Source organism: Miniopterus schreibersii (assembly GCF_964146895.1).
Source record: "Miniopterus schreibersii genome assembly, chromosome: 19".
In the NCBI taxonomy this organism is placed as follows: Eukaryota; Metazoa; Chordata; class Mammalia; order Chiroptera; family Miniopteridae; genus Miniopterus; species Miniopterus schreibersii.
The window spans coordinates 7967827-8039210 of record NC_138119.1 but is presented as its reverse complement, the minus strand read 5'-3'; the positions used below and the strand labels follow the sequence as shown (position 1 = coordinate 8039210).

Here is a 71384-nt window from a genome sequence, read left to right as displayed (position 1 = left end):
ACAAATGGAAACTCTTAATGGGTGGGGCTTGAATATATCTGTCTCCAAGATGTATTTCTCTATCAGTTAAGGTTTAGCTACAAGTGACAAAGAACTCAGCCTAGATTAGCCTAAAGCAATATATTAATTTTAGGGCCACATTACTCACAAGTAGAAAGGCAGGTTGTTATACACTAAAGGTTTGTGCACTCCCCAAATTCATATGTTGAAACCCTAGGCCACATTGTGATGGTATTTGGAGGTGGGGACTTTGGGGCTAATTAGGTTTAGATGAGGTCATAAGGGTGGGTCCTCAAGACAGGATCAGTGCCCTTATAAAGAAGACCAGAGAGTTCACTAGCTCTCTCCCTCCCTCTCCCCGCCCCTGCCATTCCCAGAATTCCCAGAAAAATCCCATTACATCTCTCTGGCTTTGATGGGACCCTGTGCCCATTCCTGAACCAACCTCTGTGGTCAGAGAATGTGACATGCTCATTGCATTCAGCCTGGGCCACATGCTGCACTCTGATTCCATGGGCACAGCCCCACTCAGAGAGCACAGACGAGGTGGGGCTGTGGATGCTGCAGACACAAAGGGCACATCCTGCCACAACAGTTCCGTGGAGCCCGGGTGGGGGCCACGCTAGATCTCAGAAACAAGTGCCAGGACAAGAAAAGAGTGGCATGGCAAGGGAGCGGACGCACACCAGCAAATGAAAGGCTGGCTTGTCTCAATAACCTTGTACACTGAGTTTATTACTAAGCCATAAAATGTTTTATCCCAAATAATAAATTAAAAGGTGGCGTTTGCTAAGGTAGAAACTCGTACCTTATGTAACTTAAGCTGCAAGTCAGTGCATGGAACTCTGCAGAAGGGTTCCTTTATCCTACAGAAATGTTTTCTATTTACATAAGTACAGCAGGGCCTTACTTTCCACTGCGCATTCATTCCTGAAAAAATGCACATAAATTGAATGGGAGACCAATGGATTGCGTTGTGGGGCACTAAGGGGCATTGCAAAATGTATCTGTGGTGTGAAAAATCTCCCTTATTTTTTCTGTAAGTTTGGGTTGTGGCCTATTGGCTTTTTGTAGAGTGAGGCGTGCACACACACACACACACACGCACACGCACACTACTCTAAAACCCACAGACCACAGAGCAGTACCTGCAGAAAGAGCTTAACATTTTTTCCCCAACAACCATTTTCCACGAGTCCATTCTTGCAGGACTACATCTCTTTAAATTCACTTCCCAGGCTGTGTTCCTCCTTGGACAACAGCAAATTCCATAAACAAATGGCCCTTCAGCAACTTGACAGCAGAAAGACTCCAGAAGCCAACGCTCCCTGAGCCAACAAACAAAATTCTGTTTCAAAATCGTGTTTTCATTGAATCTGAGGTCAGGCCCCCACGGATCTCGATGGTACCAATTAGACCCAGGCCGGCTGAGTGACCTAGGTCTCACTGGCAGCATCCACCCCACACTGCCGGCCATGAGGACAGATGCCAACGAAAGATGTTGTGTGTGAATTGTTCTGATTTGTTGGTTTGTAAATTTTATTTGAACTGTTGGTAAAAGCGGACATTTAATCAGTCCTAGGACTAAGGTTGTGCTTATTAGGAATTTTCTCTTGCTGAGGCTGGAAACTCAGAAGTTTCCTTCGGCAGGGGCATTCGTGGAATGATCTCTTCCACCTAAAAAGCGCTCAGATTTATGAATATGAACATGATGTAAGCACCAGGAAGCAGGGCAACAGAGGCAAAGGGACATATTTTCAGCCTTTGCATAATAAGAGTCTCTCTTTCCAGCATAAAGCGGGGAGGGGCAGATTGCAGAGGACTTACAGATGCTGTTCCTCCTATGTCACCATCCCCTGCGCCCTCTCAGGAAGGAAGCAGAGGGCACCTTTCCTGGAAGGAGCAGGTACCTCTCTACCTGGTGTGATTTCAAGGGGCACGTGTGCCTCACCCCCAAGGAGCATCCCCCCAGGTGCCCTCCGGATGCCCGAGCTCTCTCCACAGCAGTCACAGGGCTGGGCTCCTCAAGTTCAAAGGCAACTGTTCTGGGAAATGCTGGTTTAAATCACTGGCATGCACCCTAGTGATGCCAGAGCCTCTCCTGGGATTTGGTATTGAGGATATCAAACATTCATCTTGGAAACTATCCTCCTTTAACCCTCCAAGCAACCTGAAGAGCAGGCAGACTAGTATTAATACCACTTTACGGGTGAGAAAACTGACATTTAAACAAATTAAGGAACTGTCCTGGGTCTGAGTCTTGTAGGGTTTTGAGAATCACAGGGGTTGGGAAGGGGACAGAAAAATATGAGGACAGGTAAGCTGTACCTGCTCCACAATTGTCTCTAGGGCCATGCCCCTGCACAAGTCACAGCACAGCTCTCTCTGCTTTCCCAGTAAGAGACCAGGCACGAGGTGGGGCGAGGGCAGGGGCACCCAGAAAGCAAGGTACAAGCCATGCACCTGTCTCAGCAAGCAGGTCTGTCATCATTTTCCTGTGCCCGGTTCCAGGGTGGAAAAGAAAGGATCTGGGCGACTCCCCCTCTTATCTCCTGTCAGTCGTGACCTCGTGCCCATCCACCGACTTTTACAGGTTGAGAGGAGCAGGAAACAGGCAAGAGATTCCCCACAGTCCTCGCACGGAATCAGTCGCGGAGCAAAGGAATCGAGCCCAGAACTGAGAATCAGGGTACCCGATACTCTCCCTGCGTCTCCCTCGCCGCCGCGCTCCTCAGAGGCTGCCAGATGGAAGAGATTTAAAAATATGCACCAGCCTCAGTATCTGTGCTTTGCTTTGTAACCCTAAGCCCCCTCCCGGCAGAAGGTTCTGGTGCACCCTGGACGGGGCAGATCAGGAGGCGGCTGATTGCTCCCTGAGTTCCCTCAGGCCGCCACCCACCTGGGAAGGCCTGCGACACTGGGCCAGGACGCGCCACACCGGCCAGGAATCCAGGTGCTCCTTATTAAGACATTTTGAGTTTGCGCTATTAAGTTAATTTGTCCAATTACGAGGAAAAAATAGGCACTGAGAGCTCTCTTGGCAATTTCCCACACTTCAGGGATCAAAATTCCCTACAACATACTGGTGAGGATCTGAACAGCGTGACTTCTACTTAGTGGGTTGCTGAATCTGTGGACTCATTTATTTAACAAACCTATCGTGAGCACCTACTGTGTGCCTGCCCCAGAGATGGCTACTGGGCCTTCAGAGTACCCCACTGGAGACAACTTGTGACAATGGCAAGGGAGCGATCTGCAGGAGGAACGGGCATGCCCGCCGCCGTGGGAGCAGAGCTCAGGGTCAAGGCCGCGAGCGAGGCTGACGCCTGATGAAGTGTTGCTGCTGCAGAGCGGACTCGGGTTTCACCCGTGGTCTGGGATCCATTTTCAGACTCAAAGTGCAGGGGACGCCTCCCAGTGAAATGAATCCACGCCACCCATCACACATCATTAGATCCAAGGAAATGGCATGTGTTTCGGGGACCCGAGCACGCGCGGTCTGGCCTGGCGGGGGAGCTGGCCCCGCAGCCACGCTCTTCATGCCGAGCCTGGGGACCCGGGGTGATGCGGGGGCCAGAGGAGAGTGCGTGCTCGCCGGCCGGACCAATGCGCCAGCCCTTCAAGCAGCCATTCACCTGCTCCTGTAACAGATATTGCTGCCGTGCCTAAGGTCACCAATACCGCGCTGGGCCAGGGCCGAAAGGACAAAACTCACTGCCCCACAGAGCTGGCAGCCTGTGCAAACCAATCAACAAGTGAGAAAAGCAAATGCTATTACCGTGTGCCAGTCCCTGTCCTAAGTGCTTTACGTATTTCATCTTTATCACCACCCTGAAAAGTAGGTTCAATTGTTCACCCCAATCTACAGACAGACACACTGAGACACAGAGAGGTCAAGTAACTTCCTCAGTGTCACCAGCTAGGAAGTAGAGGAGTCATGGATCTGAACCTAAGTAATACAGAGCCCCTGCTTTCAACAATAACATTCTATCACAAAGTAAATGTCAGTTACATGTTAAAGTAGGAGGTGATACGTTCAGGAGGAAAAGGAAAAACAGGAAGCCAGATAGAAAGTGCTGCGGTATATGTGTGGGAGGAGGGGGGTTGTATTCTTAATTAGGGTGGTCAGGAAAATCCTCGATATGAAGGGGCCACTTGAACAAAGACCTGAAGGAAGTGGGGAAGTGAGCCATGCAAATGTCTGGGGCAGGAGCATTACAAGGAGCGAGGAGCAAGTGCAAAGGCCCTGAGGCTGAGTAAAGGCTCTGTCTCTAATTTCAACATGGGGCGGGGGTTTCCATACCACCAAGTAATTCTCTGACGCCGGCTGGATGTCCTACAGTTCCACTCAATTCTGACGCTATCTACCCTGAGATAGTGACAGAATCCATAGGCTAAGGGTTCAGTTGTACAAGACTCCCCCTCCCCCACCACCTCTTCAGATATCAATAGCAAATCCAGTTTGTCACCTGTGCTTCTGATCTGCCAGCTGTAGATTAGCGATTCCAATGCTGCCCCCCCTCCTTGGGTTTGATTAATTTGCTGGACAGCTCACAGAACTCAGAGAAACATTTAACCTACTGGATTATTATAAAAGCATATAACTCAGGAACAGTCAGATGGGGAAAAGGCACGGAGCTCCATACCCTCTCTGGGCATGCTGTGCCACTCTGCCCCAATGTCCATGTGTTCATCAACCCCGAAGCTCTCTGAGGCTTGTTCTTTCAGGTTTTCATGGAGGCACAGTTGATTAAATCATCAGCCACTGGGGATTGATTCAAACTCCAGCCCCTCTCCCTCCTAAGAGGTCAGGGGTTGGGACTGAAAGTTCCAACACTTTAATCACAAGGTTGGCTCCTCAGTCAACCAGACCTCATCCTTAGGTGTGGTCCAAAAGTCGCCTCATTAATATAACAAAAGACACATTTACTGCTCTCATCCCAGGAAATTCCAAGGGTTTTAGGAGCTCTGCGCCAAAACGGGGTTGAAGACCAAATACAGGGGTGGGCAAAAGTAGGTTTACAGTTGTTCACATGGAAAAAGACAATAACTGATCAATAAATAATAATACAGGAATAAATTGCGTTTCACGTACTCACAACTGTAAACCTGCTTCTGCTCAGCCCTGTGTATGTTTCTTATTATGAGTCACAATATCACAGAGAGCCTGCCTGGGGTATGAAGCAGCTGGAGTGGAGGGAGGGGAAAGTAGAATGAAATGACACCAAAGAGGTAATGGGGCTGGGAAGTCATTCCAGGCAGGGCCTGAAGGGCGTGATGAGGACCTGGGATGTTTTCTGAGTGACACAGGGAGCTGTAGCCATTGTGTGTTCTGCCAAATATTTCCCCTCTGGCCACACAATAGGATTACCCTTCCTTGTCCCTTTGAAGTTGTGTGTGGCCATGTGACTTGCTCAGTCGACAAATGGGAGTGGAGGTGATGTGGTCACTTTCAAGTAGCAGCTTTAAACAAGAAACAAGCTTTGTCAGGTTAAGCCACTGAAAGTCTGGGGCTGTTTGTTACCGCAGCATAGTCTAGCCCAAACTGACTGATACAGGTTCCAAAGAGGTTTTTGGAAAGAGGAGTTTTGGCAGGGTTGTTCTGGCAGCCGCTGGTGTTCAGAATAGACCAAAGCTGGAAGCGGAGAAAGCAATTAAGAAAGTATTGTTATAGTCTAGGAGAGAGCCTGAGATGATGGTCTACTGATCATCGGTAATACCGGAGATCATGAAAAGTGATCGATTCTAGATACATTCAGTTGAACCACTAGGATTTGCTAATAAATTGGATATTGGATGGAAAAGAAAGGAGTCAAAGATGATCCCAAGGTTTTCGATGTGAGCAACTGGAAGTGAGGAAAAAGCTGTCAGCCTTCCAAACCCCCCACCACCATGCAACACACACACTTCAAAAGAAAACTAAGTTTTTTATACCGCAGGCGGAATGCCTGAAATTTCACCAAGAAAGAGTCATTCCTCTTGGACAAGTAATGCTCCTTCCAGGCAGCTTCTTTTAAAATGGAAATACCCACTAGAGAGTTTGCTTAATGTGGGTTGAATTTGCCATCCAAAGACACCCTTGAAACCATCTAGCCCCGTTTCATTTGAAGAAACTAAGATCCAGCGAGGTAAGCGCTCTTGCCCAAGGTCATGCAGAAAACTAGAGCTGAGCTGATATGCAAAGAGGGCTCCTGCCTCCCAGTGCACTGCTTTCTCCCCTGGCTCTTGTCCAGCCTGGGCAGGGGGCTCCTGGCTGTGCAGCGGCCTTGGAGGGGATGCAGGGAGGAGAGGGGGAGCAGCGTAGAAGGGGTGTTGTCTCCTTCACTATTTTGTATGGACCAGTCCTGAGCAGGACTCCAGTGCTTCTTCCCTCAAGGTTGCAAATCTTTCCATCGCATTAACCTTAGCTTTGCTTGTCCTGAGCCAAAGACCAAACCCAAGAAGAGAAATTATTTTTAAACGTGAATAAAATATAGCTCAAGTGCGTGTGTGTGCACGCGCGTGTGTGACCTGGCAAGCCTGGAGAGCGGTCAGGTCCCTCCTTCCCTCTCTTTTCTTTGGTCCCCCTGCCAGCTTTGTGCCAGTCGCCCTGCAGAGCATCCTCTGAGCTGCTCCACACGGGTCGGGCGCAGCTAAAAACAGCGCCAGCCCGCCCTTCGCGGCCTAGCACACTGTCTCCCAGCCCGCCAGCCAGAACCGTTTGTATTATGCATTTTTATGTCATGCTTCAAATTTACAAAGCGCCTGACTATCACTTTTATTAGATTTTTATTATTAGTTGTGCCTTTTAAAACAGCTATTTGAAACATTTCGCGCTGAACCCCGTCTCTGACTTCTGCAAATCTTCGACGATGCCCATTTTTAGTGACTTTGGTCTTAGACTTTTGCTCTGGGGTCTAAGGAAGCCAGACTGCCTTTTTAGGTAGTTAGGGACCCGAAATCCCCCACGAGGGGCAGAGCGGTAAGAGGCAACAGGGAGGCTTAGGCCGGAATCTCCTCTTTTAAGAAGAAGATAAAAAAATAACCTGAAGAGGAAAACTCTGCAAAAGAGAGTCACAGCCTCGAAGACCAAATAGCAGCCCAGAGCCAGGCAGCCGAGGGACACTATCACGCTGACCAGGCCCCAGCACTGGAAAATGTGCAAAATAAACTGAAATGGCGCTAGCTCTTCCTTCTGAAGCGTAAGTGAATATTTGCATTATATAAAAGTGCCGAGAAGGATATCAAAGCCTATAAAAATGTTAACCAAGACGGATGATTTGGCTTTCACTGGAAAAGAAATGTCCCCATAAAAAGGCATATTCTGTGCCTTGCTCCTCTGTTGGGAGATCTGGAAGTGCTGCCCTTGATGTCCCGGGCAAACCTCCCTCTCTTCCAATGCAGACCAAGTCTGTCTTTCCTTGGGCACATGCAAGCAGTTTGGAAGGACTACTAAACCCACACCTGGAACAATGTGACATTGTGCACTGCTTCTGGTCACACGGCCTGTTTCGTGTATTAACTGCCTTCTAAATTCCGTTAATGACAATGCCACATGGGCTGCCTTCAGTCTTCACCCCCGTTTGTACCTTTATTCCACCCTATCAGATCCCAGCTATTATGAAAGAACAGTGTTTAAATCTCATTATAACAAAGATTTCTCTGTAACAAGTATCCCAAACAATAGCCCATTTCTTAGAATAATTTTACTCAATTCAATGTAACGACTATTACTAAAGGCAAATTCTGCCAGGTGCTGTCGGTGCTCAGATCTGCTGACGCAGAGATGAAAAGAGCCAACTAGCTGCTCTCAGGGGGCTCGATATTAGAAATGAAAAAAGTCCAACCCAACAAAAGAATTGTGGTTCTCCCTTGAACTTTATTCTGATGGGACCTAATCTAGAATTCCAAGTGGGGATGGTAGTTTCACCCTACAGGAATTTTAGTTCAGTTTCATTTTTTTTATTTCTGCAGCTCTTTGGTCAGGGGCCTGATGGGTCCTAGGGTCTATCACAGGGTGAACAGTCCTTCAGCAATTTCCACTTCTCTGTGACAGCACAGACCCATGTCCAAGGGGGACTGAGGAGGCCTCCTTGTCACCTCTCATGCCAATCAGGTCTGACAGCATGAGATTGGCATTGACACCACACGGCCAAATTGGGGCTTATCTGCACCAAAACCACATCAGATGCAGACTTTGAGCCAGTTCTTCACCCATCCTTAAACCTTGGGGGCAAAGTAGCTCTTTATTTCATCTCAGTCCAGTGGGGCGACATCAAACAGGAGCTTTTCTTCTGGGGCCTCTTGTGCAGGCATTTTTTCCCTCACCACAAAATGTTTTTCTTTTTTTAAAAAATGAACTTGTTGCTCCAACAGACTTGGTATCTGGCTCTGGGTCCAGAACTTGAGGGTAGTGGTGAAGTTGAAATGTGTTTCTGGATTCTGTGGTTTCAAAGTGGTGACGCTTTCCAAACCAGGGTGGGCCCTGTGCAATCCGTCAAGCTGGTGAAGTGGGCCTGTCCCCTCGCTCATGGCCCCTAGCTTGAGCAGGAGGAGGGGCGTCTGTGGAATTGAATAATGATCCCTGCATGGGGCACTCACGCACTCACTGTGTGCCCAGAAATGCCCCAAAGTGCCTCACCTGCATGGCCTTGGTTTAACCCCCCCATGTTTCCATCTGCCTCCTCAGGAATCTGATTCTCAGAGAGGTTAAGTAACCTGCCCGAGGTCACACAGGTAGCAAATGGCTGAGACAGGATAAAGGAACCCAGGATAAAAGACATTTGAAAGCCACAGGCCTAACCTCTAAGACTCTACAGCCACGTTCTTTATGCTACATCATGCAAAGGCATGCTGCTTTCTTAAAAAAGGCAAAGAAGACAATTCCTTGGAAAAATATATAACTCAGCTTCAACCAAGGCATTCCCAGTGCTCCCACCATGTCATATAAGCCCAGGACCACTTCCTTCCTTGCTGGAGACGCTGCCATTGGAGGCAGCAGGGTGTCCACCTGCCTGGCGGCCAGAGAAGCCTGTCTGTCAGATAAGTGCCTTCCCCGATGTGCCTCCTTCTTAATGAAGATAACATTTTGAGAGTAAAATTATACACCGTGTGGAATAAACGGTACAGCAATGGCCGTGATTAATCTGTCAGAGGCTGTATAACATGATGCTAATAGGAAGAAACAAACTCCCCCTGAAGAGCCAAGTCATCTCTGCACATGGGCAACCTTTTAAATTAGCACGCCAAAAGGTGGGTCCATCCTGGAGAGAGGCCTGCAGGCAGGCAGAGCGGAGGAGGGGAGGCGGTCTGAGGACATTCCAGGGTCACGGTGACATTAAACTAACAGCACACCTGAGTGGCATACGGTCTTCTCAGCTTCGCCATCCTGACACAGAATGATTTTAGAGACCTAAGACTGGGTTCTTCAAGAATTTTCCCAAACATCAGTCAGCAAGGTGAAGAAATGAGGTCATAGCTTTGCAGGTCAACAGAGTAGGTCAGTTATTTGCTAGCTGTGTGACCTCAAGCTGGTTCTTCAGACTCGCTGAGCTGCAATTCATTCATAGAATATGCGTTTTTTGAGGCCCTACTATACTCCAGGTGCTGATAAGTACTAGGAATTTAAAGTGCCCAGGATTTTATAATTTAGAGGGGATGGTGGGCTATTGCCTATTGTATGGATGAAATGAGATACAGATATAAGTGTATCCCTTTTGCATTTCCCGGTCTTCTACCTCCTCACTCTGCCAGAGGCCCGTGGTTTTCATAGGAGGCCTCTGGGACTGTTGCAGCTGGAATGCGAACAGAAATAGAATCAATATTCAGATTTCCACATCCAGAATGGGATTTTTGAGTCCACAGTAAGACAATGGTTTTGAAAGCCAGCCATTCTCAGGGGACAAAAAGGGTTTCCTGGATTCCTTAAGCTCCCGTTAAAATAGCAAGAGCCAGGCTTGGAGGACTTGATCGGAGAGTTTCATAGAAAGAAGCCCGGGGCAGAGGGAGCTCAGGATGTGACCTGAGAGGAGCCGTGGCTGAGGAAAGGGGGGTGAAAAGCATTCCCCTTCACCCCAGAGGAGAATGGGAGGGGAAAGACAGGCTAGGCCAGGTGATGACTGGCCGGGGTCCTCGCTTTCCCTGAAGGTGAGGGGTGAGCATGACAGAAACAGGTAGCAGGGAGGGAACCAGAGAATCCTGCAGGGAGTGGCGTTGCCTGGGCTCCGGCGGATGGGAGATGCCCACAGCTGTCTTGGTGCCAACATGCTGGAGGAATGAGAGTCTGACAGTGACGGGGAGGGAAGCCCTGAGCAGAGACTCTGAGATAATGCCTCTGGCTCCCTTCAGCCTGCATGCGGTGTGCAGAGACGCTGGTCCTGACATCTTTCCTGGCCTCCAGGCTCTTGTGTTGCATGGCTGAGTGTCCCACAGGCCTCACAAGTCCTGAACTGAAGACCTCTGCCTCCCAGCCCAAGGTTCAGCTTCCACCTTCAGACACCCCGCCTCTGTCACTGGTACCACCATTTACCTGGTCAGGCAAATCAGGAATCCAGGGGCATCCAGGAGACCCCTTCCTCCCCTCGTCCCACTATCGGACATTCCACACAGCCTCACACATTCGCCCCCCATATTTATTTTAACTCCATCTCACCTCTGTGCTTAGCCCCAGCGCCCCTCAGGCCATCCTCACCATTGCTCACTTGAACTTTGTTTCAATCCCAGTAAAGCAAACTGGGAGGAGACATGGGAAGACCTGGGGGCAGCAGGCCAGGAATGTGTAACAAGGCACAGGTGCCATCGCCCGTGTCCCCTCAGATCTCATATTACTGTGCCTGCTGACCGCCTTTTTCTACCAGCACCTGGGGGCCTTATCTGGCAGCAGAAGTGTGTTCAAGGGGTACAGGAGGTAGACTACCCGAGAAGGAGGATTCTTCCCTCCCCCAAAATAGCCTTCAGCCCATTTTGAATGGGAGCTGATGGGTAAGTAGCCCAGCTCGCTCACTGCTCCTGTGAGATGCTGAGAAATGGCATTCTGCCTAGAGAGGCGGAAAGACTAGAGACCCCAGGCGGCCTCCCTGTGCGGGGTGGTACCCCCCCCCCCGCACTCCAGTCCGGCCTTGCCCCGTTAGCCCTGAAATGCCTGCAGCTTCTTGCACGCACCACGCGCTTCCACACCTGCCGGCCTCGGCTCCAGCTGCTCCCTCTGTGGGAACGATGCCCTTCCCACCATTCGCCCCTGGCTCTTACTCACGTTGCACAGCTTAGTTCGGGCAGCACGTCACCTACAAATGTTTATGAAGCATTCGCTGTGTGCAACAGATGCTACGGAAGCACCTAGAAAGGATACACTGTCTTGACTTAGGGGGTCTGGGTAAGGACCCCATCAGAAGTGCCATCTAAGTTCTAAGAGATGAGACTCAAAACTGTAAAACTGTCATTATTCACAGATGACATGATATTGTACATAGAAAACCCTAAAGACTCCACCAAAAAACTACTAGATTTTTTTAATTTTAAAAAATTTTTAAAAATATATCTTTATTGATTTCAGAGAGGAAGGGAGAGGGAGGGAGAGATAGAAATATCAATGATGAGAGAGTCATTGATCAGCTGCTTGGAGAGGAGGTGGGGAGGAGGAGGGCAGTTTTTCAGGCCACAGAAATGGTGTACAGGGCCCAGAGGTGGCAGCTCAGCTTGCTCAAGGAACAAAACATATGCAATGACCAAGGTTGGAGCTGGAGCAAAGAGGAAACAGCAAGAGAGGAAGGCGGAAGGGCACAAGGGGCCAGGCGACACAGGGCTTCCTAAGTCACGTTAAGGAATATGCAACTTTTGCTGGTACGATGGGACAATAGTGACTGTCCCCAAAGCTCCACGTTGGTCAAATGCTCATCCGCGGAGCCTGCCTATCTTTCCTGGGATATGTCTCACCAGTCTGTGTCTACTTCCCCCTTGGGTAGCAAGTTCCTAGAGGGCAGGGAACATTTCTTCTTGATTTGTTTCCTTGTGCCTAACACAGATCCTGCCTCAGGAAAGGACTGTAGTAAATGCATGGAGCTGGGCCACTGAGGTGACAGAGAGTCACCCACAATGTGGCAGAGCCCACCTAGCCCAGATTCCTCCAGGGAAGCCTTACAAATTGTCAACATGGCACCATGTGACAGGAAAGAGCAGCTGCGATTCTCCATAGGCAGAATTTGATCATTGGGGGCCCCTGGCCCAAGGGCATCTCTGCAGTGACCCCAACAGGAAAGCTGATGCCTGAGCTGGTGGAGGCTGCAGAGGAAGGACCTGGAGGAAGGCTCTGGAACAGCAACAGGGCTGTGCAGGCTCATGAGGAGCTGAGGACTTGCCCTAGTGCTAGAGGAGCTGAGAACCACAGAGGTGTCTGAAGACATCACGACTGGAAACCTGAATTGAGCTGTCTGCGTGGTGACCATAGAGTCATTGGAGGCTTTCTGGGGGACAGAGTTAGACCATTCTGAGGACTTGGAGGCTCTCCAGTGTTTGCATCAGGAGAGCAGAGGATAGACTCCAATCGACTAGCAGGTCGCTCAACTCTCCCTGCACCTAGGAGCTCATTGCCTGTATCATCAGTGCCTGGCCTGGGTGTCTCACCCTCCTTTCCAAACCAAGCTCACCGAAATCTCAATTTTCTATTTTTTTATGGGCTTTCCATACAGGCTGGAGCAAAAGTAGGTTTACAGTTGTGAGGACATGAAACACAGAGTTCTTGTATTATTATTTATTAATTATTGTATTATTTTCCATACGAACGACTATAAACCTACTATTGCCCCACCCTACATAAATATTATTAAGTATTTATATAAATAATATCAGACAGAGGGAACAGCTTGAACTAAGGTGTGTCCCTTATTAGAACTTAAGTTGCATGTGGCTACAGGCTGTTTTGTTCACTTGCTGAATCCCCAGAACCTAGAATAGGACAGACGCACAGCGGGTGCTCAAACTTATTTATTTAAGACAATGAATTATATAATCGTAAGTAATTACAGTTATTATGACTCAAAGAGGACAGATCTTTTTCCCCACCTTAGAGGACAGATGGGGTAGATGAGCTAAATCTTCCCAGTTCCAAGCTGGAAGCTTTCCTGGGCTGCGGTGCCCCCGCTGGAGAAGAGCTGAACTGCCCTGGGCCCAAGGAGACAGGACCCCTCCAGCGATGAGATCTGCAGGCTGGGGCTGCCTGAGTCCAGACCAAGGGCTTCGGATGGGGGTGCCGAGGGCGGGAGGTGGGATGCAGGTCTAAGGACCTAGGGAGCACTCTGCCTATGTGGACACTCACACGTCAGTGACTGAAGGAGCACAAGTGAGAGGTCAGAGCTGAAGCTGGGGGTGGAATGACAACCTTGGAGGGGTCGCCTGAAAGACTGAGCCACAGAACTTGAAAGGGAAGCACTTGCTCCATGCAGGAGGCCCCGGGGGAGAAGGCTGAGGACCGGTGAAGTCCACTGGCCTTGGCTGGAAGGAGGAGGCCCGGTGTCTCACAGCAAGAGCTCCACCGGCCCCGCTCAGGTCTCTACCCAGGCATTTGATGGACTACCGGCCATTTGAGTGGCTTATGCTGCACAACAGACTTGCCTCTTAGGGCTTCAGTTTCCTTATTTATAAATAAATGAATGCTACCTACTTATAGGGCCCAAAAAATACTTGCCCCGAACCCCAAACAAGGGAAGCACTGGAGAAATTCTGTGATTAGTACATTGGTGGCAGTTCATTGTTGCAACTGGTGACCTTTCAGAAGAAAATATCGGTTCAGTGGGGGGAAGGGAAGGGAAGGGAAGGAGAGGGGAAGACAGGAATCAGATTGCAGGAAGTTGAGGGGAGCCGACAAAAGGAAAGGGTGGGTGTGATCACTTTGCTGAGGAATTTAGTAGGAGCAGTGGAGAGATCCAGAGGTTGGGCAGCAGGAGGGTGAGCAGTTCCTTTGGGAGAGAAAAGACAAGTGACTGCGCACAGGCAAAAGGGAGGGGACCCGTAGAGACAAGAGACCGAAGCCATCAGGGAGAGGTGAGAGCCTGGAGCAGGCAGAGATGGCCCCCCAGGAGAAGGGGAGCCCCAGTGTTCTCTGAGCCCGGCCTGCCTTTGCTCCTTTACGGGCCTCCCCCTTAGGCCAGGGTGGGAAGGTCTTTTCCTCTGCCCCTTCCAGAGACTGTGGTAGAAAGTAGATTTGCCTAGAAGTCCAGAGGCTCCAGTTCTGGTCGGACAGGGGCCATTCGTACTTGGCTGAGGCCTGTGTCGTCTCCTTGCGGCAAGAGCGATCATCTCGGATCCTGCAGCCATGTCATCGCACTAAGCGTTATAAATTATTTCCTCTTCTGAAGTTTTCTCCACTCTGATGAGAAGGAAGGAAAAACAATCTTTGAGCTGAAGCTCTCACTTCTGCCAGCAACTGGGACGACATTTCTGTTTCCGTATTGCCCGCAGACCGGAACCCCATCCATGCTGGCAGAGCGAGGCTAAGCCTCCCAGCGTGTCAACCAGCACGTGCACTTGGCCTTGGCCTTCGGGAAGGAGGCAGGAGCTTGTGCTAGGCGGAGTGCTACTGCCGACGAGGCCCTCTGGCTGCAGGCTTCCGAGTCCTCAGAAATTACAACAATTACTGCGCACACCACACTGTCCTCCGAGGCAGCAAATGCATCAATCAGCTGCCGGTTATTTTGATACTCTGGATAAAAAGCTCTTTCGAGAAAATCTAGTACAGAAAAACATTCTTATCCTCTGCTTGTCTGCACCATTCCTTCTGCCTGCTGCCCTCTCAGCTGTTTCTCAATCCTGTAACTGTCACTGGTCCAAGCTTTAAGGTCCTTCTCTCAATGACCCAGGAGAAGGACATTTTTGCGTGGACCCTTCATGAAAGTGGAAGAGGCCAGAGAAGAGGCACCTGGCTGTGGACTCTGTACCAAGGCAGGCCTGATCTGGAACCAGCTGGAAACCAATCCAGTGTGGATGGGCTGTCTGACAGCCACAAGTGGTTCTGACCCACTGTTGGATTCAATAAGCATTTACTGAGCACCTACTGTGTACCAGGTCCTGTGCTAGGACCAGGGGAGACTCTAATAAACATGGCCAGGGCCTAAAAATCAGCTCCCACTAGAACATGAGCTCTGAGAACTCGTGCCTCAGCCATCTCGCAGTGCCTGGCACATAGTAGGCTCTCATAATTAATTTCTGAAGTATTTGTTTGTTGCCTACATATTCTTATTTACATGTTTTTATTCAAGTTCCTTAAAATTCAGGGACAGAAACAGAGCTAGTCACAGATGGAAAGGAGCTCTTATTAAACCAACATGTGCCATTAGAACATGATCAAGAATTTGAGGGGGGGGCATCCAGGCTTATATTGTGCTTACATCATTTTTGCATTTCCCTCTTGTACACCACATGAAAGAAAAACCACAAGCGCGCCAAGCTAAAGCTGACTTCCAATCCTGGGGCTTTCTTCCCACCTCATCCTTCTCAGGACATGCACAGATGGGACGAACTTAGGTATGGGGCAAAGGTGGGACTAGAAAGACAGGGACACCTCAGACCAATCTGTGTCAAGGAGTCAAAAGTGCCTGTGAAGAGCCTCACCTTGCTCAAGTGCCTTCCACAGGGGGAAAAGGGCCACCCTTGGACTTGCAACAAGAACCCCTATGCCTCCCTAAATCCAGGTACCCGAGGGTGACCTTCACCTCAGTTGTGCCGGCATGGTTTCACCAAGGACGAGACTCAGTGCCTCTCCCTCTCTCTGTCTCTCTCCCCACACCCCTTTCTCCCCTGTGCATCGGGAGTTCAGCACACAGGCTGCCAGGGAAGAAGTGAAGACATATGACTGAATTTAATACCGGAGAAAGTGGGGTGTGAATTCTGAAAGACCTGCGAATCCCCCAGAACACTATTAAAATTAATGATGCACATTGGTGAAAAATCTGACTTAGGGATATTTCTGACTTGCTAGTGTGGGGCTGGGGTGGGACAGGGCAGGCGGTTGGCCAGGCAAGCTCCCCTGCCGGCCTCTGAATCCATGGAACCCAAGAAACGTTGGCCTGCCAGCCAGGAGATCCCACCTCACTTAAAGTCTGGGCCTGGGGTAGAGCAGAAGGCTGGCTGGCTGGCTGGTCAGTTTAGAGTCACAGACCCCTTGCAAAGCTGATAAAAGCTGTAGACCCTCTACCAGAAAAATGCATGCACTGCACACAAGTATATAAATTTGCCCATAGTTTCAGAGGGGCCAGGAACCCCAGAACTTCCAGAACTTAAGCTGAGGCCCTGAGTCTGGATTCCCATGCTGAAGTCCTCTGTCCCTGGTCCCCACACGGGACTCGCCCCTGCCCAGCGGCCTTCTAGCTGCTTCTGCTTCTCCCACCCGCCGCCCTCCCTGCTGTGGGAGGAGCACCACCACCTGCATTTTACCAGGCTCCTCTGGGTGCTCGCTTCTTCCAGGGTGACCGGAGGTGTCCCAGGCCAAAAGCCCCTTGGCTTTTCTCTCCAGACGGCAAAGAGCAGTCAAGCCTAAGGCATGAAGGGTAAACACCAGGCGGACCCCCAGATGCCGGCGGCAGGCAAAGTCAGGTGGGGCGTGGGGAGCCCCGGGGAACCCCATACCCGCAGCCGGTTAGCCCACCGACCACCCCTGGCCAGCACCCCTGCCTAGTGCCCCAGGAAATCCCTTCCAGTGCTTGGCGTGCGCGGCCCCTTCGACCCTCGCGCGCTTCCATTTGACCTCTGGGGTCTGCACCCTCCCCTGGCTGAGCTGAGCCACCCTGCAGGGAGGCACTGAGCGCTAGTCCCCAAGCCCACCTCCAGCCGGCCGCAGCCGAGCCCAAACAGGTGCGGGGCTCGGGCTGGGGAGGGATGGAGTGCGGGCGGATTTGGAGCGAGGAGGAGTCTGGGAGGAGGGGCTAAGACTTCAGAAGCCAGTGAATGTAAAAGCTGGTCGGAGCTCCCGCTCGGCAGAGAGCGCCGGGAACCGGAGCGAGCGCAGCGCAGGGTGAGTCCGGGGCCCGGAGCGAGCCCCGAGAGGGGCCGACCCTGGAGAGGGGCGCAGCGCCGGGGCGCGGGCGGGGGGCGAGGGGGGCGGCGGGGCTGGGCTCCCGGGGAGACAGTGCGTGATCCCAGCTTCACCGGACCTCCCGGCACGCCCGAGGCTCCTTAGAGGAGTGTCCCCAGGGGCGCTGGAGCACGGGAGCCTCGGCGGGAGGGAGGGCAAGTCGTGGGGAGCAGCGGTCTCGCCGGTCGCGGAGTTCGCGGTCTCCCAGTGGCCCGAAGCGCGGGAGGCTCCCCTGGCGCCTGCAGTAGCCGCCTGGCCGTGTCAGGGACTCGAGGGCTAGAAGTGGACAGCGCGCAAGTGAGGGAGCGCGAATGAGCGCGGGGTGGCGACCGGGATGCGCGGGGGCAGCGCGGGGACCAGAGGAGCGGCGGTGGCGCCGGAGCGCGCGGGCGGGGCCGTGCGCCGAGGCTGGAAAGCGCCGCGCTGCCCCAGGTAAGGGGACCAGAGGGGCCGGGCGCCCGGACCTGGCGCCGGGAATGGAGCAGGGGTCTTCGGGCTCTCATGCGCGTCGCTGGGGGGCTGGGATTCCTGGGTGAGGGCCCCTGGAGCTTGATGGGGGAAGCCTGGCGCCGAGGGACCTCCATCGAGCGGTGCTGGACCGAGGTCGCCAAGGCTCCACCGGGCTTTTTGGGTCACATGCCTCCCCTCCAGCTAGCTGTCTGCGGCCAGGTGTGAGCGAAGCTGGCATGGAGGGATGGGGCAGGCAGAGCCTTGTGTCCAAGCAGCAAAGACTGAGGGGAGCGGGGACCCGGGGGGCAGAAAGCGGCATCTTTAAGCCAACACGAACCAGAGGCTTCGCTCTGTTTGATTACAACTTTCCCCATTCTCTCAACAACAGCAACAACAGACATCTCTGAAATTCTCATGGAAGGTGTTTTCTGCTTGAACTTTCTCTTGCGGATCGAAAGATTAAAAAAGAGCCTGCTTGCTAGGCTGGTTTTTCCAAGTTGTTCCAGGTTGGAAGTTGTAACAGTATGAACGATAATTTATGGGTGTTTTCATGCATTAAAGTGTATTACAGCAAAGCCTTTTGGGTGCTGTGGGTATTAAGAAAAACTGAGAGCAGTTCCCAGCTGGAAACCAAAATAGTGCTCTCCTGGGTGTCTCTGCCCTGTCTGTCATCCTGGAGAAAAGGCACTTGATTAATTGTCCTGGCTCCATCCCGTAGGCGCACCCACTGCCAGTGCCAGCCCCTCCTCCCCCACATGTGCAGCCAGCTGCATTCTGCAAAGTCAGAATCCTGCTGGAGGGCCCACCAGGAACTTATCTCCAGGGTCTTCAAACTCTTGAAGCTGTCAGTTAAGTCTGCTGGAGATGAATATTTCTTGTGCAGTGTTTACAGTTTCCTACTGAATGTCTGAAACTTTCTCCCTCTGCAGAGCCACAGAAGAAAGTCTAGAAAGGCTACTTTAGGTCTGGATGGGTCTCCTCTGTGGAATAAGTCATATGTCAGCCTGTGCAACCCCAGTGTCGATCCATGACGGGCAGTGTTCCCAAGGCTCGGAGCGAGGGCAGTGAGAGTGGTCTGGGGGCTGAGACTGGCCCTGCTCATGTGGACACACAGAAGAAATGAATGTTCCTCACACTTGGGTCCTTGGGAGGGGGTGGGACTAACATCATATTCTATCAAACCCCTTCCCTATGCTTTCCCCAATATTTTTATAAATAAAAAGGGCAGCCTTGAAGGGAAAATTGTTAAGAGGCACCACCAAGGTCTCTGGGACATGGGGACATGTGTTTGAAAGAACTGTAGGAGTAACTGAGAGGATTTTAGAACCAGCTGCTGGTACCAACCTTCCCTGGGCAGCCGTCTTAGCCCTAAAGCAGCCCAGCCCCACTGCAGAACTGGGAAATTGGGTCCACTCAGGGCAGTCGTCCAGTATTGTGCCCTTGGCCTTTCTCGAGGAGTGAGGGTCTCACCTTCTCCCATTGCCCACCTGCATCTCCCACGCTGAGAACCAGAGGGAGGAGGTGATGAAGCTTCACACTCCGTTTCTCCGGCTTCTCTCGCATGGAGATATCTGTGCCGTGCCAGGAAGGGGACCCAGCTGCCGAAGCCAGCAGGGAGGGCAGGGCAGGGCAGGGCTGCAGCCCCAGGGAAGTTTCTCACCATTACTGAGATGAACCTGATGAGAAAGTCGCACAGCTTCACTGCTGAATGCAAGTAGCGCCGCTGCTGCACATTGGTGGAGTGCCCATTGCAGTGCAGCTACACTGAGCCACAGAGAAACTACCAAGGAGACAGGGCGCCTGCTCTTCCCGACTGGGCATGGAGCAGTCACCCAAGCAGACATCAGTGCCACACCAGGGACCAGAAGCCCGGCCATTTATCTTCTCCCCAAAAAGACCTTGTAGGGATTTCAGGGCCCCAAGCAGGTAAGTCTTAGAGACTTGCTGGCAGTAAACACTTTCTGCTCTCAGGAGGCAGTGGAAGGCTTGCTGGGGAGTCACTTAAAATGTCTGGTCATCTCTGAGCAACCAACCCATGTTCCCGAAGGGTTTGTTTTTCTGTGACTGGCATCTGTGATCTTACAAACCGTCAGCTAAACCACCAGCTTACAGGCTTAGCTGGTATAAGAAACCAACTGTGTAGCGGACCAGCGTTACAGAACAGCCTACAGTAGAGGCACCAAGCCAATAAATGGAGATGGAAGACCCTTTCCCAACCCATTCCCAGGAACCTTGCTTCCTGACAGTAGAGAAACAGTTAACATCCTAACTCCAAATAGCAATAAAACTGAGATGGCCCTGAGGCAGAAATGCAGCTGGAGAAACTAAGGCGTTGGTGTCACTGGCCTTTTGGTTGGACATGCACAAGGATTGTCACTATTTGAACCACGGAGGGTAGCCCTGCAGCCACAAAGTTTGGCCAAGACCAGAGCAATGAGAAAGCATACAATAAAGAAGAGTTTCTCATGCTTCGTGATGTTTACATTATTTTCCTATGGGCTACTTTCTGTGTTTTTGAGGAGCCTCTCCAGGCTATTGGTCTCACACTATGACACAGTAGGACTCAGATTGAAGCACTGAGGTGACCTGTTGATGTTTTTCTCCTGTGTTTTGGTTAACTTCCTGTTGTAGTTTCCTGAGTTCTGAGACAGGAGGAAAAGTAGCTTTGTGACCTTGAGCAAGTCACTAAACTTCTCAGGCTTCAATTTCCCACTCTGTAGGACCAGTGCATTGAATGATTAGTGTTTCTCAATGGGGCTATTGGCAGTTGGGGACAACTCCTGGGTAAGTATGACCTATTTACCTAATGCAAGAAGTTTAGCATCTCTACCTTATCTGCTAAATGCCAGGAGTCAGGGTGGCAACCAAAGACTACCCCTCCCTGCCATGCCATATATAGTTAAGTGCTTAGTAAAAGGACAGTGTTGCTCCCAGTTGAGAACTTCCTTGGAAATTACCCATGAGGCCCTTTCTTCCAGGCCCTAATGTTGGGCATCTATTTAATCATTAAGTTGGGACTTCAGAAGCCCAACCCTGGGCTCGATCTTCCAAGAAGCAGCATTTCAGGCTCCAGAAAGCCATTGGCGGGAACGTCAGTGCTGTGGTCCCACCAGGCGTCACCCTCTGCCTTTTGTCAATGGCGTGTAACTACAAATGACTGACCCGCATGAAAACAAAACCAGAAAGAGTGGGGGGGGGGATGGGGGTATTCGAGCATGGTGGCCTCGGTCTATGCCATATGCCATTAAAAATACAGGCAGACTGCTTGCCCCGGCTCCGGAGCACTGGGAGGAGACCCTTCCCTCCTTCACTAAACTTACTGTACTGTGTCACCAGGAGGGCCCTTCCCCAAATGAGAGAACAAGAAAGCAGAACCCTCCCCAGCACCGACGGCACTTAATACCACACGGGTACATGTTGGGGTGAAATTAGTACAGCTGTGCCCAGCGGTGAGAATCAGTGGGCACCAGCGATGTGGCATGTGGGTGAAACAAGCGGGCTAGCAATGCTACCCTGGGGACACTGCCTGTAGCCCTGGGTCTTTTCTCAAGGAGAACAGCTCATGTGATCCTCGCTTTTGGCCCAAGCTCTCACTGGAGGGCAAACATAAGAGGCATTTGGTGGTTGATAGTGCAGAGGGCTCAAAGGAGCATCTTTGGAGGCTGTTACAGGCAACCCACTTGCTGCTCACCCCCAAGGAGCAGGAGAGAAAGCGACTGAAGTGGCAGGGCTGACGGAGCGTGGGGTGGCTTCTAATGAAGGAAGGAAAGGCCTGGGAGGCCTAAGGAGCCTCCAGCGGAGTGGAGACTGATCTCACACTTCAGCCTGTCCGGGGACTTGCCCAAGAATTTGGCCAACCCCTTTCACTGGCGGAAAATCTCTTTATTAGCAGCGGTATTAGTCAGAGCCAGACAGTGAGGGTTGCCCTGAAAATTCGCCACCAGGCTAAGCAGATGGAGATGTTCTGGCACCGCCTGTGGTGGCTTCTGCAGGTGGAGAGGATCGGGCTCTGAAGTCAGTGGGAAGGAACACCCCAAGCTCACACAGAAGCCACGCCACGTGGAGGGCGGTGGCAACCCACTGCGACTGGACACTTGCCCAGGAACCACAGAGTATTTGCTCTTTGGGACAAAGGGGCTGATTTGCCATTTTCGTTTGGCTCTCGGGCCAGGAGCCGGGGTCGGCGGTTCGCGGCACCTGCCTGCTTGCTGCACGCTGTTCGCAGGAGCCCAGGGAGGACCACCGGGTGGAAGCCATGCGCGCTCAGCCCCGGCTGGAGTGCGGGGAGTCCTGTCTCAGCCCCTCGTCACCGTGGAGCCGAGGTGTGGTTACAGTGACTCGCCTGTCGCGCTTGCCCAGTCTGGTGAAATGCCATCCCGTTAGGACCTGCGCAGACTTGGCTTGGAGGTGAACACCTTGGGGTCCCACAGCCTTGTGTCGAGTGCGGGAGATGCCAGGGGAGACAGGCCCCCTTGGGACTGATTTGGAAGGGGGGGCAGTCATGCTGGCTCTCGCTGCGTAAAGGACGCTGGACCAGGAAAGCAGAGAGGAAGGCGAGTGCCAGGGGAGCAGAGGTGCAGGAGGGCATCTCCCGTACCCGGGTCCTCTTCTGGAAAAGAGAGAGCAGTGGTTCCACCCCCGTGGGGCTGCGGTGCACGGTGGGTGGAATGATGTAGGCGGGGCAGCAGCCAGGGCTGGCGCACAGTAGGGACTCCACGGACCCGAGCTCCTTGCCCGGGCCTGGCGCACAGTAGGGACTCCACGGACCCGAGCTCCTTGCCTGGGCCTGGCGCACAGTAGGGACTCCACGGACTCGTGCCCTCTGGGCTGGACTGATCTGAGGGGGGCCTTTCTCGATGCCTTTTCGCTTCAGGTCAGACAGTATCGTCTCTGCATTTTTTCGTGTCTCTACTTTGACCTCCCATGATTAACATTCTCATTTTGATAGAGTTTTAACCAAACTCTTCGTCTTCTGAATTTTCTTTGCCTCGTAATATCTGGGTAAAGGGAAACTCATGGATAGTCTCCTGTAATTTTCTTTCTGAGCCAGCTTCTCCTCAGACTCGTACTTCAGAAATGTTACGCAACGCTCTCTAAATAAGGCATTTCTTGAGGATGGCCATTTGTACTGGCAGCTTTCAGAGTGCTCTGGTGCCTTACCCCGCATAACAACTCCTCCTCCAACAACTGGTGTCTTCAGGGGTTTTGGTGTCTTATCAAATTTACAAGAGAAGGAAAAATGAGGCTGTGATCTTTCTACAACAGCAGGGCCTTTGTGCTCTCCCATACCAAGGTCAAGGGCTGAACAACTGGCTGAATTGCATATAACCTGTGGTTAAAGGGGGGGACAGCCCCCCTGCCCCACTGGGGAGAGAGGTCCACCAGCTATCAGGCCACTGGATCAATTTTCCTTCTCCCAATTAGCATTTTTATTAATTTGTTAACCAGGGGAATCATGATAAATATAAATCATGATCCTGCCAAGGAGCTTGCTCAGGAGCCAAAATTAAAATAGCGTTAGGGGCTCATCAGATCATGTGAGTGAGGTAAGGCCACAGGCTGGTGGGGTCTGTGGCAAACTACAAAGGGTATGCCCCATCGAAAGGGGACAGGCCATGTGGCCCCTTTGCTTTGCAAGAGTACAGATCCAATGTGGCCAAATCTTCTAACTTTTCAAGAAAAGTAAAAACTTTGAGGTCGAATATATAGTTTCTTCACTTTCAAAACATTCGTGCAGAGCAAACAAAACCTGTCAGCAGGCATTTTTACATTCTAGTCTAGACTTGGAGCAGTTGAGAGCAATATTAGGGGAGCAAGCTGAAGAGGTGCTAACTTTGTGGCTATAAGACCTCAGAGAAGGGATAGGTCTAAATGATGAGGTGCACTCCAGGAAGGCTTCCTGGAGGAGGTGATGTCCTACAGGCGAGTAGATTTAATAGAAGCAGCCCCGCACAAAATCAGACAGATTTTTATCGGTTCTATGACCACATTCCTTAACCCCTCTAAGCCGCAGTTTCCTCATCTGTGAAAGGGAATCATAAGGTCAATCTCGGAGGACGGTGATGAGGGTGAGTGGAGAGAACCGGGATGGAGCAAGTGCCCAGTAAGTCTTTCTTTTGCCCCAGGAAGAGCACAGAAGGTATAGGTGATTTTTCTCCTCTCCTGCCCTCTCCCTTCTGCCCCCCAAGGCCTGTGTCCCTGTGCCCACTTGTAGGATCCCACCCTTTTACAAACCTGACCTGGGCCATAACAGAAAAACGCAACTCTCCTCGGTAAGAAGGAAAAGTACTTCGGGAGGCTGTATAGACACGCACGGCAAATATTCAAGGAATTCTTAGGAATAAAAAAAAGAATTCGTAACTCTGGATTTTTGCATGAGGCCATCACAGGAACATGTTTTCTCAATTAGCGTGCACATTGCTCGGAGTGAAGTCACCGAGGCCGTGGCTCATCGGGCCTGACTCGTGCTGAGCCACCTGATCTGGACCTCACTTTCCATGACCTACACCTGATTCAGCCAACCCTGTGGCTGCCCCTTGCTGTCGAAACAAAATCGACCCCCAAAACCGAAACCAGGGCAGAGACACACACACCCGCCTGAAAAGCAATCTGACTTCAGAACCTGGGTATGCCCGCCCAAAATTGAGAAAGACGACCCATTCTTGGCTGTGTTTTTCTTTTCCTGGGGCATTTATTGTTAGATGGTGACTGTGCGTTGCCCCATCAGAACAGATGAGACCTTTAGGTCCTGGAAACAGAGAAAATAGTTGCTTGTGCGAAAGCATGCATCAACCGCCTGAAATATTACTCGTCAGTGCCTGAGATCAGCGATTATGTTTTCTGGATGGTTTCCTGGACTGACTCTTTTCCAAGCGAACGGCACTGTCAGATATTTGTAATTTCTGAAATATTTGATTAATGATGGCCCCTAACCAGAGGGATGGTCCAGAGAGCACAATTAGCAGCATGCCTCAGAAGCAAAGATGTTCCCCAGCATCCAACAGGATCAAGCAGGGAGTTGAAAACACTTCAAACCAACTGCCACAGACTAGAGGAAAGGAAAATGTTTTTCAAAGTACACATCAAGACCCATTATGGAGATGTGGAATCAATTTACTGGTCTCTCTCTCTCTCTCTCCCTCCCTCCCTCCCTCTCTAAATGAAAGAGAGTAGAGTACAATTTAAAAAACTGAATGGGCATTGCATGTAACAAGGGAAAGTATTCGTGAAACTTGTTTTAGTTGTATATTTGTTACACATATACATGTGCAAACTGGATCGTGATGGAAATGTATTTTTCACTGTGAGTCATGGTTTAAAATGCTGCTGGCATAGATCACAGGATGATTTAGAGAAAGGCACATCCCTGAAGCCAGGCACACGTGGGGTTAAGTGCCAGCTCTGTGGTTCCTGGTTGCATGGTCCTGGGGAGCGAGCTCTCTAAGCATCAGTGTCCTCCTGTGGGAGGTGAGGCTGATGACCCCTCACAGGGCTGGTGTGGAGACTAATTGTCCAAGGGACACAAGACATCCTTGTCTCGCCACTGGGAATGGCAGAGAGGCACCACTGGCTTCCTGGCCTGTGACTGGGATCGCTGCTTTGGTCCCCGTGTGGGTGCAGTCGCTCTGGAAGGAGCTTCTATTCCCACAAATCACATCCTTTCCCCTCAGTATATTTTTATAAGGACTGCAGGGCTAAGATACCATTAAAGTGTTGACATTGTCAAATCCTTAAGAAGTCCCTGCCCAGAGCAGAGAGCCTAACATTTTCTCATGAGGGGGGCTCCGGCCTGCCCCAGTGCCGGGGGGTTAAGTTTCTCCCCTCAAACAAACAGCTTCTAGGCTCCTAGTGTGGACACCAGAGATGACACCTTCAGGGAAACCAAACCCTAATCCTAACTCCAGCCCTCAACCCAGCCGCAATCTGTCACTGGCCCCAGACCTCCCCTTCCGAGGGGAGGGTGTGTGAAAGAGTGACCCACACCAAGAAGGGGCCACGAAGGTGACATGTCCCAATTTTCTTGAGAGCCTGGCTAATGTGGCCCTGAAGACAGATCAGCAATGACAAACTGCCTGCCTCTCTTTTAACAAGGAAGCGTCACCTTTTCCCCTCTTATTTCCCTGCTCCCCTGGGGCTCATTCCAACTCTCTGCCGGTAAAACGCCCTCCCACCGGGCCCCATGCTCACCACCGAGACTCAAAGAGGATTATCAGTGACATCTCCTCAAACGCTGAATTCCAGTCCAGACCACGGATTTAACGCTCCCTTCTGGGCAGCTGACATCTCTATCTGAGGCGGCCAGGCAGTGGGGCCGAAGGGCAGAAAATGGGTTTGCTTCTAGTATCATTTTCATCTCCGAGTGTCCTTTACTCCTCTCCACCACTGTTCCCAGTAAAATTAATGTCACCAGGCCAGTTGCGCATTTTCAATATTTATGGCAGGAGGCAGACACTTGTCACATCAGACCCAGGCCCTTCCCCTCCAAGCAGGCCGACTGCCTTGACCCTGCGTGGACCGAAAGCAAAGTGGCAAGAGGCCGTCTGAATGCATCACGGTCGCACCTGGGTTTCTTTGTTTTTGTTGTTTTTTTAAGGAAAAAGCAAATACCGACCTATCTACTTTTTCTGTGCCCAAAAGGAAAAAAGGAAAGCGTATTTCCACCCTGTCCGAGACGCACAGTGACAAGGGGAATCAGTTGTGTCTGGACATGACGCACGGCCAGGCACGGGCGTGCAAGGGCGTTGTGTCTGTCCTTCGGTGGGGAAGGTGTGAGCCCTTAGACATGTTTTCGTTTTCCTTTCGAGGGGGCCACACACCACATCCTGACCCCAGATTTCGTGGCCATGTGTCGGCACCTCTGGAGCTTGGAAAGGAAAGAGTACTTGGGGTGGGGCTTTGAGCACCGCTGCTCTGAGCGTTTCTGAAAAGGAGCAGGGCGTGCCAGTGAGCGGAAGACTTAATAAAGCAGCAGATATGTTTCAAAGGTTCTTTTTAAAGCACCTTTATGACTAAGCAAAAGACGACAGAAAACTAATCTTAAATTTTAAATGTTCACCTCTAGTCGTTTCAGCTTCTTAAATGATTATGGACAGAACTGGGGCTGGCAATACTTGTGGCTGGAAAAATTCCACAGACCTGTCTGAAGCTGATTTGTTTTATGGATTGGGAAAGTTATAAGAAAGGAAGAAAAAACGGTTAAGTCGGGTATGGGTTATTTATTTTAGTGCAGGAACACTGCAATTCAGGAAAGCAGGGATTTATTCCTGGCTCAGGCTTCTCCTAGCTGTGCAATGTAGGCAAGTCACAGAACCTCTCTGAGCTTCTTTCTTAATCTGTAACATAAGAATAATATTATCACCCCTGCCTCCTAGGTGGGCTGTTGCATTGACTATGGTTGCCAGCTAGGGAAATGGCTTGGCTCAGGTAAGAGGTAAGATGTGAGAGCCCCAGACAAGGAGTGTCAGACTCCAGGTGCCAGTGCCGGCTGTGCCCTTGGTGACCGAGGGACCTTGACAGTCACTTGTGCTACACAAGCAATCCACGCTCCTGCTGGCCCATCCCATACAGGCCTGTGCCTGGCACTGAGCGGGCCCCTGCGAGGCAGAGGCCAAGGGCACCGTGGGAAAAGTATGAAAGTGGACTCAGACTCTCCGGGGTGCCAGGCCCAGGAGTGATTGGGGGTGAGGTACTATGGCTCTTTCAGTTTCCTCAGCTATAAAGTGGGACTAATAGCACTTCTTAGTGTCAGGATTAAACAAGGTGACTTCTGTGAAGTCTTGGCTGTTTAGGACCTGGTTTTGAAGTGGTCGTTAATGTTGGACACAAACGAATGCCTGAGGAGCTCCCCAATTGCATGGAGATCTGGCTGAGGATCTAAGAGTCTAAGGCAGATGGAGTTATACGGCCAGGATGCCTTGGAGGCATGAAACTCTCCTAATGTCCTTTCTTTGTCACTGGCCTTCCTCTGCCTCCTTTGCTGACTGCTGCTTCTCCTCACCTCAAAATATTGGAGTGTCCGGGACCAAGTCCAGAATCCTTCCTTTTCTGTATCACTCCTTCCCTAGATTATCTCCTGCTCCCCAGGCATTAAATATGAGCTACGACTTCTACATGTCCATCCATGGCCACTTGGATATTTAGTGGACATCTCAAATGTGAAATTTTGACCCCCAAACTACTCTTCAAGTCTTATTTCAGTCTTGATGACATCACTACCCCCACACTTGTTGGGACCCCAGATCTAGAAAGCATCCTTCCGCCTGCCGCATCACCTCTCATATCCACCTCACCAGCAAGTTCTCTGGCTCCAAAGGAAACTCTGAACCCACTCTCTTCTCACCATCCCACTACTGTTCTCAGCCCAAACCACTCTCACCTCTCACTCGACAACTATAGGAGCCTCCTCGCGGGTCTCTTTGCCTCCATTCTTGTTCCTTTACAGCTTTTAACCCAACAGCAGCCAGAGTTCTCTTTAAAAATGTAAATCATGTCACTTCATTTCCCAGCTAGCAACCCTCCAGCAGCTTTCCATTGCACATAGAATAAAATCCATATTCTTGTCAGGGCCTTATTTCAGTGGTTCTTAACTGAGAGTGAATTTTCCCCCCAGGGGACATTTTGGCAATAGCTGGAGACATTTTTAATTGTCACAAGTGTATGTGTGTGCGGGGGAGAAGAGGGGCGATACTGGCATCTAGTGAGTGGAGTCCAGGGGTGCAGCTAAACATTCTACAATGCACAGGGCAGACCCCCTCCCCACCACACCCCCCAGAGAATTACCTGGCACGAATGTCAGCAGGGGGCAAGCAGAGAAGACCCGCTGCCACATGACCTGGCTCTGATTCTCCAGCATTCTGCACCACACCTGCCTGCTCTGTGGCAGCCACGCGGGCCTTCTGACTAAGTCTTCAACACACTAACCTGTGACTATCTCAGGGCCTTTGCACATGCTGTTTCCTCTGCTTAGGATACTACACCCCACAGGTTTTCTTCACCTGGTTAGCTTTTGTTCACCATTTAAGTCTACTCAGGTGACACCCTAATTTAAAATGTCTGTCCCCACCCCCACCAAACCCTGCCACCAGTAGACTCTGTTCCCTTACCCAACTTTATTTATTGCATAGTACTTCATTCTGTTATTTGTTTTCTTGTGTTAAGAATGAGGGCAGGAGCTTTTGTGTTCATTAAGTGCTTCATCACATAGTGGGAGCTCGATGAGTGTTTGCTGAACAAGTGAAACATTGGTGAAGTATGGCGCAGACATTGGAACTACAGAGGTCAGGAAGAGAGATTAGTGGGATGCAGCATTTTGGGGAAGGCTTCCTGGAGGAGGCCCGCCATGGATTGTGTTGCAAGTTTCTGGGGAAGGAACTGGGGAGTCTTCCGCCGTCAGTTTTCCAGGAGTGAGTGAAGGGGCTGGGATCCACACAAGATTAGTGTGGATCAGGGGCACTCGAAGGCCAGTCAGGGGTAAAACCAAATCTCTCACGCAGCCAGGCAGAGAGTGTCCTGAATAGACATACTGACCTATACGGAGTTGGATCTATGTGAGATAATCAGGAAAATCATGGTTCCAGGAGAGTTGATTCCAAACACTCTGATCCAGGGTCAAACATTGGTCCTTTGTTTCAATTGATAGAAGTAATTCTTGCCATGCCACTTGTGACAATGTATAGTTCGTGTTTAGCACATGCCGGGTGATGAGTGGGTACACTCCATCCCCGGTCAGCCCCCAGTGCGCCCTCACAGGGAGGGTGTTGACGCCCCGTTCTTGAGGGAGAGGGGTGGGGAGGGAGGCAGACCCTGCATCGTTCTTCCAAGGCCTCCGATTTCCAGGGTACGCAGGTCATGGGGTCTCCCTTGAGAAGGGAATGCCTGGTCCCAGATGCACAGGTCTGGCCACCCCTACATGTCCTACAAGTCACACAGTATAGTTATTTTAGGGCCTGTGCCCTCAGGGCCACCTCAGCAACTTACTCATAGCCTTGGTTCGTTCTGCTGCCTGGATTCTTCTGCGGATATGACTGTAGGAGACGAGCTGGCCAGTACCTCACTTTATTAGTCTATGAATGTAAGTTGAAAGTAATACACCTCAGATGTAGGCTTACTCCAGCCTACCAAAAATATCATTGTAAACATTTACAAGGCCCGAAGAATGATATAATGGCGATGAAATTCAGATGTGGTGGATTACCCTAATGTTTAATTTAGCCCTGACTCAGCCCACAGAACTACGGCTTTTCCTGCAGACGTCCTCTCATAGCTGCCCGGGCCCCGTGTGCCTCCTGGGGCTAAGGTGATGAGGCTGTCACACAGCCTTGGACGTCAGAAAACACCCCTAGCTGACCCTCCCTTCCCTGCCTCCGCAGATAGCTGCTGACATGCCCCTTTGACGTTTTGGTCACAAAACCTGTCTGCCAACTTGTCACAGGGGCCCACTATGATCATTACGCCCTCTTCTTGGTATACAGAGGTTTGGTCCTTTCAAACTTCTACTCCATCAGTCAGTGACGCTGTCCCTTCATTCATAAGCGCCGCATAGCTGGTAAGGAACCAGGCTGCTGCTTACCCCAGGGGCAAATGCTCTTAGCAGCCCTGGGATTCGGTCAGAAGGCAGTGGACCACTCACAGGCAACAGAGTAAAAGGCTGGCTTTGGGCCCTCCTTCCTACTGTGTGACTTTAAATACATTATGTAAACTCCCCCTGAGTCTCAGTTTCCTGAACTATAAAATTGGAAGAGTAATAATACATCCTAATAAAGCAGTGGTTAAATGAGAAAATATATATAACAGCACAGTACTTGGCACATAAAAGTTGTTCAACAAATGGCAGCTATTCTGACTGTATTAATAAAGCCTTGGAGTAAAATTTCAAACAGTCAGTGCTTCATGGGAATATTTGGGGGCTTCAGGTCTTTGTAAAGTGAAAGGAAAGGGAAATGGGGTTTGAGACACTGGGAGGAAATCTAGACAAGGAAGGCACAAGTTCAATGTCATGTTATCTCTGTGATTTACCACTCATTTGTGGGATAAGCCTCAGTGAAGCCACCTGTAAATTGGGGGTAATAATAAGGTGGCTGCGATGATTAAATATAACAATGCTTATAAAATGGTTAACATTGCACCAGGCACATAAGCCTCAAAACGTTTAATGTTCTCACCGTTACTGTCGTTGCCACAACCTGTCTTCCCCATGCTAGTTCGTCTATGACTCCTCACGCAGGTCAAGCTTCTACACAGGTCCAAGCTGGGCTCCTGAGCACTGTTCTGGAATTGAGGCTGGGACAGCTGTCCCCCACCTCAGGGTCTGTTCCCATCACAGGGCATTTACAGGCAGCTAAAAATCACTCCCACAGATGCCTGGGGTCCTCTCCTTGCTGCCTCCACATGGCTTTGTCACATATAAACGCAATGTCATGCTATGCACAGTCAGGGGACAGCGCCTTTCCTTTCCAACCAGGGGCCTGGAGGTAGTCCTGCCTGGCTCTCTCCTCTCATTCCTGGATGGTCACAGAAGAAGACAAGCCACGGTCTCTGATGAATTTACTCAGCAACCAGCAAAAGGGAAAGGGGCCCAGAACTTAGCTTTTGCCATTGGCCTGGCCAAAAAGCACTGGACTGGGATTTAAAAGAAATGCCAGAGACAAGAGCCCTCCGGCTTGGCTGGACTCAGGGAGAAGGAAATTGTAGGGTTGTCTCATTTATGATCAAAGCTTCCAAACTTATAACAGTTCTGAAGCTGTTTCTGCCTGTGTGTCTCTAAGCAAATATAGAAACGGAGGACCTTTCGTTCCCACCAAAATTGTTCATTAGAACCCATTCTTACAGCCAAAGTGAGATCTGCCTGAAAGCTCACTCTTTCTCTCACCAGTTATTTATCGAGCACCCACTTTGTGCCAGGAGCTACGCTAGGCACCATTAATACAGGTGGACAAAAACCATATAGCTGCCCCCTCCTGGGGCTTACAGACCGGTCAGGCAGGCAGTGACCAAGAACCACACAAAGGAAGGGCAAGTCTCCGCTCTGTTCAGTGTCATAAGTGAGAGAGCCACATGCTGTTCCAGAGCTTGTATTAGACAGGCAGGGAAGGCTTCCTGGAGGAAGGTATGGTTCATTTGAGATCTGAAAGGGAGACAGGAGAAGGCGAGATGCTCCAAAGATGAAGGGAAACCCTCCTTTCTCACCCCGGACAAAGTTTCAGACGGGGAGGTGCTGGAGCCGCTCATCCGGGCTCACGCCTGCTCCGTTCGGAACTTCTCTTCCCAGCTCCACACTCAGTGAGATCACACTGGTAGCCTGAAATTGGCCATGGCGGGAGTCCCTGCACCTCAGAGAGCAGTGACGCTACACATCGGGCCTAGCCGCCCCCCGCCTCTGGCGTCATTTTCCAGCGCTGCACAGGCCACATGGGTTCCACCTGCCTCCTAGCTGTGGGCCTCCCAGATCCCGCCCTGGAAGCCAAACGCCGAGTTTCCTGCAGAAACTCGATCAAGAACCTATTCCCAGAAAGGCACTGTCAGCAAGGGCCTTGGGCCCTGGGGCTGTTTATTTCAGACCCTGGGCCATCTGGCTTCTCCTGGGACCCAGGACATCCCGGCAAGTTAGTAGCAAGCAACTAAGAAAGAGCCCTTTCTTGCGGCCCCCGTCACCCCTTGCCATCCAACGATATTTATCAACCGCCCACGCCTGCCCAGCGCCATCGGAGACACTCGGCCGGCGATCTCAAGGCGGGCTCTGACCCCTCAGGAATTCGGGGCCTGGCTGAGGCTGCCAGGCTGACATTGTTCCTCCCTTAATATAACTCGGCTGCTCGGGGCACGAGCACCAGGGCTGGCAGCCCAGCCGAGGGCACCAGATTAGGAGATGGCACCACTGCTGTTTTCCCCGGTCTGTTTCTAGGCTCAGGAAACACCAGGTGAGTGGAGGCCAGAGCTCACAACATATGTGATTTCATCAAGTTTAAAAACAATGTGTTCCACTGACCTGCACTCCCACTGAACCCTGATTCTCTGAAGAGATTTGCCCAACACAAAAATAAGTTTTGAGTTCTTACCACAACTGGCAGGAAGCAAGGATGGCTGGACATCCCAGGGAGAGGGTTTTGCAGTGGAAGCACCTTTGTTTCCAGGGCGTGTGTGCACCCGTGTGTGTGTGTGTGTGTGTGTGTGTGTGCGCACAGAATATGGGGGGAAAACAGTGACTGTGGACAGTGGTGCAGGGTCCCCATGAGGCAGGCAGATGGGGCCGTGAGATGGAGAGTCTTGAAGGAACCGACCAGCCACGGGGTCTGGTTGGGAAAAGAAGCTGAGCTCTCTAGATCAACAGAATTATTCCTGACAGGAGCCAGGGACTATCACTGGTCCAGACAAGCTGTCCTGCTCTAGCTGGTGTGGCTCAGTGGTTAGAGTGTCAGCCCGCACACCAAAGGGGTCATTGGGTTCGATTCCCGGTCAAGGGCATGAACCTGGGTTGCAGGTTTGATCCCTGGCCCTGGTCAGGGTGCATTTGGGAGGCAACCACTGGATGTGTCTCTCTCACATCCACGTTTCTCTCTCTTTCTCTCTCTCTCTCTACTCTCCCTCCCTCCCTTCCGCTCTATCTAAAAATCAATGGAAAAAATATCCTCAGGTGAAGATTAACAACAACAAAAAAGACTGGCTGTCCTGGCTGGGGAAGGCACCCCTGGGCTATGGAAGCTCAAGCACTTACTAGATTTGAAAGGTGGGTGACACTAGTAAGTCTCCCTGCCAGGTTTCTCAGTGAGAACCAGACATGAACATGCAGGGACTGATTTAAGGGGTCCTGTGAGGCTCTCCAGCATTCTCTGCCCATGGCACCACTCTAGGGTGACAGTGAGCGTCCAGGAGGCTTCCCTCAAAAGCAAACCCAAGAGTGATGAGGGTGGCATTGCCAGGTTCTAACACCTAGACTTGGGTTCACTTCTCAGATGATCAAGCTGCACTCAGAGGGCTGGTGTTGAGCTCAGGGAGAAAGGCTCCCTGAAGGAGGCATGTTCAGGAGGCCAGAGGCCAGCAGGTGGGCTGCCAGGGTGCTGGGAGGCGCTGATGCTGGAGTGGTTGCTGCCTGCAGGTGCTGGGTGCTGTGTGTTTAGAGTGTGGGGGAGACAAAGGGAAGAGGGCGGCTGGAGATCACAGGTGTGGGGAGAGACAGGGTGAGCCACCCACAGCAATGCAGACGAAAGATGGGTGGATGGAAAGACGGGCCTCGGCTGCCCTGCAGAGAAGCTCCACCCTCCCCGTCCCTTTCCTGACACTGCCTCGGAGCCCCAGGTACCCGAGGACCCTCTGGCACTGTGCGGTGACTGGGAGGTGGGGGCCTGGGCGCTGTGCGTCAGCGAGGGGGTCCACAGGTCAGCCCTGTCCAGTCATCAGTAGGGGGCCTGTGGGCAGTCTCCGAGGTGGCTGTGCAGGTTGTAGCCTGTGTGGCATCCAGCCGAGGGGATGAGTCAGGGCTCTGCGCACCACACCGTCCCCCTGGCACAGAGCTGAATCTACCTGCCTGCGAAAAGGGTACGTTCCGCTATTTCGCACAAGGGCTCCGGGTGGCCCAGCTGCAGCACGACCCTGGGAAGCCCCCAAGGGCGTGGGAGGGAGGCCTTGAGAGAGGACGGGAAGCCCAGAGGTGAGGGAAGGCGTGCACCCACCGTGGGGGCCAGGGGAGGGGCAGTCTTTGGAGGAGGGCAAGGTGAAGGCCAGTGCTGCCCATTTAACAGGGTCTCCCAGAGCCAGCACAGGGCTGTTCATTTACTCCACTGAGATAAATGCATGTGGTCTGGAGATGAGAGATGTTTTCCTTATTAACACTGAAATAATTAACTTGTTTCTGTTCTTGTGTTCATTGTCTAAATATTGTTAAATAAAACATCTTATTGCTGATAAGTATCCAAACATCGCAGTGAATGCGGGACTCCTGCCAGCCGCAGGGATGTGCTTCCAGCTAGACAGTGGGCACCACTTGCTGCCACAGCCTCCTGGCTGGGGCCTGCCTGCGACTCAGCTCGGCGATAGCTCCTTATCAGTCCCAGGTGAAGAGCGCTCGGATAAAGCGCAGCTTATCCCCAAGTCCGTGGGTGACGAACACAGTGGCATTGTTTCCCTGAGTGAGTCTTGTTTTCCATATGTGGGCGGAATTCCAGACTTGAGAATTCTGCATCCAGACCTCATAGATTTCTTTTTTCTAATTGAGACAACACAACTAATCATAAAGAACAAAACCAGCCTGGCCTCTCTAAGCTCCAGAAGGCTCTGGGTCAAAAGCTGACCTCTGCAGGGCCTGGACAGGCTCCAACAGCAACCACTGTCTTCTGTTGTCAAGCTGGACCATGGCGCCACGAGACCAACTTGCGTTGGGCTTCTGGGGCGTGGGGACAGCAGCTGTGCCTCCCTGCTAACGTGCTGTAGGACGGAACCGCTCTCCGGGCTTATTGAAATCAGATGCTCAGCACTCAGAGCTGCCCTGCAAACAGATGGTGGCTCCAGGCAAGCGCCATCCCATTGGAAAATTACAAGAGCCATGACTCCATCTCCTTGCTGCCAGGCCAAACTCCATTTTTACCTGCTGGGCAGGAGAAAGGCCTTCCCTTCTCCATCACACACCCCGAGGGGCCAGGCCTAGGTTAAAAAAAAAAAAAAAAAAAAGTCCTTCTAGATAACTAAAGCAAATTCTAGAAGGCTGTGCCCTAAATGTTAACATTCGTTATCCCTGGATTGAAATAAAAACCAGGATGGCATATCTGGAATTTTGCATACTTGTTTCGGGTAGTTACACTTGATCCCCAAATAATATTCCACTTGTCATAAATAAATCCTGAGTTTATGGGGAAATCCTTTTTTTTTAAAAAATATGCAATATCCTTTGAGAAAAATTTACCTTAAAATGCTAGCTAGGTAATAAGCTATTTCAGTTGCTCTAAGATATAAAAGTTTAATCTCAGCGGTATTGACATCCTTTGAGATTTTCTAAGTTAAAATGATGTCATCTGGGTAAGACATTATTAGAGTGAATCGGTCGGTTGGCTGGTTGGTTTTTGAAATTCACCCAGACAACAGTGGTCTGTGGCCTCTGCCGTGACAGGTGCGTGCTCGGCAGTGTAAGGGAGCAGGAGCTAAACAAGACAGAGTCCCCGCTTTCAGGGAGCTTCCAGACACTTACCGGGGACGGCACAGCAGGCAGTTAGGGGGTCTCAGAGAAAAGAGACTTGTTTCATTTCTTCTGCAGGAGAATAGAGGTCAGAAACTGAATCACATAATAAACCTCAGTGACCTCGTTCTCTAGGCTCCTTCTGCATAAATTTCCAAAATTTATCTTTAGCCCTTGACTTCTCCTCCTAACTCCCAGTTTCTATATTAACTGTCTATTCAAACTCTCCACTTGTATGTCTAAGGATCTCAAATTTAAGGTGTCCAAACCTGAACTTCTGGCTGCTTCTCCCCCAGTGTCCTCCATCTCAGTAAGTCCCACCTGCAGCCGGCTGGATGCTGAAACCTTGGAGCCGCCCTTGAGTCTCCCCTTCCTGGCTTTGCTACATCTGTCAAGGAACCCAAGCCGCCCCATTCCTTCACATACCCACTCACGATGCCCTCTCAGCCCCCCTAGCCCAGACCTCGCCTCCTCTCACCCAGGTTATTAAAGAGCCATCTACCAACACTCCTGCTCCGTGCTTGCTCCCCATTGCACAGGCTCAGGCAGGGCGCCCCTGGAAAGACATCAAGTCATGTCACTTGCCTGCCCACGCCTTCCCATGGCTTCCTTTCTCCTTTAGAATAAAGTCCAAAGCCCTTGCCTGGGTCCATGAAGTTCTACAAGAGCTGGCTCTGGTTGCGCCCCAGGTCTCTCTGCCACTCTCCCCACGATCGTCCGTCCAGCCACCGGGCCATGGTGGGTGTTTCCTGCCACGCGTGCTCCCACCTCAGTGCCTTTGTTGTGTTTCTGCATAGCTCTCTCCCACGCTGCACCCAGGTTTCCTTTAAACATCGCCTCATCCGAAAGGCCTTCCCTCCCCAAACCAGCACTTTCCCAGCTTGCAATTCTCAAACCCTCACCAGGCTCTGTTTTTCCCCTGCACTTATCACCAAATGCCTTTTAGCTGCTTATTTGTTCTTCGTTTTCTACCCACAGCCACTAGAATTTGAGCTCCCTGGAGAACTTTCCCTCTCTGCTCACTACTATATGTCCAGAACAGTGCTCCTAGCACAGAGTAGGTGCTCAATGTGTATTTGCTAAACAAGTGAGTCAACAGCATACTCTGATTCGGTTTCAGGTTAGTTGTTTGTGTACTTCCCTTGTTACCCCACCCAGGCCCATCGAGTCCTCCCTATTCCCTGCACTTCCAGCAAGGTGCACCTGCACAGCCCAGGTGCTCATTACATGTTTGTCGAATTCAGTTGAACAATTGCCAAGCACTTGCCATAAATTATGTGACTTAAGCCCAGTTCATATCATCTACATTGTGCCCAAAGGGTTTGTTAATTTTTCTGAAAGATGGTACCAGTGCTTCACTAGAACTCTGGACACAAGGAGCAGTCACAGCAGAGCAACCTCCTGTCAGGCCTGAGCAGGCAGAGCCAAGCTCTGGGGACGGCATCAGAAGTAGATGTGACCAGAGGGCTGATTAGACCCAAGCCACTAGGGTCACAGGCCTGTCTTGGAAGGGGACGGTGTGCTGTGTGTCCACCACAGCACCACTTAGACAAACCTTGGTGAGTCAGACACACCGAGGTGTTTGCTCCAGTCTCATTCGGCCACGCTTCTACAAAATCTGACAGCTTTGTTCCTGGACTTTGGAGACACACCCATTGACTTGCAGTAATGGACTGACTGGGTGGGGTCTTTCTATGATGCCATCCTCAGGACCCGTGCCCCCAGGTCCCAGCAAGGGCAAGGCTGTGCTATAGCCAGCTCCTTTGCAAGGGGCCCAGGTACAAAATTCATGGTCATAAGTTGGGATGAAAATGACACAGTGTGCTAGGGATCATTTTACACATTTATCTTAAAATCAAAGCTACTTGCAAAAAAATGGATTTAGCTCTGCCTTCAACTGTATCCTTAGGCTCAAATGTTTAAATAGAAATAATTCACAAAATGTGTCACCGTCTGCTTGTATTTGCTCCTGATGGCATTAGAATGTTACTCAGCTCTCCAGTTCGAAATCAATTATTTTTAAACTTCTTTGTCTTTTAATAAAAACCCTTTTGGGTCTGGAAGACTTGTTTCAAAGTTTACTCAGAAAAGAAAAAATAACTGTGCATTTGAAAGATATAGTAAAATTTAAAAAAGGAGTTTTTAATAAAGAAACTCAATGGGATAGGTATTTTGCTTTTACCTTTTAAGTGACCCTCATGATGGGAAACTATAAAGGAAACCCACCAAAGTCAAAGCAAGTGCAGATTTACAGAAAAACAAGCAGCCGCTGTCCCAGGTCATCCAGGGCTCTGCAGCCAGCAGTCTGCTGGGAAGTTATCAAGCCCAGTTGAGCAGTTCATGGCAAAAGACATTAAAAAAATAAAAGTACAAGCCCAGTGGGAATATTAAGAAAAGATTCATCCAAATTTTTTAAAAATGTGCATCTTCCAAGGCTCAGGCCATAACAACAGGCCAAAGCAGGGTTCTCTAAACCAGAGCTACAAAGAGGCCATTTAGGAAAGCGACTTAAGGGTGCCATAAAAACTGTCCTGGTCTTTCTAGCACACAGGCCTGGCTTAGAAGGATAGGACTTCCTTTTAACTCTCTCTAGAAAATCCCCAAATCATAATTGTATGAGCACTAGTGTACTGTTTTCAAAGCATTAGTCAAGTCAAGAAGCTTTTTTCTTTGGTTAGACTATTTTCAATGTGGATTTCTTGGTATCTTAAGTCAAATTCATGTTACCAAATCTTTGGTAAAATATGTTTCCATGAGCAAATAAATTTGACCTCAAATCAGTGCATCCTTCTAGACCCAATGCATATTAGAATATGGAAAGCTCTGATTAAAGAGAGCTATTTCTAACCCAGCAATTCCCAAATCCATTTGGCCATGGAACCCTTGTTTTACCAAAACTCTTTTGACATCCCAGGAGTGGGAAACACTGGTTGAGACATTCCTGTGGCTTCAAGGCCAAGATCAAGGTCCACTTCCCATTGAGATCATCCATTCACTTATTAAATGGACATTTATAAGTTGGCTTCCACAAGCCAGGCTCTGCCTAGACAACAAGACAAACAAAGTAGAAAATATCTAGGTCCCTGCACTCTGGTAACTGTCAACGTAATGAGACAGGTAAACGTGAACAGATGTCAACAATGTTATGCGATACACCTTCTCTGAGCCCCGTCGTTGCTGACAGCCTGTATAATACAATTTAGAACCCAAGCTATTCCCTGAATATTTCCTGTGCATTTGTCTTACCTCCTCCCCATATTATTTATTACTTGAAGGCAAAGTTCATTCTTTATACTTCTCTAGTATTCTCTATGGTACTGAGCATGGATGGAATTGGACACATCGTAGGTCATCCAGCGAATACTGCTTGATTGATTAAAGACTAAATTCAATGATCCCTGAGACCTTTTCAGTTTTGCAGAGTTTCTAAGGGTCTTTCTCAAATACCATTATAATCCTGTGCCTCAAAATTATGGTGAACCACAGAAATATGGACTAATTCATTAGCTCTAGTTTTCCAGGGGCTGTCTTAATGCCATAGAAGTAGCAAAATTAATGTGTGCTACCCTTCCAAATAGGCAAGCCACAGCAAACTAAAGCAATTTACTCTCTGCTTATAGACGCAGCTGAAGTGTTAGAACTTAGTGATTTGACCTTGTCATCGGAGAACAGCCAAGTTTCTGATTTTACATATGGGAATCCTGAGTGAGACTTAAGTGAATGTTTAGCTATTCATCGTAGAATTTAATACAGATTAGGGTTAGCCACAATTGGTAACACTTGGGGAGTTGCTAATTTCTTGCTGGCAATTTCACTATAAACTCCCTTCATAAATTTCAGATTTAAACTTGGCACTGTCATCTAGATTTTATGCACATTTATTTGATTTACATATGCTCGGTGGTTCCTAATTGTATGACCAGTAAACAGCACCTCAGATGCTTTAGATCTCTCAGAATTGTTCAGAGCCACGGAAACTTAATTTCGTAAGTGAACAGGAAGTGAATTTAGGGGGTAAGTTACACTGGGTTCTATTATGATATGACAAGGTTTCTCAGCCTCAACTCTATTAACATTTTGGCCCAGATGATTCTTCATTGTGGTAGGTGGTCCTGTGCACTATAGGATATTTAGCAGCATCCATGTCCTCTACCTGCAAGATGCCACTATCACCCCTAACCCCAGTATGGCACCAAAAATGTCTCCAGATGTTGCCAAGTGTCCCCTGGGGTGGCGCTGGGGGTCAGAATCGCTGTGGTTGAGAACCACTGATGATAAAAAGAATCCCCGGTGATTAAAGTCAGCTCTAGACTAATGGTAAGTGATTTGTTTCATTTTGTGGACTGTTAGTATGGCTTACTGTGCTTTGGGACTACATCATTCCTTTTTCTAGCCTGTGTGGCCTGCAACAAGTAACCTGACATCTCAGCATCTCAGCTCCCTTGTCTGCCTGATCAGTGAAAGTGAGCCCCACACTGAAAAGCCCCTAGTATAACGCCTGGCAAGTGGCAGACACATATTAAAAGTTAGTGGTCCCCCCCTTCTCCTCCCACCGCTCCTCCTATTCCTTTTTCCCTAAAACTGGGATAAACACAACCAAACGATACGCACTACAAAAGAGCTTGGCCGTTTGCTTCCAATGTTTTCCTTCCATGTAACAGATAATCAGAAGCTGACATTATATCCAAACCTTATGTGAGCTTTGGAGTATGCAGCCGCCCAAGCCAGCAATAGATAAAGGAGAACCCGAGTCCTCAATCCTTCACATTCACGGCCCAGACCTGCCAAATTCAGGGAGTGTGTCCACAGACACCCGACGCGTTCGGCAGTTTCTTATTCCCTGTTCAATGTGATGAAACTGTAACCTGAGAAAAGGGGTGCTCGCAGGGTGAGCATGTCCCCCGCCTGCCCTGCCCAACGCTATAGAGTAAATCTGGTGGCTTCGACAGCAACACTGACTGACCACTGCAGAATGCAGCGGCTTAGACCAGGCACCGTGGGCAAACACTAACACGGGCACATATCTGGCATCGCCCGAAACCTGAAGGGTTTACAGAAAGAACATATGGAAAGGTTTATGGACTTTACTTTCATTATAAAGACATTACAACATTATGAACCACTTGGGAAACGGAGAGGCGGCGGTCACCCGAAGTTCTAACACTCGGCACAACTGTTTTCATTTTAGGTGTTTACTTCCAGGTCTGGTTCCTGTGCACATGTGATTTCCCTTGGCTGCAGGGATTTCATACACACTCCTCTCGAACCTGTTCCTCCCCCACTTCACGCTAGATCACAAGCATTTCTCCTTGTTCGTGTTGTCTTCAGTTTTCATATTTGATGACTACAGAGAAGTTCTTGAAAAAGAATTTCTACAAAGTAACTAACTATCCCATTACTGAAGAGCATTTGGCTTCCGCTTTGGCAATTATAAATCATTTAGGGGAAAAAGTCATGAGTACACCTTGTTTCCCTTTCAGGATTATTTTATTGGGATCAGGTTTCAAAAGGGGGATTAATAGGTAAAATCTATGGACATTTCAATAGTGTTAAATCTAATATTGTCAAATTATTTTAAAACACATTATTCTGATTATAAAAGTGATTCATGGCTTGTTGCAATAACTTAGAAAATATGGAAAAGGTTAATGGATAAACAGAAACCACCCATAACTCTCTAACTCTGCTAACATTTGCTGTATTTCCTTATAGTGAAACTTAATTAGTTTCACTATAATATTAGCAAGACTAGGCTTCCTGAGTGGGCAGTTATATATGGTACTAGCCTCGGTGAAGACGGTGAGATGGGTAACTTGGTCGGCACACTGAAGGGTCCTGTTAGAGTGCCAAGGATGGTGCGGGGGCTACGTGACTGCCTCAGTACCCCACAGCCTCCTGCACAGGCCCCACCCGAGGGAGGCCCTCTGTCTACCCCTCCTCTCTCCATTCCTATCCGAGGGATCCTGGCTGATCTCACGCAGGGGCTGTGTGTATTCTAAAGTCCGCGTAGGAGAGGCCTGGCAAGTGTAGCCAAATTTACCCTCAGAAACCCCTTAGGAAGGTCCCAGCCTGGACAACAGGACGCCCCTCGATAAGCCCAACCAGCCAGCTTTTCCTGCAGTGCGGGGACAGGCACTTTCTTCAGCTGAGCACCAGTTGGCTTGCAGAGGCGCCGCATTGCTTAAAACATGCGAACCTTTGACGCTAAATTCACACGCAGGCCCAGCCGAGAGCCCGACGGCAGAGCCCTGGTGTCGCAGGCCTCCCCCCACACGCCCGCTTTGTGGGGCAGCGAGAATCAGCCTCACTATTTATGCTGTTGCCGGTTTTCTCTCTTTCCCTCCTTCCCTCCCTTCTTTCCTTCCTTCCCCCCCCCCCCCCCCCGCTCCTTTTATTTGTCCTGATTGCTTCTAATCAAGCAGACGAAAGTCTGATACTCCTTTATGAGGGGCCACTAGCCATTCATCCCGAGCTGGACGCGGTCGTGACGGAGCCCCACCCCGCAGGCAGCCGTCCCTTGGGCCAGGTGGCCTCAGCCGCCCCTGCGGATGGAGGACCTGCGTCTCTCCCAGCTCCGCCCATCCGCCCCCATCGCGTCTCGGGGAGCCCCGGAGGGCAGCTCTCCCCCTCCCCCGTGAAGCCTTCCTGCATCTGCGACATCCCCAGCCCACCCAGTCATTTGGGCGACGGGGTGCTTTCCAGGTGCCTCACCTGCCCGGTTTGCCTAAAATGCTTGTGGCACCGGGAAGAGGGGTGACCGACTGAGCAGCAGTGACAGGGAAATGGCAGTGGCCCCGGCAGAACGGCGGGCGTGGCCTGCACCCCAGGCCTGTGGGGGGCACCTGGTGAAGCAATGGCGCAAGCCTAACGCGAAGTCCAAGTACACCGTCATTTATCCGCGTCTGGACCTGGTGTGGGGTTTTACCCGTGACAGAGGATTTGATTAACAAAGTTTACATTAGAACAAACTGCAGCCGGGTCGAAGCATCAATGGGAAGCCCCAGCTGCCCCGATGTTGTCGTCTTGTTCTTTTACTCACCATTTCTTTCCAAGGCATTTTCTCTGAGTCTGATCATGGTGAGGTCATTCGCTCTCATTTATTTTAAGCGCCAGCCTGGCACGCCCAGCACGGCGGCTCTGTGAGGAGAGACTTTTGTGTTGAACGTGTTGTGTACCCTGGGATGTGGCCTTCTCCTAACCTATGGAATGAAATCACTGTGTCACTCCGCCAAGCAATGTTATCACTAGGTTTGGGCTCAAATGGAATTTTTCCAGCCAAAGTCATATTCTAATAGACTGTTGATTGAAAAATAGCAGCAGGATTATTTGGTAAGGTTACCAGAAGCCAGTTCAAGGAAATCTGGGTCCTTAGAGGGGAGTTGCTAGCGGCTGTTTACCTATTGCTTGGGCTGTTTCTCTAGGGAAATCCAGGAATCGCATCTCACCAGCACAGGCTGACAAGTGAGTCTGTGATCTGTGCAAGGATTTCTTCCACTTCAGTAAAGCTGAGGCCGAGGCCACCTTCATGGCGACCTCCTCCCAATCTCCGTCTTTGCCCCATTTCCTTCTCGCTCTGGTCCCTCTCTCGGCTGCTCCCCTCTCCTTGCTATTGCCCCTTCGCCCTTTGGGTCTCCCTTCACCCTCCTTTCTTTGCTCCCTCTCTTTGTCATTTTTTCCCCTCTCTGGCCTCTCATTTACTGCTCTTGTTCTTTGTCCCACTCCCTTCCTCTCTCAATTGCTTTGTACTCAGGCCCATCTTCCTCATCCCATGTCTCCCCTTTCTCTCCACCGTGACCTCAGGCTTCCTAAGGGTAGGGTGAACCCCAGCCCACTTAGCTTGTCCCAGCGCCTGCAGGTGTTGGGCTGGTCTGATTCCACCTGTTCAGGACTCATCCGTTCATGCCACAAACACTCATCAAGCTCCACACAGATAGGAAATGAGATGGGTAATGAGAGAGGTGTCTCCCTCTGTCCCTGACCTGGGCTCAGCCCCAGGCTGGCCCCTAATTGGAAGCAGCAGATCCAGCCCCAGAGCCAGGGCCATCCTCAGTGCCAGCATTGCTCAGATTCCCCACGGTGCCGGTGGGGAAGGGGCCAAGCCACATAATTCATGGCCAGTGTGTGCCCTTCTGATGTGTCTGCCAAAATGTCACTGTTGTCCTCTAGGTGACAGCCAGTGCTCGCTGGTGAAAAGCCGCCTTATGATTTACTTCCTCCTGTTCACACTGTTCCTGAGAAGTTAAGAGAAGGCAGTGACCCTGCCTCTTTTAAAGAGTGGCTGGTGGCAATAGGCTGGTGGGCTCAAGAGCCTGCCAGCTTCTCACCCCAGATCTTAAAGTGCAAACCGCCAACCTGCTGTGCACAGAGCAGCATGATTCCTAATATTAAACCATTCACTCGAGCAGCTTCTCCTCTGTCTAGGTGTCCTGTCCGTTTTTCACAGCCTGAGATGCCCATTCTTCTCAAAAAAAGACCATTTTACCTGCTAACAATGAAAACAACTGTGTCTGCCTGAAAAAGACACTAATGGTAACTCAACCTCCCCTTCTTTGCCGTTGACTCCCCCCTGCTCTATGAAGTGCTCACTCCTGGAGAGTTTCTGGACATGGAGCCCTGGCTGAGTAACTCACAGAGTCCTGGGACATAAAGTCAACGAGTCCCAAACCGAACTCACTTCCGAATGTTCTTCTACCCAGGACCCTTGACATTCGATCTCTTTGCATTTCTGCTCAATGTTTATTACTTTCCTCCCATCCCTCAAACCAAAGCCATCGCTGGGTAATTTCTTGTTTTAGAAAGTGACAAACAGAGCAGGCAGAGAAAACACTGTATATTTTGGACTAAAAATGAAATCATTAGGGTAAGTTTCTATTCTTGGCGACTGGAATTTAACTCTGGTTCTGATTAAGCTCAACAAAGATATTATATTCGATGTTTTCTTGTAAATGTATGAGGAGGTTTTCTAGTGCATGTCCATGAATGGAAATATTAACAGACCCCACTTGGCTCCATCAGCCTCAGGCTTGGTCTTCACACCCAAAAAGCCAACCAATAGAGAATCCCACCCTAGTCCAGAGTGAGCAGATCCTGTGTTGCCTGTGTGAGTCCCCCGCTTCCCAGATGGTCTCACAACTAAGAGTAAATCTGATCCAGAAAATGTATGAGAGTAAATGGAATAGCCACATTCCCATGTTTATAAGTTGCCCGGTAAGAAACAACTGCACATCCTAAGCATCTCTTCTGTGCTTACATTTCTGTCAGAAGAGTGGGTCTTTCAGGAATCTGCTTCTGGGTGGTTAGAGTATTTCAGGGAGGAGGGGCTGTGGTCTGTGGTTTCCCTCAAGGTTGTAAACGAGGAGGGTCTCATGGCAGATAAGTGGAGAAGTCAAGGTATATTATAATTAGAAAATCAGTACTGGATTCTAAAAAGAAATTAGTGAATTCAAGAATAGAAAACATTCAGAATCCTACGCATACACTTCACTATCCATATCACAGAAGCAGAAATGAACCCTCGAAGGCAAAACCCCGAGGACGCAGCCTCGCTGCTCTGCATGGCAGTCTGGGGGGTGACGAGGAGTGGGCCGCGGAGCGGGGGGCCGGGGCTTCTTTCCATGCTCCCAGCCCCTGAGCAGGGTGACCTTGTCCTTCCCCACTGCTTGCTAAGTTGAAGTTTCTTACCTGTAAAATGGGGGTAATACTGACCTCAGAAGATTTTTAGTAAGTATTTTAAAAGAGAATATATAGAAAGCCCTCGGTATGGCATCTGGCACATAAAATACCATCAATGTTACTATTAGCGGTAGTAATTGTATTCACATCTCACCTGCAGTTTGTGCTAGGGAAGCACCTAACATATTTTAACACAGTACCTTACATTGAACTTCACACCTAAAATATAGGTAATTCTGTCCTACTCACTACCTCTCGGACAGCCCAAGGGAGCAGCCTAAGGGGGCTCTCTGGAGGATTTCTACCCACCCGGCCCTTCCTCCCCGCAGGCTCAGGTTCAGGCTTCCAGGGTTGGCATACTCACCCTCAGGGCCCCAGAAGGGAGCAGCCCCCACTCAATCTGAGCAAGTGGCTGAGAAAGAAGCAGGCCTCCTGGGACCGCTAGCAGATGGGTCCCTTTCCCTGCTGGGACAGACGGGCCAGGAGAGAGCCTGGCCTTTAACTCCCAGGGAACTCCCCTCTTTCAGGCGGGAGCCAATCGCTGCCACGGAGCCTGTGTAGTCAGAGGAGTGCCCCTTCCGGAGGCTGGGGGGGCTGTCCCTCCCTGCGGACCTTAGCACAAAGTCCACTTGTCTTCAGGGGTGAGGGCAGAAACGCTCAAAGGTGCCCTTATCCCTAACACGCTGCATCCGGCAACTGAAGCCTGCCTCGCTTTGGGGAGCCAAGGCTCATAGCTCCTTAGTTACTCCCTGGAGTGTGTGTGTCTATACACAATGTCCTTGTCACAGTCATAGATATTCCTCGTTGGAGATCATTGTATCAAGGTCTAACCTGAATAATGTTGTCATTTACACTACTGGAAATACAGAGTTAACCAAAAATAATCAGGAGAAAGAAAATAAAAAGTAGCTTCCAGAGTCAGTTCTAGAAAAGAGTATAACAGAATAAACACTGCTTTCCTGTATAGAGTGGTGATTAGACCCAGCTCAGTTAGGAGTTATGTGGACATAACAAGTCATCTAACTAGTCTGGAAGAAACCAAATGACCCCCCAGGCCTGCTGATTCTATTGACAGCCTAAGAGGAGGCCTTGGGGAACAGTGGCCAGACTTTTCTGACTCCAGGAAGTTCTTTAATCCTTTGGTTGTGATGGTAATGGTGGTGGTGATGGTGGTAATGGTGGTGGTGATGATAGTAATGGTGACGGTGGTGATGGTAGTAACAGTGATGGTGGTACTGAAGTTGGGAGTGGTAACGGTAATGGTAAAATGGTGCAAGTGGTGATGCTGGTGGTGGTAACAGGTGGTGATAGGATGGTGGTGGGGAGGAAGTGTTGGAGCAGATGGTGGTGATGGTGATGGTGAGGCAATGACGGGGATGGAGGTGAGAGTCATGGGGATGGAGGTGTGGTTGTTGGAGATAAAGCTGCCATGCTCCATGGATCTGAATAAGGCGTATAAATGCTGGGTAGACTTGAGAAGTGGGCAGAGAGAGATGGACACTTAGGTACTAGGACTCATTGAGCACAGCGCACAGAGCATTTGGTGGGCCTGGTCTTGCCATAACTACAACATGTGTCTTTTAAGGTGATTCCTCTTCAGGGACAGTGCAAACCAAACAGACGCACTTAGGCAACTATACATTGTTCTACCAGTAGTGGGTTTTTTTGGTTTTTGTTTGTTGAAATTTTTTTGTTTGTTTTATTTTTAAAGTTTTATTTATTTTTGTTTTCTATCCTAAAAATAGTTTGAATCTATATTTTAGGAATAAGGGAATCAGGTCTGTGAAATAAAAAGAAAAGTAGAAACAGTTACAAAGAAAGCTGAGGCTGCAAGTCCTGGGCACAGATAGGTGGACAGGATGCAGACAAAGAGGAGAGACCCTCTTACCCAGTAAACCAAAGTCGGGTTTGGGCAGAGCTTGGAAAGAACCAAGGTCAGTGCACAATCACACAGGATGGGTCGGTGCCCCGGGTGGGACATTCGGTGAGAGCTGGAGACGGCCTGGTGGCTGCGGCCCAGAGGGAGCTGGAGCGGTCAGTCAAGGCCCCTCCTTCCTGGGGACACAGGGGACACTCTAGACCAGACATGGTAGACCGAGTCCCTGGAAGGCCTTGGAGGTGAGCTCCCTTCACAGACAGAGGGCTGGTGCCAGCAGCTCGGCTGATCCACAAAGGACGAGCGAAGCGCCGGCAGATGGCTTTCATTACCACCGCGCAGCCTCCACCCTCCTCTGTCTGTGCTCTGCTTTGTTTCTCACTTTTTGTCATCTTTTCATGTGTTGTAACTAAACAATGAGGTGATTGCCACCCCAGCGGATTGCACAACATCACCAGCGGCTGCGCTGGAGCAGAGCTTCCTCCAAAGAAACCCTGGGCGACCGAGGCAAGCGCGTGGGCCCCACGGAGGAGCCTGAGGCCCAGGGAGGCCTGCTGGGGGCTGGGACCCAGGGGACTCTCCTGCAGTGAAATGCCACGTTGCCAAAGTGACGGGGGCTCGCCCGGTTATCCAGGAATATAAGTGGGGCTACTTGTTACTCCCCAATATAATATGAAATAATGACTTTCTTTGAACAATCTGGTGCAGCTATGTGAAGAGTCTCCGATTTGTTCAGTAAACGTTCATTCAGGCAGCCCCACGGGTAGAAAAACACCTAAGACCTCAGAGGTTAAACACCCAGCAGGTGCCGAAATGTGTCCCAAATCCGTGGATCAGAGCATAAATCCGACAGCGAGGACACCCCCCGTGCATTCCCTTGGAAGGCAGCAGTTGCCCTTTGCCAAGATGCTTTCACTCTGGGGGTACCGGCAGGTTCTGGTGTTAACCAGAGAACACCGCGCTCCCCGAACTGCAGTTAGAGCGAGAGCTTCCTCTGTCTGCCTTCTACACGGCGGAAGAAAATGGATCATTTCAAAGGCAAATGTTTCCATTTCTTACTCAGCATCTTGGCTGGCGAGTGATTGCGGATAATTGCGCTGCAGCTGCAGACCGAGCCTTGCACACGTGCTCAGATGGGGCCGCCGATCGTGTGCGCGGCCAGCCGCTGCAACAGCGACTGCGACGCAAGGCAGGACTCCTTCCTGCCAGGGACAGCCAGGCGGGGACGCGGGATGGACACCAGGCTTCACTTTCTGCGCTGCGCCCAGCCCGCCAGTGACTCCTGCCTGATTACAGCTGAATGTCCTTAATGATATTAATAAGATTAGCTAATATTCATGTAGCACCAACAAGGTGCCAGGCACAGGGCTAAATAGTTATTCTATCTAATCTTCTCAATAACCCAATGTGGGAGGTAAAATTATTCTGATTTTTGAGTGGAGACATTGAGGCACAAAGAGGTTAAGTCACTTGCTAAAGGTCGCCCAGCAACCAGCCCCAGGCCTTGAGCCTCAGTTGGATCATCTGTCAAGCAAAGCAACTGGACTGCAGAGTCATCAGTGCCCTTTCTCCACAGCTACTAGAGCTTCTAATTATGTAAAATAACAACTGAGATTCTGAAGTTAGTTTCTATTTGTCTGAATCTTCAACATCCAAATTTATCTCTTTAGAAGCAGCAGGGAGTGGCTGGTCTCGCGCTCTCTCTCTCTCTCTCTCTCTCTCTCTCTCTCCTCTCTGGTGATCGAGTGGGGACACTGTCTGCCTCATATTTGAATGTCTAATTACCCACAGTGTTCTGGGTCCCTAGAGACAGATGCACTCTGTGGGCTCTTGTTAGCTCTGGAGTGAATTTCCTAGCACAGAGTTTTTCTTTGGTTCATGTCATGGTCAAGTAAAACCTTGACCAAAAAAAAAGGAGAAACACTAGAAGATTGGGAATATTTTGCAATATAATTCTATGAGACCCAAGTGACTTTAGAAGGGACAGCAGGCTTCCATCTCCCCTGAGCTTTCCTCCTGAGATAATAAAAGAGCTAGGTGGAACTCCTTGAAAGAAGCTTAAAGAGGCCCGTCACATAGCCCTTCATGACAGTTAACCACCCTAATGACATTCCAACATTCCCCACCGGGCATGTGTAGTCACTGTGTGGTGGGAGCCCATTTGGGATTGGGATAGTTACAAAGCCATACACAGGGAGCAGGAGATACGGTGGCAGCTGTCACTCCAGAGTCGCGTGGAGTCAGAAGGCACCCGACATGGCCTTGGGACTCGGTTTCCCCCAGGGAGTTTGGTGCTGGCTACTATGGTCCATGTTTTCTTGGATGAAGGATGGTTGAGGTGCACCAGCTTTTGCAGTGACACTAAAGTCCAGCTGCTCAAGCAGAAATGCCCCGACCTCATGGACATTTTTTAAAGTAAGGGTAGTATTTTACTGGGATCCTCATGTTTGAGTCTCATCGCTTGTCCTACAACCCTCTCTAATTGAAGGATGGACTGCCTGCCTTTTTAAAAGCTCGAGAACGGTGTGTCTGTTAATGCAGGTTTTTTCCTGGTCTTTTTCAGGACTATGAATCTTTAGCTTGTCTGACTTTCTTAAATTACATCTGAATTGCATTATAGACTTATATATTGTAACATTGCTTGACCTATTGCTTGTAAAACATACCACACACTGAGAGGAAGAGGTTAGCCCAGGAAGAGCTGAGGACATTTAATCCTATAAAACAATAGAATAAAGAGCTTGGGTCTGAGTTCAGGTTCACTGGCAGCGTTTTGTTTTCATTCATGCACATGTTCCATCCCAGGGGTCACCCGAGGTCTGCATGGGCTGGAGGCCTCGGTAGGTGCTGGCATTATTGGACACAAACTTTGACTCCAGCCAACCAGAGAGTCCCCTTCTTCCCCCAGCACTTCTGTCTGAGCTTAGTCCCAAATATGGGAACAACAGGCAGGGAGAGGCCACAAGCAGAGCTGAAATGGATCTCTTTCTTGTGGTTTAAAGATCAGCCAGTTGGAACCAAGGAGATGTTTTCTTAGAGTCGCAGAAAAGTTTGAGAAACTTTTGGATTGTTTTTGACACTCAAATGGAGATTCTAGATATATTACTAGAATTTACTAAGTTGATGGGCTATACTACAACTGCTATTTGGCAGTATATTCTTGCAAAAATATACGGCCCTCGGCTCTATAATAGAAGGTCGCTGTGTGTCTGATGTCTTATCTTTGACCACATTAATGCTGTGATTGCCCACACTATGGAAACCTCTCTGCGGTGTTGGCATCACACAGCTCACGCATCCAGTCAGGTAAATACCACACAGACTGCGGCCCACCATGCACACTAGAATGTCACACACGTTCCTAGCAAATGCTCTGTGCTTCTGAAGCTCAAGGTCAACCAACCACGATGGTTTCTGCCTTGAGCTGCCTGACTCTCTTGGGAAATGCTGGGCAGGGTTTTGTAATTTATCCCAGAATCTCCAAGAGAGCCATAGGACCATTCCTTTTTTAGGGAAGTGTGGCAAGGCCCTTCAGAATTGTCAGCATTGAAACGTCCAGTGAAAAAGAATAGCGGCTTTGCTGAACCTTAATGTCTTCCTAAGTCCTTGGTGCCAGATGCACTATTTTCCTATTGGATGTGCCAAAACCACTAAATAGTTAAAACACATCAAATCATCTCAAAATGGCCAAAATTGAATTTTTTTCCCAAAAAAAGAGCTCCTACTCAGCAAACCTCACAGTCATAATCCATAATAGAAAACTTCTGATTAGGCTCAAAATTAGGAAAACAGACTTGCAAATGCGAAAGACTCCAACTATTGTCTTTGCGCTCAGGCTCAGAGTAAGAACTTAGAGAGGGGAGGGAATTAAGGGGAACAGTTACAGCAGTGAAAACCACAGCACAGCACCAACAATCATTATGACGCCCTCCACAACATGTTCTTAAGCTCAACATTTTTAGTGAGTTTTCCCAACGCACAGACCTCTAGCAGGTGGAAGCTGGGAGGAAGGAGACTGCACGTCGCAACAGCTGTTCTAGCGTCTCTGATGTAGTGTAAGCTGCTCTTGGGACCGGCCGTTGCTTCCGAGCACATGTGAAGGGTCATCCAAGAGGTCCTTTTGGGCAAGCACCCCCAAATCTTTTGTATTAAAAATGTCAGCCAATAATCCTTGGGCTTAATAATAAGCTAACCATAGCTCCAAACAACATTTTAAGTGGCATGCAAGGAGCAAAAAGAAAACCTTCCAATTCACAAATGTCAGCTACATCTAGATGGGGGGAGGGGGGGGCATGAGAGACAGAGAGTCTGCAAGCTATGTTCTCACTCCTTGTTGCCTATAATATGACCACACCTGCACTTTACATTTGCTGAGCTATGTTAATTTCTTGATAATTTCTCTTAATTACTAGCTCATCAAAGCCAATGTCAAGTGTCCCATTCATCCTGTACAGCAGTGGTTCTCAGCCCTGGCTTTCCCTTGGGATCACCTTGGGAGCTTTGCAAAATACTGAGACCCAGGCAGCCTTCCAGACCAGTGAAATCAGAATCTCTGGAGGTGGACAGGTATCAGGAGCTCATAAATCTCCCTGGTGATTCCGGAATGTGGCCAGGGTTGCTATAGAGGATTTGGGGGGGGGGGGCAACAGGAAGTGTAGGTAGAACTTTCCATGGAGTTCGAGCATGGAGGACTTTGGAGGATGCTGAATGAAGTTAGTAAGGCTGCCATAGCTGGGCTGAGGCCCTTCCCTCCTGATAACTACCAGCAGAGGCTCAGTTTCTTAAATTATATACTGATTGGATTTTGGACAATTTGCCACTGATCTAAGCTTCCTGGCTGAAATTGACCAAAATATCACTGAGACCTTAAGAGAGCGAAGGGGACACTGAGGCAAGCGTCAGCAGAGAGGGCCATATCAACAGGCTTCCCTCGGGGGTCTTCGGAAGAACCTCCAGCTCCAGCGGACTCCAGGCTGGTTGGTCAGGGGTCTGGGGCTGTGGGCTCTGGGAGCACGGCTGAGACACAGTGTTGACTGTGATGTGGAAGGGTATGGGCCAGCGGGCGGCCCACTGCAGTAGACTGACTCTGGGTTGGCACTCTCTTGGCCCTGGATCCCTCACCCCACAGGGGGGCTGCAGTTGGAGGTGGACCAGAGTGGGAGCCTCTAAAGCAGTGGTTCTCAAGCTTAGGTGTGCAGCAGAATCACTCGCAGGGATTAAAACACAGATTGCTACGTCTATTGAGGGCGTAAGAATTTGCATTTCTAACAAGTTCCGAGATATTTCTAATACTCCTATGACCCACACTTTGAGAATTGCTACTCTAAAGCATGAGACCTGGGACAGAGCAGTGCTGTCCAGGTCTAGAAGAAACACCCCAGACTTCAATAGTATTCCTTCATGCCCTATAGGAAAGAACAGAACATGGTCCCAAGATGAGCTGGGATTTATTTGCACGCATGCATAAAAGTGTGAGAGCCATCTGATTATGTGATCACCTCATGAGAATAGACAGGGTTGTTTATCCCTAATATTTTTGTATTAGAAACTGGTAATATTGAAATCATATTTAACTTTAGAGCCCCAACATTTATTAACATGAGACTACAAACAATGACAGTAATATCTGTGAAAATCGCTTAGTGTTTCAGCGTTCAGGACAACGAACCGCTCTCTCCAGTAGCAAACCACCTATGCCTACACTGAATGAGAAAAAGCCAAAGGCTGGGAGGTGCCAGACAGGCCTCAGATACAGCACTCAGGCATCTAGGTATGCACGCCCCTGACATGCATCACGGCTGCTTGGCCCAGAGGTTGCGGATATGGGGGCTGGGACTCTTTCGTGGTTGGTCTACAGCTGATCCCCAAGAAAGCAGGTCTGCCTAGAGGTTGTAGTGTTTTTTTATTTAGATTGAACTTCTCTCTTCTAATCATCCAAATTGATCCTGGCTTATAGTGGAATATCCAGAATATTTTTAGTGTCACTCTTACTTCCCTGGTTGTCCCGTAGATGAAAAGTGGAGGCTTTTTGTGTCACAGAGGAAGTTAGAGTCAGTGGACGGGCCATAGCAGTGAGCTCCACAAGCTCATAGGCACCTACTGCTGTATAAGGCCCAGCACATACTCCTCTCACCTGCCCCCCAAGCCCCCTATTAAATCACGTTGGGCCTCTGCCAGTTCTTGAGTTCCGGGGCTCTGTGATGCCTTTCCTGCCCCTCTTCCCTGATGAACCCCAATTCGTCCTTAGGAACTCTGCTGAGCTGTGACTTCCTCTGGGAACATATGTCTCTGGCCAGATAAGGCTAAGTCCATATCACGTTCCCTACACAGTACGCTTACCATGCTGTGCTGGGCTTGCCTTTCCTCACCTCTGGATTATTTGCTCTTGGGAGCTCAGTGCCATGTCTATTCTTCATGTCCCTAGCACCTAACACAGTAGCTGTCACAGCGCCTTCAAGTTTAGTGTTTAAATAATGAAATAAATGCATTCCAGCATTGGAATGAGAGAAAGCATTCTTCAAGTGCGCAGGAGGGATGTGGGCTGGAAAGTGTTAACGCTCAGAGTCACAGATGACCAGGGCCGGAGGGGACATTGGCTATCACCCCTGGCAGTTCCTCATCCCATGAAGGAGGCTCAGAGATCCTAGAGACGCTGAGTGACCCGCCCCAGAAGGAGAGCGAACTGGACCAGAATGAAGAGTCTATGGACTGAATCGGATCCTCTTTCCCGCAAGTGCTGGAGCCAGACCCTGTGATGCCCCCCCCTACCCCGGGGACATGGCGTCCTCCCTCTCCTGTGCTAAGTCCAACCCAGAGAGGATGAAAATGCTCTTTGCCACAGACTCCAGCCTTTTTGTAGAATGTCTGAGTCAGTGCTCATCTCTAGGCCTGAACCCCAATTGAGTAGCAAGGTTTTCCTGGTCCTTCTGGAGCAAAAAGGGTATTTTGAGCAAAGTGGGTAAGAAAGAGGAAAGGAAACTCCCCAGTTCTTAAATTCATGATTTCTAGCAGTCCCTCCTACCTCCCTGTCCTCAGCTCCTCTACGTGAGGAACCTGGGGCCATGGTGTCTTCACTGATATTTGCTTCTGCAGCACAAAATGAGAGGGAGCCAAAGGAAATAACTGATGGGGGCCCACGCTGGAAAAAGACACGATGGGGAAAAGAGTTTGGGGGTTGGAAAGAATATAATCAGGAAAGAAAACGACGTCATTCTAGAATGTCTTCTTTTGGGAGGCTACCGTACCCTACAAGTTCTGCAGCAGACACAATAGTTTATTCATTCACTCACTCACTCACTAAAAACTATGTCACATAACTCTCCTGCTGAAATCCTTCCACTCCCTCTCCATTTCCCTTAGGATAAAGCCGTGGTTCCCAGCCACGTCCCTGCAGCCTGGCTCCTTCCACCTCATTCCAACTCATTTCCTAGGGCTCTTCCCTACCTGCTCGGCAACTTTGACTTGTTTCTGCCTCGGGGCCTTTGCACTTGCCATTCCTTCTGCCTGAAATGCTCTCTCCCTCATTCCTTCTCATCCTTCAGATGTCAACTTGAAGGCCACTTCCTCAGAGAACCCTTCCCTGAGGACACTGTCTGCAGTAGCCCCCCCACACCCTGCACTTGCCCTCTGTCATCACACCCACTTATTTCTTTCATGGCATAGGAAGAAACTGAAGGTAATCTGTGTACGTGCACAAGGCTGTAAGCTCCATGAGAGCAGCGACCGTGGCCATCTTACAGCAGTGTCCCCAGCACCTAAACTAGTGCTTGGCACATAGTAGGTGCTCAGGAAATATTGTTGAATAAATGAATGAAGCACCTGTGTATATGAGGATTATACAAGTGAGAAAACAGAAACTTTCCATTGCTTCTAGGAACTACAACTTAAAACAGTAGCATTTTTCCCTAATCATATGATCTCTATAGCTTCGGATTCCTGGAATTTGATTTTTGGCTTGGTCTACAGATTTCTATCCTGTAAGAGCTCTTTGTTATGTGTCAAGTGGTCAGGTTGTCTGGATTTTCATCGAAACACCAATTCATTCTCAGGTGTCAGGACTTTTCCTCTGTATGTTATCTTAGGCTGGCCCAGAGTTGGGCCAACTACATCTGCGTGTGTGTAATGTACAGAATAATATCCATTTTGATGCTGGATTGGGGTCTGTTGGAGCAGGACTCTGGTGTGGGCCTGGAAGCACCCATGCTGGGTGTCAGACCAGGCACAGACTGTGTCCAGACAGGCACCAAGAGCGTTGGCACAAGAGTGAAAGGCAGATGCCACCTTGGGTCTGTGCAAGGTCAGCCCCTGGCAGTTTGGGTGGCTGTGCTCTAGCTCCTTCCTGAGCCCTAAAGCTGGTAAAATCCCAGAACTCAGGGAAATAGGGTTTGTCCTGTTGGCACATCCCTCCTCTCCTGCCCGGGGTACAGTTCTCGTTCTCTAGAGAATGTGGCGAAGTGCCCATCTAATGCCAGCTCTTTCCCCTCACAGAGTCCTGGCCCGTGGTTGCGCAGTCCAGGTGGCTGGATGGCATGCTGGACCCAAGCTCAGCTCAGCGTCTGGGCCCAATAACGGCTTTTCCAAGGAAGCAGCTTTCCGTCCTGGCCACACTGAGGTGAGCACCTGGGTTACCAAGGTTCCTGGCTCTGGAGCTGCCAGGACAGCTAAAAACAAGCCCCAGGCTAAGGAAGGGGCATTGGATCCAACTGCTGACCACAGGGCTCCATCACATGTGACTCTCCTAGCCCATCTGGGAGAGGAAGTCCCTCATGCTCTCAGGCTGGCCCCATGGCTTCCAGGGACATGCTAGGAGTCCGAGCCGCCCACCGCTGAAGTAACAGGACGCAGGGCCTCAGTCTGTGTTCTGAGAATCTCAGGACACAGGGTACCAGTCAGACCCTCCGCACAGCTCCTGGTCTGGCCGAGCAGGCAGCCCTGGGAGGTGGAAGGTCCTTGGCCATGGAGTGGAGCGTGGGGAGAGCTCCGGATCTGGGGGCAGAGGCCAGGCTCTGAGTCCCAGTCCCTCCAGGTGAGTGCCCATGGTCAGGTTACTCTTACTGTGCCCATTTCCTCCTCTGTAATATGGGGGTTATAAGGCTACCCCCCAGGCTTGTGTGACGGTTAGTGAGAAAACTGTTCCCAATAGATGATAATAGGACCTCACCTCATTCATTTTAAGATGTGTCTCTAAGAATGAGGGCCAGTAGATCCTGTTTCCATTCTGTCCTGGAGCGGCCAATAAATCTACAGGTGCCTGCACCTGCTGTGCTTTCTGGCTGCTTATTCCCATCATGGGCATTTTAAGTGCTTTGGGATCAAGTTTATACAAGGCCCAGAAACCTGATAAACTAGATTTTAAAATAATTAAATATCCAAATGGTACCTGGCTTTGTGGCCTAAGGATGGTAAGACTTATAGTCTGTTAAAAGGAATTTTCACTTTGATGTTAGGGGTTCAGTAAACACAGCCCAGGACCTATCAATTAAAACATGTGTGGAGCCTCAGGCCTCTGTCCCCTGGACAGTGCTGAGCCCACCTGTGGAGCCTGCCACTCACTAACTGCATAACCCCAGGTCACTTAGCCTCTCAGTGCCCATTTCTCTGCTCTGTAAAGTTCAACGATTGAACTAGATTAGTGGTTCTCAAAATGTGGTCCTGCAAGACCAGCAGCATCAGTGTCACCTGGGAACTTGTGAGAAATGCAGATTCTGGGGCCCCACCCCAGGCCTACTGAGTCAGAAACCGGGGTGGGGCCCAGCAGTCTGTAGCGTAACAAACCCTCCAGGTGTTTCCCATGCCCTGCGCCTCTGGACTTGAGAATCCTGACACCCCTCGCAGTCCATGCAGCACCCTGGGGAATGCGAGCAGGGGCGCTGGATTCTCTCCTGTCAGTGCCTTTCTCCACTGCAGCCTCGGGGCTACCTCCCTGGGGAGCTGAGGAGCCACAGAATCCTTCCCACACTCCGCACAGACCCCGATAACCAAGAGTGTCTGAATCTACAACCGAAGACAGCAGCCAGTTTACATTTACAGTGGAGGCCAAGTGTAAAGCAAGACGTGACCCCCGACCCGCTGTCATAATGTAGCGAGGGAGAGGGGGGAGAAGCCTGGATTTCTTCAGCCACAAGAATTTCCTCTCTCGCTCACGCTCAGGGACCCTGGCGCACTGATCCCATCTCTGGCCCGAGAATCACTGAGAGCTCCTGGCACCACTCCCTGGAGGCTAGAATGATCTTATTCCCCTCTGCAGTGCACCTCCAGGGGCAGGCTGCCAAGCCTCCCAGTACCACCAGCCCTCCTATTGGGGCCAATCGCTTAGCTCCGTCCAGATGAGACCAAAATCTGTGTGAAGATCATCATTCACCTGGTGCAGGAAATTTCTCTTACTACTGAAGTGTGTGAGCTACTGGAAATTAGCTCCAGAAGGTACCCCTGGCCCAGGAGAGGGCAAGAGAGTAGGGCAGGCTGTTAGTAGCTGGATAAAAGGCCCCAGTGGGACCCCCACTGTTAGTCATTTATCTCCCACTCTGGAAGGAGCAGGACAATTTCGGAACATTCACACATTACACAGAACATGTTCCTTCCTGTGAGACCCTAATTGCATCTTCACCAGCTATTCATTCAGCTCACAGAGCTCCGTTTGGTGAAGCCCTGGTGAGGACTGTCATTACTTCAAAGGTTGTTTTTAAAAATAATTAAATGAAAATCCTCCTGGGTTCGCTTCAACCAAGGAGAGAATATTCTTTGGTAATCTGTGTGTTGTGCATTGTATCACTAGGATAGAAAACACTCATTTTTTTCTTTTTCTTTTTTATCTACTGATGATTTTTTAAAAGAAAGACTTTTTAATTTAAAAAAATTATAGGGGCACACTATTATAAGTCAAATAAACATTTTTTTAAAACAACACCTTTTCATCTGAAACTCACATGAGAAATATAGTTGCAATATTTTCAAATCTTACCAACGCAATCTATCCACGATGCAAATCTGCACTGTGATTAAATACCACCAGGTACCACATGCTATATCCTGCTAATGAACTAAGAAGTAGCATTAGCCTGTCAGAGCCTTGCGAAGGCAGCTCAGCAGAGTAGAAAACTTTATACAGGCAGACCTCGTTTTATTGTGCTTCGCTTTATTGCACTTTACAGATATTGCATTTTCATCAATATTGAGACAAGAACTTCCACCCACAAAATATTACGACTTGCTGAATGAAGGCTCAGATGATGGTTAGCATTTTATAGCAATGAAGTAGTTTTAAATTAAGGTGTGTACATTGTATTTTTAGACATAATGCCATTGCACACTTCCTGGACTGTAGTATAGTGTAAACATAACTTTTATATGCACTGGGAAACAAAAAAAATGTGTGTTACTTTACTGCAATATTTGCTCAATCGTGGTGTTCTGAAGCTAAACCTGCACTATCTCCGAGGTATGCCTGTAATTGCTTAAACTCAAAGAAGGTCAGAGTTGGGAGCTACCTTAAACACCACCACTCAGATGGAGAAATTAAGGCGTGCAGAAGGAGGGGGGCTTGTCACACACTCACTGATTCTCAGAGGTGGAGCTCCCTGTGAGTGCCAGGCCACCTGCACACAACAAAGATGAACAGGGCGTTTTTGTGCCTTCGGGGAGCTTGCCCTCTGGAAGGAAAGATTAGAGAAGAGCACAGCCGTAGTAGAGAGGCCGAAGGAAATGCTTTTAGAAATGGAGAAGGGAGATTGCTTATCTCTTTGGGAACAGGAAGAGCTCCCCGGTGGAGGTGGCATTTTAGCTGGGTATTGAAGGACAACAGGAGTCCAACCAGCCAAGGTGGAGAGCAGAACAGACAGAGGAAGGAGCAGGGGGAGTATGCCTCCTACAGAAGAGTCTGAAGGGGCCCGTGGTGGGGAAGCACGAGCGGGCGCCCCTGGAGCTCTGCTTACCTGGAGCGCAAAATGTGTGAGGGCGGGGAGGTGGGCAGGCCTGAGGGCCCGGCTGAGCAGCCCCTGGCTCAGGAGGCAGCCCGCTCGCCACTGGGGCCTTCGAGTGGGCTGATGTGATCCGAGCAGGGCTTTAAGAGGTCGAGGGGGCGGCCAGGGACAGGAGGCACTGGAAGAGAGAGAGGGTCCAGGACATCGGTTGGGGACTGCGCCGTGACCTGAACCAGGAGCACAGAAGTGGGATATTACAGTTTCAAGAGATGCTGCTGAAGCAGAACCAAAAGGGCTGAATGGAGTCGCGGAGGAAAGAGCGGAGTCCGGGGCGAGCCGAGGTCTGGGCTGGTGAGAGACCGGGAAGCGGGCCTGGCCGGAGCAACGGGGGCACGCGGAGCAACGCGCCCAGCAGGAGGGGGAGCGGCGCTCGCGGGAGGCTGTGGCTGTGGCACGGCTTCGTGGAGCGGCAAGGGGCCCCCAGTGGGGCGCTCTGAGTGAAGAGGAGGAAGGGGTGACGATCCTACAAAGGGCTGTTTCAGATGACTTGCTTTTAAAATGTCGGTATCCACGCGGAGTTGCCCATCAGGAGGCTGGAGGTCAGAACCAGCTTCCAAGAGAGCAGATCCTGGTCCAGGCATCAGCTGCACAGAAATTAAAGGGGAGCCCTGAGAAGAGGGACTGGAGCCAAAGGGGGGCCTGGAGAGAGGTGGGAGCCCTTGGAAATGGGGAGCAGGCAGCAAGGTGGCCCTTATTACCATCAAAACCCTGCATTGTCGTCGTTTTTTCACTCCCCTGTCCAAGTTCTAAGTGTTACTAATTTGGATAGAATGGGATGCGTATCAGTTTCATGTCTTCTCCCTTCATCTACCTAATGAGAGCGATCGCATAACTAAGAAGCAGAGAGAAACGAAACATGAAAAGGAACAAAAGTAGAAGTGGCCTTTTAGTTGGGTGAATTCCCGGCCACCTGACCGATGAGCTAACAGCTGGCTGGCCAGGGGTCGGCACGGTCCGGAGCGGCCAGGAGCCCAGATGTGCCCCCCACCCCTGCGTGGCCGGCCGGAGAACCGGCTGGAGCAGACACAAACACTTTCAAAGTAACCAGAGAGAAGAATGTGACAGTCATTCTTGGTGTCTCACCAAAGAGCTCTTTGCAGCTGCAGAAAAGCACGGCACTGAGGCGAATGCATCCCTTTAAAACATTAGGGACGCTGTGTCTGACGGTACGCACGAAATCCAAAAGAAACCGTGAACCGTGGCGGAAAGAAGGCAGATGGGGATCTTTCCTGGCCGCCCCCAGTCACTCTTTCACCCATTTTCCTTAGAGCTGTTGAGAACCTACTACGTGCCGGGCACTGCACATGGCCCTGGAAATGCTTAAATATAAATGACACGGCTTCTGTGGAGCTCTCGGGGAGATAGGCATGTAAATGGTTACCCTCAGCGCTAGGAGAGAGGACAGGGTTATGCATGGGGACAAGGGAGGTACACACCCAGGGATGGAGCGCTTAGCTGCTGCGACACAGCTCTGTCCTCCAGGCACAGCCAGTAGGGACACAGGGTCAAAGCATTGCGCTCTGAAAGCAGCCTGATAGAGGTAAAACGAGGGGCTACGACAAGACGGGGGTGGAGTGAGCTCAGGGGTGAATGAGCAGTAGGATAGCTGAAGAAGACAAAGTCAGGATATGAGAGTGACTCAGTTAACTAAGATTTTATGAGCGTCTAATTAATCCTATCAACAGCCTGGAGAAATGGTGTTTATTGCCCGCTTTTATCAATTAGGAAACAGGCTCAGAAAGATTCGGGAGTTCCTCTTGTTAACAAGTAGCTGAGCTAGGAATCCAAACAAGGTTTTCTAACCCCAGATCCAATGCAGAGTTCCCTCCACTACACTGATTTAGTAGGAGAGAAAACACACACACACTTCTGAAGCTGAGAATGGAAAGAGATCACTTTTGATTGGGGTCATCCGAGGACGCCTCAAGATGAAGATGGTACTGGTGCCAGGCTGGACTAGTGGGCAGGGAGCAGAATAACCCGTGGGCGTGGGGGGAGAGATGGGGGAAGGGAGAGAATTAGAAGTTTGAACACTCTCTACAGGGGTTGCTCTAAGCCTACTAAGAGGACCTGGAGAAGCTTCACAGAGGAGGTGGCATTTTGTATGAATCTATGGGTGTGAACAGGAGCTCACCAGAAGTCAGCTCAAGAACAGAGCTGGTTCCACAGCTACTTGACCCGGAGGGTGGGGGTAGGGTGGCCACTGGCTCATGCTCAAGAGGGGCTTGCACTGCCTCTTGGAGACAGATAGACTATGCCATTTGGTCTATACTCATATAAGAACAAACAATAAAAAGAAAAGGCATTTTGGAGAATGAAAGAAAGTGAGAGAGGAAGGAGAGGAATGGAAGGGTGGACTCACTCAGCAAAGGACCAGGTTTGGATCCTATTCTGTTCCAGTGTTTGTCGGCGACCTGAGGCCTGGTCGTTGATTTTCTGTGTGTGAACAAGAGAGGACAAATCCTAACCTAACTCACAGAGCAGTGAGAAATTAGAAGTGCACATGCTTGAAAAGTTTCACAGCACGCAAAGAGGAGACGCTATCAGTATCACGTCATATGGGAGGCTGCTGGCCGACCAGCTGGACTGGCCAAGAGGGACTCAGAGCCATTCAGCTTGTGTCAAACGTGGTGCTTTGTGGATTTGTAAGTTCAGAGCCACGGGATCTCAGTGCTGGCCCAGTGCTGCGGCTCTGAAGAGGTGTGTGTTCGTGCCAAGGCTTCCAGATGTGTCCCAGGCGGCCCTTCCCGCTGCCATCCCCGGGAGTCAGGCTGTTGGGCAGGACTCAGTGCTGGGGAGAGGAGTCCAAGTCAGCCCCTGCCTCCCCAGCACGCACGGGTGCACACACTGGCCCGTTCTCGCTGCACACACAGTCCAGCCCTCGCTGCACACACAGGCCTACCCTCGCTGCACACACAGGCCTGCTCACAGCTGCACACACAGGCCTGCCCTCGCTGCACACACAGGCCTGCTCGCGGCTGCACACACAGGCCAGCCCTCGCTGCACCCACAGGCCAGCCCTCGCTGCACCCACAGGCCAGCCCTCGCTGCACACACAGGCCTGCCCTCGCTGCACACACAGGCCAGCCCTCGCTGCACCCACAGGCCAGCCCTCGCTGCACACACAGGCCAGCCCTCGCTGCACACACAGTCCAGCCCTCGCTGCACACACAGGCCTACCCTCGCTGCACACACAGGCCTGCCCTCACTGCACACACAGGCCAGCCCTCACTGCACACACAGGCCAGCCCTCGCTGCACACACAGGCCAGCCCTCGCTGCACACACAGGCCTGCCCTCGCTGCACACACGCGCCTGCTCACAGCTGCACACACAGGCCTGCTTGCGGCTGCCTCCAGCTCCAGGGATTCTGTGAGGGATGCGGCTCTGAAGAGTTCATACCAGGCCACAGGGCAGGCAGAACTTCAGGGCCTCTGTCCCTTCCTGGAAAAGCCCATCCCTTAGAGGGGTGACCATATATCCGGCGTCTGAGCCAGTCCTGTTTATGCCTGTTGCCCCAGTATCGTTGTTGCACACACACACCTCTTCCCTCTCAAAGGTGTCCCGGTTTGAAGGGTGATTTCCAGGCTCACCTTGCCCGTAGACGTCCACGTGAAACCTCTCTGCGATCCTCTCGGGGGGCCGACTCTGAGCGACCCAGACGCTGCCTCCGTACAGTGCGCTCCGTGAATAACCCTCGTTTCTGCTTCCTCTCAGGTGCATAGCGTAATGTCCATGTTGTTCTACACTCTGATCACAGCTCTTCTGATCGGCACCCAGGCAGAACCACAGGCAGAGAGCGATGTCCCAGCAGGGCACCCCGTCCCCCAAGCCCACTGGACTGACCTCCAGCACTCCCTTGACACAGCCCTCCGCCGAGTCCGCAGCACCCGGGCCCCGGCGATAGCTGCCAGGGTGGCAGGGAGGACCAGCAACATCACTGTGGACCCCAAACTTTTTAAAAAGCGGCGACTGTGTTCACCCCGCGTGCTGTTCAGCACGCAGCCGCCGCCTGTCGCTGCGGACACCCAGCATCCTGACTTGGAGGCTGGCGGTGCCACCTCCTTCAACAGGACTCACAGGAGCAAGCGATCCACGTCCCACCCCATCTTCCACAGGGGGGAGTTCTCAGTGTGCGATAGCATCAGCGTGTGGGTGGGGGACAAGACCACGGCCACGGACATCAAGGGCAAGGAGGTGATGGTGTTGGGAGAGGTGAACATTAACAACAGCGTGTTCAAACAGTACTTTTTTGAGACCAAGTGCCGGGACCCCAATCCTGTGGACAGCGGGTGCCGGGGCATCGATGCCAAGCACTGGAACTCGTACTGTACCACGACGCACACGTTCGTCAAGGCGCTGACCATGGATGACAAGCAGGCCGCCTGGCGGTTTATCCGGATAGACACGGCCTGTGTGTGTGTGCTCAGCAGGAAGGCCGGGAGGAGAGCCTGACTGCACACCAGCCCCACCCGCCCCGCTCCCCGCTCCCCTCCGCACTCTCCTGGGCCCCTCCCTACCTCAACCTGTAAATTATTTTAAATTATAAGAACTGCATGGTAATTTATAGTTTATCATTATTTATTAAATTTTTGGAAGCATCCCGTGTGCTGGCACGCCAGTCATTTTCCCCAGGGTGACCGTCTGCAAGTCTGGGGTGGGCGCAGGGGGAATTGTCCACAGCAGCCCCTGGCTCCCCTGCAGGCCCGCCTGTAACCCTCAGCCCACCCCAGCCGGCACTGCAGCTTCAGGGAAGGCTAACTGGTCTCAGATATTAGCCTACACCGGGCCTGATTAGGAAGGGAAGTCTGCTGGATCACAACTTTGTTCTGTGTTCCGGACCCAAAGCTACCTAATCCTGGATTACCTGCCCCCCCAGCCTGGACGCATGTGCCTTGATTGCTCCACTTGGGAAGTTTGTGGGGCCTCATCAGGAGGCTGTGTCCTGGGGGCACCCACTCACTTTGTAGGCCAAGGACTTGTGAGGCTGGCTCGCTTCTAGGGCAAGATCTGCAAAAAGCTGAAAAGCTATCTGGCAGAGTTGCAATAAAATAATCACCATGAGGCTCGTCACGGTGGATCTGCTTTCATGTTAAGATTGCCTTAGTACCGATGGCTGGCCCTCCAGTTTATTCTTCAGTGGCCGTCTACAGAAAGACTTCATCCCCCGAGGACATATCGGGGCCTCCAACACTCTTGCTACCCACTGACGGCCTCACAGCAACTTCCAGTATCAGCCTATATTCAGGGGAGCCAGGGACCTGCCCCGAAAAATCTTGAAAATGTTTAATTCTAGTTGGGTGATTTCCACAAGTGTCCAAAGGTGGGCAGTGTCATGGGACCCTCAGAGGAAAGGTGGAGGTAGAAAAGACAAAGGTAATGGAGTGAAAGCCAACACAAATGAGCCGGGCGAGGCGGGCCACGCCAGAGGGAACAATGCCCGTCCGCTGCGCCCTGACAGGGGAGCCAAACGGGGGGGGGGGGGGGGGGGAGAAGGGGAGCAGGAGCAGAAGGGGAGGGTGTCATCTCGCCTTTGCCAGCCTCCCCCTGCCTCCGAGAAATCCAACACTCCAGGCAGTCTTTAGGGGAGGGGAGGCAGTGCTCACCAACACCGCCTACAGTCAAGAGCGTTTGTTTAGAGAGAGATGGAGGTGACAGGGAGGCCCCAGGGTACAGCTCAGAGCAGGGCTCCAAGCGGCCTCAAGCTGCCACCTTCCCCTGTAACTTTCTGCTGCGTGTTTGTTTCATATTTTCCCTGAAGGCACAGCTCCCCCCGCGACCACCACCACTAAGACAGAGCACTTACACTGAAATGGGAATAAATGCTGCTCTCCCACCCATCCCCTTACCCCCAGGGTGAAATGCCTACCCTAGTTTTTACGAGAATAGGCCCAAACTGTCCCTCTGACATAAAAAGCAAATGCTCGTACCATCCTTCAGTAATTCTTACTGGCCACCCTACCCCCAACCCAATCCAAATAGGGCAAATTAGAAACGTAGAGCGCTTTGGTACGAGAGGAATTCGATTAGGGGGAAAGCGTGGTGAAATGTAGCCTGTTTTTCCTATCAAAGCGACTGCAGTTGGAATAAAGATTTATGTTAAAGAAACAACAACCAGAACATTCTGTGCTGAGATACTTGGTCAGATAAAGGCTGAGGGGAAGGAGCCCTCCCCTGACCTGTGTTTGTGGCTTTTTTCTGGACACCAGTGCCAGGGGCCTCAGCCTTCCTGGCCCCCTTTTAACAAACAGTTCCTGGGGCCCTTATCCTAAGGCTGGGCTGTCCAGCTGGGCCCTGGATGTGGTGAGAGAGGGCTGGTGAGGGAGGTGTTAGGGAAGCCCGCAGGCTTTGTCTAGACACTACAGGACACTGGGACCCCCAAAACCTGGAGTGAAGACAGCCTCTGAGGAAAGATGGAGGTCAAGGGGCGGGTAAGACGTCCCCCTGACCCCGCTGACCACGGCCTTCCCCAAAGGCAGCATTTGCTCTAGGCCAAGCCCTGGAGCCAATGTTTTCACACTGCCTGGGATTATCGGTTTGCCTGAACCGAGTCGGAGTGGTCCAAAAACAACCCCAAGCCTGGTGGTTTCTGCAACTTAGACTCTGCCCCCACACGGTGGAGAGCTCTGGCTTCCAGACCCATCCAGGCTGCCCCCCAAGAGGCGGCCTGGGTCACCAGTTCCCAGACACTTGAACGCATTGAAAAACGGCTCAGAACTGCCCATTATGTTCTGCTCAGGAGCAGCAGCTGCACGTAATCCTGCAAACATTTCCTTCACTAGCCTCACTGAGGTTTTCCTGCCCGGGGTCACCGAAAGCCCCAAGGTCAGAGCAGATCCCTGCCCCTCAGCAGCAGCTTCTCTAGAAGGCATCCCTCCACACACCAAAGAACACGAGAGCAGACCCTGCTGGCCTCGGCCTGACAGCCCAGCTCTCCTAGCAAAGCTGAGGCAAAACCCCTGGATCCGGGAGACAGAGCAATACGGTGCCAGGACCTAGTTCATGTTCCAAGTCTGCCCTCTGACCACCTCCCACACCAGAGCACCAGCCTCCCCTACGTCTGCTTGCCCCCTAACAGAAATCCTGCAGTGGGGACACAGATCTTTAGCAACAACCAAAAGGCTATTTTCATTCCTGTGAAACCCAGGAATGTTCCTCCATCTCACCCCTTTCTCCTCAGCATCATCCTAGTAATGGGAGGAGGGTCAGCATCCGCTCTAGACAGAGGGGCAGGGGCTGGTCCTCCTGGGCCATGGGTTCTCTGCTCCTTGGAGAAAAGGGACCAGTAGGCAGCGGGAGCAGGACTATGGGCTCTCACAAACACAGAGGCCCCACTCAGCAGTGACCTCACAGTCTTTGCTCCACAGGCCTGAACGGGGCAGTGGGCAGCCCCTGGTGCTGAGGAAGCAGCCTGGTGCAGAGGCATACACGTGGCCTTGGTGTCAGCAGAGCCAGGATCTAGGCCCAGCTCCCCCACTCCTATCTGTCAACACTCAGCAAGTCACCATTCTTCTTAGATCAGATCCTGCATTTGTGAAATGAAAATAATCATCTCTATACCCCAGAGTGAAAGCAAAATCGTGCATTTGAAAGTAAACAGTCAGGTCCCATGTAAGTGGAAGGGAAAGTGATTTGTTCTAAACTTACAATCCCTGTGGTGACTTAGGAGAGTAACAACTATGCTGGTACTCTCTAAGTATTTGTTTATTGGCAGATGTACAGATTGGGTAAGGAAAACCCTCTCGTCGGTGGGCATTAAGGACTATGGAGGTGGCATAGCCTGGCTCAGAAGGGCAAGAGTAAGACCAGCAGCCTTTCTGCTTGAATCTGGGCTCAGGACGACCACCTGGATTCTAGGGCAGTGGTTAAGAGCGTGGGCTTTGGAGTCAGACAAGCAGGATACTTCTACTTAGGCTGTGTGACCTTAGGCAAGTTGCTTCACTTCTCTGAGTTTCAAGTTCTTCATCTGTGTAAAGAGGACAATAACATCTCTTTTCTTGGAGGGCTGAGAGATAATTAAATGATATAAATTATATAATATAAACATTCATAAGTGCCCGGCATTTAAGAAGAGTGTAATACATTTTAGTTTTGAAAAGTAGAGTTGGCTGAGAAACCCTGAAAGGATGTTGGAACAGGGCGAAACACCTTTCAACAAGGCAAGGAGATTTGTGAACAGAGAGTTTTATAAATGCACCATAGGTTTGTTCTCTGACAGGCGGCCTAATAGGACTGTTGGCATTTACGGAGAGCTTGCTGTGTGCCGACACGGTCTGAGGCAGCCAACGTGGATTAGCCCGAGCCAGCCTGAACTCTGAGACTGGGACCACCGTAAGGAGCATGCCAGCGGCTGTGCTTTCTGTTTTCGTGCATCACTGCCAGAGAGCTCTCCACGGTTCTCTGGGATGTGTTTACTCCCCTGGCCCTTGGCAAGTGTATAAACCATCGGAGATGAGAGGCTCCACGTGTCGAGCACGTGGGCTCTGTCTTGCTCCATTTACTTTGGATCTGCAACAGAAAAGCTCTGACCTTAAAGTACACCTGGGCTTGTGGAGATGGCTCAGTGACCCAGGGCCAAGATTAGGCCGGGTGGGCCCTCCCATAGCAGCAGCCCCAGGAGGATCCCCCTAGGCCAGCACCTGGACCCAATCTTGCATGGGACAGGCGCTCAGCCAGTATTTTAGGGCAGGTAGGATAGAACTGAGTTCCCATCTTTTTCCCCCCAACCACCACCCACCCTGCCTGTGCCTACCCTGGGTCAGCAATAAACGGGCTCCTGGTCTGAGTCGAAGACAGGTCCTTCCTGAGGCACCGCTCAGCACTGGTGTCAGGGCGGAGTGTGATCAGAGTGCCACACTCAGCCCCCAGCCTCACCACTAGCTCGCCTGCGTGATGCCGGACAAGCTGCCTTAGCCTCTGCGCGTCAGTTTTCTGATTTGAGGGACATGGATGGTAATGACAGAGCCTGCTCTGTCCAGCTGTAAGGCACTTAGTGCAGGGCTTGGCATGTAGTAAATTATTGTATAGAAAACATATATAAATACACACAGCTATATGTACAGTCAGGTAGGAAGAGTAAATCCAGGACATCTTCTCAAAGGAAACAACTTCTGAACTGTGTTTGGAAAAAGAAGTTGAGTGAAATTATTGTTTGTGCTGGGACGTCTTCTAGATTTACAAACAAGGTGAAACCCAACCAAGAGGCTGCCCAGCTCTGGATGGGAGGAAGAGAGCAGCTTCTACCTTCTTACTTCATTGTGAACCACAAACCGGCAAAGGCACTAGCTTCTCCTGCAAATACAGACCTCAGGGAAAGTCAAATAACCATGGAAAATCCTGCAGGTGGACCCAGGTCCTGCATACTGCCCACAAAATCTTAGTATTCAGACCAAATGCCAAAGAGCTGGTCAAAAAGCTTCCTGAAGGTGGGGCCTCCTCCATCCAGCCTCATCAGCTAAGGCTCTTTGACACCCAAAAAATAAGTAGGAAAAAGAGGGGCCCTCAGAGTGGGCGCCATGCGCCCTGGCTCCGGGGATGGACTTGAGCGTGAGGCCAGCTAGACGCCTCGGCTAACATTTGGTGCCACAGCTAAGTGCAGTCTCCAGCCCAGGGGCCTCTCCCCCTTTATCTCGCCCTCACCATTCCTTTCACTTTGACATAATGAAAGTGCAACTTGCACACTGTCTTGAGATTGCATACGATAATTGGAAACATGTGTCCGAGCTGGCACCCCTTCAAAGGACTTGGAACTCTGACTTGGGCTGTCTTCTGATTGCAATAGCAATCCCACGAGCTGGCTCTCCTGTCTTCACATTTTTTCAGCTGCACCTTCACTTTAACTCTTGCCAGGAGAAGGCTGCTGCAAGCTGAGCGGATTCCCTACCTTCTGCAGAGGCTGGCAGTAACAATTCTCCAAGTGCACGGCAAGGCTCTGAACTTGGCATCCAGGCGCCAACTTTTCAGCAATAATAGCAAGAATCAGCTGGCCCATTTTTCTTTTTTCAGAAATGGCACATTGATGGCTCAACACCCATGTGGGAGCCTGGGCCTTCTGGGGCATTGCCTGGACTTTCAACGAATAGAGAGCTGGGCCTTCTCTGATGCAGCAAGGTGGTTTCTGGTAAAGAAAGTACCACAATGTCTTTATCTCACCAGGAGACTCCTGAGGGAAATGCAGAACCAATGGTGACTCTCCACTACAATCACCCCAAGCTGTGTGACACACAGGAGGGGCTGAGGGGACCTATTCAGTTCAGCAGAGACCAACTGCACATCTGTGATGTACAAATGCCACCCAAGGCCCTGAGAGACAAAGGACAAGATGGGCCTCCTGTTCTCCAACTTCCAAGTTGGGGGCTGAATAGAGGACTTCAGCTTTCAGTTTGGATGTATCTACATACCACACACCCACCCACTGATGTTGACAGTGACCACACTGTCCCCTCACCTTGGCCTCTACCTACTTGTTCCTGACCTGCTTTCACCACCATTTCATCCCCACTGAGTTCCAAACTCTTGGCCCCATGTCCCCGACCCTGATCCTACCCTGGTTTCCCAGAGAAGTGCCTCTCAAACTTTAATGTTCACCTGAACCATCTGGGGATCTGACTCAGTAGAAGGCGAGTGGGAAGCTGAGATCCTGCGTTCCTAACAAGCGCCCTGGTGAGGCCCAAAATGCTGCTCTGGGGACCACACCCTTGAGAAACAAGGTCATAGACCACACATGGTCATCCCAAGTCTAGACCTCAGTTCTCACTTAGGAATTTTAACCAGACTCATCTCTCTAGTTCTCAAAGTCCAAATTGGCCTTGGGTACAACAGTCCTGGCTCTAGGTCCAGCCACTGGGAGATCAACCTCTGCCTTACGCTCCTGCGCCTGTGTCCCACATGTCAGAACTATTGTCCTCCCTTGATGGGGAGAAGTCAGGAAGGGGAGGCCCTGACTTATATAAATATTGTGAAGAATGGGATGGGGTGTAGAGGATCTAGAAACTCATCCTAAAGGGAAGCCAGAAACAGAGGCAAGGTCAGAGAGTCAGGGCTCGAAGACATATTTGGCAGCAAAGCAGAAGGAGAGAGTGGCATTTGCCACTTGGCACCAGGCTTGGTCCTACTGGTAGAAGAAGGGTTGGTGACAAGCAAAGCACCATGATGGAGGCCCGATGCCATTTTTCCTCTCAAGATATTTCTGAGCCAGCTCTCTTTCTTCTCTGACCCTCAGTCCGTTCGTCTTGGTAACAGGGGGATGAAAAGTCATCCTCATCAGTGTCAGACACTCTGAAGTGTCTGAAAATTTCTCATAGGGGCTGTTTTCACTACACCCAGGAAAGTTTACATGACACTTAACATAACTATTGGCAATGGCTGTAAAAATAAAAAATGTCACAGTTAAGTGTGTAAAAGAAGTAGCATGCCCATCAATCTCAGAGTTTGTCTTCCTTCAGCTTTAAGTCGATGAATTCCACAGCCAAACCATGTCAGGAGTCACTGAAGCATTTGAAAATCCCAAACTGTTCCCTTGATGACCATATGTGGAGTTTCACCTCTGGCTCTCACCCTTAACGGGCAATATACAGTTTATTTACAGTTTGTCATATTTGAAGAATGTCATTTAAAAATAACAACCAGTTCTATTCCTTTTCTCTTTAGTTGGCTCCTTTCTGTATCTATAATGGTTGCTGCTGTAGTTACAATCTCCTTTATCCCTTAAGTAAAACTATCACTATTTTGAGTAAAATATCATGAACATACACACACACACACGCACACAAGATGAGGCTTTCAAATGTCCTAAAAGAAGCTTTGGTGGAAAAACACAGCAAAGAATTCAAGCCGCCTAAAGTTTATCAGAACAGATTGCCAGTTAGTTCTCTCTGAATGAATAGTTGCTAGAAGCAATAAAACCAAAGTAAATGTTGTATGTGCATACCAGAGGTCATCTATTCATAATCTCTTTGGTTTACATCTAGGTATTGGATGCCACAGACTTGCAGCCTCAGGTAGTAAATATAAATTTATCTCTGAAAAGTATTTTGTTTCAGAGACTGATTTTTTAAAAAAAATTTTTTTTTACACAACATGATTCTACACAGAACTAGAGCCAAAAGACCAAAATGTGGGCAAAATTCCCTCTAAATCAGTCTTGCTCTCTTATGCCAGCAGCCTCTGGATTCAGCACAAGCAAGAAGTCTAGCTGAGAAAGCTGCCTGTT

General features: G+C 50.4%; 1 protein-coding gene across 1 annotated transcript; it reads left to right on the top strand.

Moving 5' to 3' along the window:
- The first annotated feature begins 16904 nt into the window (after window positions 1-16904).
- On the top strand, window positions 16905-63770 carry NGF (nerve growth factor). The gene is made up of 3 exons (XM_081121460.1): window positions 16905-16978; window positions 55684-55807; window positions 62891-63770. Exon 3 carries the CDS (start codon window positions 62903-62905, stop codon window positions 63626-63628), a length of 726 nt encoding a protein of 241 aa, XP_080977586.1. The 5' UTR covers window positions 16905-16978; window positions 55684-55807; window positions 62891-62902; the 3' UTR covers window positions 63629-63770.
- Window positions 63771-71384: the final 7614 nt, after the last annotated feature.

Excerpts from the sequence above, each read along its gene's own strand:
- NGF (XM_081121460.1), top strand. The coding sequence starts at position 62,903 with ATGTCCATGTTGTTCTACACTCTGATCACAGCTCTTCTGATCGGCACC.